The sequence below is a fragment of the Arvicanthis niloticus genome, chromosome 13, assembly GCF_011762505.2.
Source record: "Arvicanthis niloticus isolate mArvNil1 chromosome 13, mArvNil1.pat.X, whole genome shotgun sequence".
Taxonomy (NCBI): Eukaryota; Metazoa; Chordata; class Mammalia; order Rodentia; family Muridae; genus Arvicanthis; species Arvicanthis niloticus.
In genome coordinates this window covers 7,314,599-7,386,687 of record NC_047670.1, presented here as the reverse complement: position 1 = coordinate 7,386,687, position 72,089 = coordinate 7,314,599, and the positions used below count along the sequence as shown (strand labels likewise).

The 72,089-nt window shown below is 42.0% G+C and overlaps 1 protein-coding gene across 1 annotated transcript; it reads left to right on the top strand.

Annotated features, from left to right (window-relative positions):
- Nucleotides 1-33,995: 33,995 nt before the first annotated feature.
- Zbtb10 (zinc finger and BTB domain containing 10) lies at nt 33,996-69,378 on the top strand. Its single transcript, XM_034515959.2, has 6 exons — nt 33,996-35,053; nt 46,319-47,213; nt 60,907-61,005; nt 63,945-64,121; nt 64,281-64,456; nt 64,700-69,378. Exons 1-6 carry the CDS (start codon nt 34,097-34,099, stop codon nt 64,997-64,999), a joined length of 2,604 nt encoding a protein of 867 aa, XP_034371850.1. The 5' UTR covers nt 33,996-34,096; the 3' UTR covers nt 65,000-69,378.
- Nucleotides 69,379-72,089: the final 2,711 nt, after the last annotated feature.

The following is a 72,089-nucleotide window of genomic DNA, read 5'->3' as shown; positions in this document are numbered from 1 at the left end:
TTCTGGAACATAATATAATAGTCATTTTTGGATGAACTCACAATGTATAACCTATGCTTTAAAATTAGAAATAGATCTGAAATAAAACATAATATTTTCATATTATAGATTTTAGAAGATGATTGGAGCCCAGGAAGTTTAAATAGTGTATTTGGAGAGTGAAATTCTTTTACAGTTTTCAGTTCTAACCCCACAGCTTTGAATTACCTCTCCATTCCAGCTGGTTGCTGAATGAAAAAAAGAAATAAAAACCGAAAGGACATTACTGCTCCCAGGTATTGGGAGGAGAAAGTTTTTTATAGATAACAGGGAGAGGTAGGCAGAGACAGGGACATCTGGGAAATGTCAGAGTGGACATGACCTGAGCCATGTGAGAGGAGAAGGGAGGGGATGAGAAGGAAGAAGAATGGAGAGAGAAGAACCAAAGGATAGCAGGTAACCAGAGTGCCTGCATTATAGAGGGAAGAGCCTGGGGGCGGGGGAGCTGGAGGGACAGCCCAGCCCCTGGGCTGCAGAGTCAGGAGGTTGTGGGTGGGTACTCTGGTATGCCAGCCATACTCTGTCACAGGTCAGGACTGAGGGATTCTGGGAGAACCTGGAGGCCAGGTCCAATTTGATATGTTAAATTGGCACCTCAGCCTTTTGTCCCAAGGCCTGAGACTTGACAGTTGCCCTGCATCCTTTCCCTAATCCTTCAGCTCATTGGTTCTATTTCCCTTCTTCCTTCGACAGTTTACTACACTGTTATTGTACAGTCTTCACTGCCAATATAACCCACTTGTGAAGCTCACCAGCTTTCATATTAACGCGATGGCATGCTCAGTGATGGAAGCAAAGTCTCATGAGAAGAAACTATGGCGTGGAGAAAGGCACGGCTGTGGTGGTAGCACACACAGAGCCTCAACAAAGGCCGGCTGTGCGGTTGCAGTGAAGAGTCAGTAATTAGCAACACATTTCTAAAGGTCTCTCTTGCATAATTTTTGTGTCCAGATGTCTATGACATTTGGATTCTAAAATAAAGTTCCAAATACCACACATTCATGCACATTTTCCAAGAATAATTGGATGAGTTTTGAGTCTTTCTGTTTAATAAACATCAGGACCGAAGATGGAGTACTTCACTCCACCTAACGCACTCACTTGAAACATCCATTGTGATGTGGAAAGTGTTTGGAATAAACACAGTTAAAAGCATGCCAGATTGTAAATCCTTTGAAGTTGGAGTTTACGATATGTCTCTTCCAACTGCTAGAAGTGTAAAAATGGAAGTAATTTACATAAAAATTTTCAATTCACATGTTCTGAGAGATTAACTATTAACGTTTCCTACGAAACACTCTGAGGGATCCCCGTGTCCCAGAGTACAAAGTTTTAGTGCCGTACAAGGAAAGCTTCCCTTTTCTACATGGGAAACGGCCTGACTCTTCTGCCTACACAGGCCGCTACTCCCACTCCAGGGTCATGCTCCAAGACAAGAGGCTGCTTGTAATTCCTAAGTGAAGTAAGTGCGCTGTTTCTTAGTTTGGGGTAACTGCATGAGATCCTCTCACCACTTTTTCCAGCTTTGTCCCAAGCAGCCTACAAGTTCCAGGTCATGGGCCATTTCGTGTAGGAATTTGTTTCCAGTGTCCTTAAATTAGGTGAAGTGTTCCGAATTATGCCAGGGACTTCTAAAGAACGCTCATCTTTGCCTGCCCAATTAGGAGTAGGACATTAAAAAGCAAGTGAAATAAATACAGTATCTACCTGATAACATCAAAGCACAAAAAGCAAAGGTTGAACATCAGTCATGCCCCTGCCCCTTTCTCTCTTCCAAGCCAAGAGTGGCATAAACCACCCAAACTAGGCATCCTGCCCCAGCCTTCCAAATGCTAAGACTACAGACTTGTGGTCTGTCTGTCTGTCTGTCTGTCTGTGCATAGTACTGGAACCTGAGCCCAGACATAGACAAGTGCTTTACAGCTGTGTTAGATCCCTAGCCGTTTTTAACTATTTGAGACAGAATCTCCCTAAATTGGCCAGCTAGCCTTAAGTGTGTGATCCTTTTGCTTCAGCCTACTAATTAGCTAGTTTGTAGGTGTATTCTACCTGGCCTGGATTTTACAGGAGGACTTAAAGGGGATTTTAGATTCATGTTTGTCTTGTTTGGGGAAGGGGCATCTCACTATTGTCCCTGCCTAGCTTTGAACTCGAGAGAGACATCTTTTCTCAGCCTCCTCAGTGCTAGGATTAAAGGTACACACCACTACACCAGGCTATGTTTCAGGGGTTTTGTTGTTGTTGTTATTGTTGTTGTTTTAAATCTCAAAAAGGAAATAGGTTTTTGTTTGTTCCTTCCATCTCCAAGGAGGTTTTTAATATAAGTGAAACAGGGAAACATCAGTTTCTAGACTATGTCACAAAAGAAGTACACCCTATAGGGAGTTTCCTAAAGACTGTGTGTGTGTGTGTGTGTGTGTGTGTGTGTGAGAGAGAGAGAGAGAGAGAGAGAGAGAGAGAGACAGAGACAGAGACAGAGACAGAGACAGAGACAGAGACAGAGACAGAGACAGACAGACAGACAGACAGACAGAGAGGAGCCAAAAAAATCTACAGAAACTGCGGGCAAACCCACAGTTAGATTAAGATTATGTACTATGAGTGCTTTCCAATGGCCATATTCTCTCCTGTTGGTCACTGTCCAGTGGGCTGAGCTGAAGAAAAGCGAGGAAGACACGCTTTGAGCAGGGAATGGAGAGTGCTGTCTTCATCCTGGAACCAGAAGATCACTATACTGATTGGCCTGAGTTTATTTATTCTTACATGAGATCTTTATGCCTCTCAGATATCCTCCCAAATGGTGGAAGGGTATGAAGGGTATGTTACAATATCTATTTAGGTTTAAAGGACAGCCTCCCTCCAATTTCAAAACAGGAACAACATGATCATAAACACACTGTGACTGCCTTGTATGTGGTCCTGATGGGTTTTAAAAGCAGTTTCATAGATCTGTGACTACACAGTAGCTCTGTGACTACACAGATCCCATAAGTCTAGGCATTCGCCATCCACTCTGCTTATAGGAGAGACTGAGAGATCAGCTGTCAGCCATCTCCCCAGGGGCTGGGGAGTCTTGGTGACATAAGCACTTTTCTTCATTTGGTTAAATTTAGGAGAAAAGGACAATTTGCTGAGTTGGTGTTTTATGTGGCAATAAGCCAGTTTTCCTTTTCATATGTTGCTTGCCCCAGGGCATGCTTATGAGGTACATGGAATTCATTTCCACTGTAGGAGAAGCCCGCCGGCACAGGAGAGAAAAATGAATGAGACAGGATGGTGGGATTAGCTATTTGCTATGAAGTCCAAAAGAGTATAAAACAGAGTGGAGGCTGGGGATCAGAAATGTGCATACATTTAAGCAGGCACTCCCTGGAAGCAAGCAGATTTTCTTGATTTTTTTTTTTTTTTTCACGAAAGAGATTGCTGGAAGATCAAGGGTGGGAAAGTTTGTTTGAAGTGCCTGCACTCTCTGAATTGCCAGGCCAGTGGGATTTCAGACAGAAGGGCAAACCCACAGTTTGACTATGTACTCTCATGAGGTTGACAGAAGTGACCACCAACAGCAGCACATAAGAATATTTGGGACTTCGGGGACAAAAGATTTCAGAAAGATGTCCTTTCTAAGCTGAGGTCTAAATATAATGACAGATTTCAGGTATAAGAGTCAGGGTAAGGGCAGGCAGGGTGTTCTGGGCTGGGGAATCAAGGGCGAGGAAGCATTTATGCAAACAGAGATAGGCTGTGCATTCCCGATATTGTGTAATTCAATATGCACAAGCAGCATGCAGGTGGGAAGAGAGAGGAGTGGGGTGGTAAAAGCCGGAGGGAGGGAGGGGGAGGGAGGAGAAGGCTAGAGGCAAACAGCCAGAGCCAGGTGTGGTAAGGCATGCCTGTAATGCTAGCTAGCACTTGGGAGGTAAAGACAGGAGGGTTATGAGTTCTGGAAATTTCAATAAGGCAGGTGATAGAAGGATGCTCTGTGCTTGTAGCGCTAGTAGGAAGGATAAAAGTGGATGGAATTAGGAAGCAAAATTAAGATAACCTGTTACGTACTGGATGATGTGGCTAGGGAGAATATGGTGAACCCTATACTCCGGATGTCTGGATGGACAATGTGACTGTTCTCTGAAAAGGACCAGGGGACTTGCACTAATTTTGATGGTCCGAGTGACTGCCTTGAGAAGGGAATCTGGAACTTGTGGATTTGGTAAACATATTCCCCAGATGGTTCTGCTCTACGTCTGCCCATAGCTGTCCACCTTATCTTCTTTTGGGAAGAGAATGTTCTGGTTTTGTTTTTTAAGATTTTACTTTATGTGTACCAATGTCATACATAAGTATGCATGCCACATGTATGTCTGATCCTTCTGGAGACCAGAAGAGGGTGTTAAAACCCTGTAACTGGAGTTACAGTTTGTGAGCTGTCGTGTGAGTGCTAGGAACCAAATTGGGTCCTCTGCGAGAGTAATAAGCACTCCTAACCTCTGGGCCTTCATCTATCTAGCTTCCAAATATGTTTTTATGTTGGTTTTGTGGTGGGGGATTAAACCCAGGGCCTCACACATGCTAGGTAAGTGTTTATCATTGAGCTCCACCCTCTGACCCCAGAGCTCTTTTCTTGAATGAAGGTCACTGGGGTTGAAGTTTAACTTAATGTGTTGGAGGGAGAAAACATGCAGCAATGAATATTCTGTTATCGTTATCCATATGAGCAAAATTGCTGTACTTGCCTCGTTTGTGTTGCTGTGATAAGACACCATGAACAGAGCAAATTAGGGAAGAGTTTATGTGGGACTTACAGTTTCTGAGGGTCAGAGCCCATGATGGCTGAGCGGAGGTAGCAGATGGTAGGTGGTTAGCTACCACCGAGAGCTTACACCTTGATCTGAAGTGGGAGAAGGTAGTGGAATTCTCAAACCCACACCCAATAGCACACTCCTCCAACAAGCCCAGGCCTCCTAGTCCTTTCCAAACAGTTCCACTAACTGGGACCAGGTATTCAAACATGAGTCAGTGAGGACCACTCTCATTCAAACCATTCATAATTAGTATAGTAGAATTTTAAAATTACACCTACTCTGACTTATAAACATGGTTGAATTTTGGAAATTGTTAGACTCTAACTCACCAATTAATTGTTCAAAGTTTGAACATCAGTGATTCTGAATATTATGAGGCAGGGCAATAGATGACAGTCAGGGCTGTATTATTTATTCTCTGAAGAGATGCTTCATTCACCTGACTGTGATTTGAGGCAGACATGATTATTCCTTCAACATAATTAATTGGGCTTCATTCCAAATTAGATGACTCTGATTATGTTAATGTAGCAGAGACCCCTTTGTGGGTGGACTGACTCTTTCACAGGGATAGTCTACGATCAGAAAGCACACATATTTACATTATGATTCACAGCAGTAACAAAATTATAGTTATGGAGTAGCAATGAAAAGAATTTTATGGTCAGGGGGCCACCACAACATGAGGAACTGTATTAAAGGGTTGTAGCATTCGGGAGATTGAGAACCACTGCTCTAGGGAGCAGGTCACAGGATCCTAGCGATGTCTGGAACCAAGCATTTTATCTGCAGTAGTAGGATGTGATGTCAGTCCCCTTCAGGAGGGGTCCTGTGTGGGAGGCTTGGCCCCAGCTTGTCTCTCTTCACTCTGGCCTCTTCTGCTTTCTGCTTTTGGTATATCATGAAGTGAGTGAGCTATTTTGTTCTACCGCACGCTTTCTGTCAGGATGATGTTCTACTGTGTCATTCACAAGCCCAGGAAGAGTGAAGCCCTTAGCTTCATCGGCTGAGACTGTGAGCCGATTCGTCCTCCTATATATTTCTTTCCTGAATATGTTCTCATCATGACCAAGAGCAACTAATACAATACCTCATATATCATAATGATCATTTCATATGTCCTAAGCTTGTTTCTGAATGTACTGTGTCAGGGCCACAGGGTATCAGAATTAGTATGTCTACAATCTTCATGCCCAGGGCATCCTTGCCATCACTCTTTGGTTTGGTCTCTCTTTGTAGCCCAGGCAGCCTCAGACAGCAGTCTGTCTCCTGAGTGCTGAGATTATATGCTTGCACCATGCCCAGCATGCTGCATCAGAGTGATAGATGGTCTGATAACCCGCAGGACTTACTGGTGAGTCCCGTACACACCGTGGACCCGATGGATAAAGGGATGACAACTGACAACGCTCAGGAGGAACCAAGCCAGCAAAGATTGTATCACAGTTATCAGAGCAGCACATACTTTGTAATCTCAGAATTTGAGAAACTGAGACAGGGGCATCATTGTGAGTTTTAGGCCAGCTTGGGCACTATAGTGAGATCCTGCTCTCAAAAGAAACAAAATATTTAAACTATTTTATTTCTGGACTTTTCCTTTTACTATCTGCCGTTGACTGTGAGCCAATGACCATGTGGACACTACTCTAGTGGATTCCAGGGCTACAGGAGGAGGTTTCTGTGATTTTTTTAAGATAATCAAACTGTAATTCAGTTTTAAAGTCTCGGCATCTACTTAAGTATTTTTTAATCCATAAGCCTCATCTATATATTTAGAGCCCCGATCCTTCCAAAATCTATCTAAGATAATGATAGCACTAAAAAATTCAGCCTCCATTAGAAATGAGTATTTCATAGTAGTCGATATGCTTTTACCTCCAAACTTTTTTGGAGAGCTAACTTATACAGGCTTCCCTGTTATTTCATTTTCAAACAGATTGCATTCCAAAAATGCATTTAAGAGTTGGCTCTTTGGAAGATAAGATACATATTTTTTTTTTCTTTCAGAAACAATGTTATGTGTTTTCAGGCTAGGGCACAAAAGCAAGCCCATCTCTGCTGGGGACTCCTTCGAATCCTGGGTCCTAGAAGCATTGCAAGACACAGTGCAACTCTGGAGGCTGACACAGGAGATCTGTTCTGAGTGCAAAGACAGCCCGTGCTACATAGTAAGGCCAAATCTCAAAAACAAACAAAACAACAACAAAAAATCCAGATGGTCAAATACAACAACAAAGACAGTAGCATGCAGGGTTTCACCTGCACCTTCTACATAGCAAGGAAAAGTCTAGGCAATGTACACACAGTCTTAGCTGAGGACTTTCCCACGATTCCCCCAATGCTGCCTCCCCTGACCAGGGTCTGCTGTGCTATCTAAATAACCATGAAGCCTGTAACCCTTTCTTCCCTAACCAAGTGCCAGTGTGCCTTTAGAGTAGCCATCTCCTTTCTCCTTTGTGTGTGGGTATGTGTCTGTGGGTGTGCATGCCACCGAGCAGAGCACTAGTGGAGATCAGAGAACAACTTGGGGAAACCAGCTCTTCATCCTGGGGTCTGAACTCAGGTCAGCAGGCTTGGCAGTAAGTGCCTTTGCCCAGCGAGTCATCTCAGCCCCCGATCATCACCTTCCAATTGAAACAGTGGTATCAGTATTAGAAGACTAATGGATTCCAAATATTTGCAAAGCTCTATCTTTTAAAAAAATACCTCTAACAGGGCAGAGGTGCCACACACCTTTAATTCCAGCACTGGGAAGGCAGAGGCAGGAGATCTCTGAGTTTGAGGCTAGCCTGATCTATAGAATAAGTTCCAGGACAGCCAGGGCTACACAGAGAAACCCTGTCTTGAGCTCCTCCCCCTAGTCTTACTTTTATTTAGTCTGTCTTTGTTTTATTTATTTATTTTTGAGCCAGTGGTATCATGGAGCCCAGGCTGGCTTTGAACTCACCATGTAGTGAGGGTGGCCTTAACCTTCCAGAGTGCTGCAAGCATACTCATGGCACCAGACCTGACTTTGACCTTTACTGTGTTGAATGAGGACAGCAACCATTGTTAACATGCCTATAACTGTATAAAAGGGTTTTTTGTTTTGTTTTGTTTTGTTTTTTGGGTTTTTTGAGACAGGGTTTCTCTGTGTATTCCTGGCTGTCCTGGAGTTCACTCTGTAGACCAGGCTAGCCTTGAATTTAGAAATCCGCCTGCCTCTGCCTCCCAAATGCTGGCATTAAAGGCGTGCACCACCGCTGCCCAGCCGTGTATAAAAGTTTTAATGTGCCCTTGGAGCTGTAAGGAACCACTGCTTTCTAACAGAAGAGGAGACTAGGGCTGAGAAAAGGGAAGTACATGCTTTTCTTAGGGTCTCTGTGACCTGGTGGTCAGGTTCAGACTGAGCCGCTTCAGCGTCCCAGCCTCTGTGTCCCTCTCCCTCTGAGGTTCAGAAGCCACCAGAGCTCCACATTCAATGGCAGGCTCTGTAACCACAGCTCAGAGGAGCACGAGACACAGGATGAGCTCAGGGTCATCATCCCAAGAAATCCAATTCTGCAGGAATTTTAGGTGTGTCTTCTCTTGGGCTGGGCTGGGGAACTGGGGATGGGGGTGTGTGTGTTTGCTATGGCAACAGTTGATATCAACTTGAGATCTGGCCAGAAGGGGAATAAGGAAAAGAGTCGAGAATAAATGGAAATTGAGTCACTTGTGGCCCAGGCCTTCATCTCTGCAATGGGAGGGGGAGGCAGAGGATCAAGAACTCAAGGTCACTCTCAGATACTTTGCCAAATTGAGGACATTATAGAATACATGAGTGTAACCCTGCTTCCAAAGACAAATAAAACAACAACAAATGAAAAGGAAGAAAGAAAAAACAATTAATTAGAAAGAACCTAGTAGAACTCAGGGCAGATCCCAGCAGTGATGCCACAATGAAGAAGAGAGCATTGGAATGGGGTTCCTGCTAACAGTCAAGGGGTTAGTCCCATCCTTAGCACCAGTGAGGAAGGCGAAAGGAAGGTGTGACTCAAGAAGTCATGGTTTCTCACCTTGGATGAGCTCAGAGATGTGATGGCTAATTTACAAGCCCAATTCAAGTGTATCTATGGAGGCAAACCCTTTGTGGCCACTCTGAGCCTGGCTCGAAGCCCTCCTGCTTCCTGGTGTCAGACCCAACTGGCTTAGTGACTCTCCTCTAAGGCCTTCCTGCTAAGGGCAGAAACTTGATGCTCGAGGCTAGGCTCAGGTTTGAAAAGGAAGTGCTGAGGAGACCTATACACACCAGAATACCCAAACCATGAGTCTTCAAGAAGTCCTCGAAAAACAAAACAGAGTAAGACAAAACAGAAACCTCCGCAGGGGAGGAACAGAGCCAAACTGTTTGTTATTTCCCTGGGAAAAAATTTTAAAGTATTGTCAAGCAAATGTTTATCAAAACCTGGTCTGTCCAAAACCAGAAAACATACTTGTGAGTGCACGGTGAGGGTCAGGTTTTAGATCACTGCGTTTCTAAAACCTGAGTCACCAGATCTTGTGGCACAAAGTAGGGGTTCTTCTGAGGTGGGGGAGGGCTTTTTAAATGGCGATGAGTCTATCAGACCTGGGCTGGAGGAGATCTTAGCAGTGAAAATACAATTCTAACTCCTTCAAGAAAAGACAGGCGGGCCTGCCAGTTAGCAGATAGAATAGAACCTGTCATTATTTGGGGTGATTGGATCTGTTTGAAATTCAGAGCCTCAACAAAGAATGAATGTTAGGGTTAAATGAGAACAAAAAGCTGGGTGTATTGCCTTACCTGCGATCTTGGGGTGCATAGTGAGACGCTTTCATAAGCAGAATAAAACAATACAAAACAAAACCGTCGTTTAACTCATTAGCTTCTCTTTTGTTTGGTTGGCTTTAGGACAGGGTCTCTTTAAACAGTTCTGACCCACTTGGAACTCTTATTAACCAGGCTGGCCTCGAATGAACTGAGATCTGCCTGCCTCTGCCTCCCGAGTGCTGGGATTAAGGGTACCTTCCATGCCTGGCCTGACTCGTTGACTTCTTTGAAGCCCATGCTTATTAAGTGGTAGGAATGTGACTAGAACTCCAAGTTCACCCCAGAAAAGTAACAAAAACCACAGATCAATTGAAAAAGACGGTCTACAGCCAGGTGTGCCTGAAAGGCTGTGTCGGGGGAACTGTGGGGGAATCTCATGAATGAATGAATGAATGAATGAATGAGTAGTATCAGAAAAATATGTGTGCAGAATAAATGATGGAAACTAATAGGATAATTTACACCTAAAGTAACACTGAAGGAAATGGGCGGGGTTTGTCCATGAAGCAACAGACGCTGAACACTTAGGATGCCCAGCCCCCTCATGACATTTATCATCAGTCATGTATATTGTCGGTATCGCTATTAAATATTAGTAATTGCTACACTAGAAAGGTAAAACAAAACAGAAGTGGCCCAGTCCTTCCTAGTCCCCAATCAGTCATGCTACTTTGGAGATGGCAGGTCTAGAGCACTCTGATAAAGTCATTTCAGATGTGTGGGTCCAAAACTCACTCACTTATTATTGAGACATTGTCATACAGTACAACCGAGGCTGGCTTGGATCTTGCTAAGTAGCCCAGGCTGGCCTTGAGCTTCTTCTCCTCCTGCCTTGGTCTCCTAAGCACAGTGATTACAGGTGTACGCCGCCTGTACAGTGATTCTTATAATCACTTATAAGTGACTTAAAGTGACTTAACTGTTAGGTATTTATTGTTTATTTATATACTCCACACTTAAAGTTTTGATTATTACATTGACTATGTGTGTCTAGGGGGCAGGTCTTGGGCAGGGAGAGCTCAGAGAACATTGTAGAAGCCAGTTTGGCAGGTCCCAAAGATTGAACTCAGATCTTCAAGCTTGGCAGCAAGCACCATTGTCTGCTGAACCATCTCACTGACCTATTTATTTATATATATATTTTTTAAGCCACAGTCTTACTATGCAGGCCTGGATGAACTCCCAGAGATCTGCCTGTTTCTGTTTCCCAATACACCCAGCTATGATTGTTATCTTAAGAATGTTACCTCTACTATAGTAGAAGATTCTTTAAATGAAAAGGTTTTGGGCCGGGCAGTGGTGGTGCACGCCTTTAATCCCAGCACTTGGGAGGCAGAGGCAGGCGGATTTCTGATTTTCAAGGCCAGCCTGGTCTACAGAGTGAGTTCCAGGACAGCCAGGGCTACACAGAGAAACCCTGTCTCGATAAACCAAAAAAAAAAAAAAAAAATAGTTATGGTGGTGTGTGGCATCTGTAACCAGTAGCTAAGAAGTAGAGGCAGGAAGATAGAGCCTCAGGGTCATCCTTGGTAACATAGTGAGTTCCAGGCTAGCCTAGCCTACATGAGACCCTGGCTCAAAAACCAAAAACACCCAAAAGAAGTCATAGCTAACCTCAACTAAACTAACACTCAAGGTTTAGCCAGGCGTGGTCACATTCCTGGAGGCAGGAGGATTGGGAGTTCCAGGCCGGCCTGCACCCATGAAATCCTATCTCACAAAACAAACAAACAAACAATCCCCCCGCCCCCGCCCCCGAATAGTTAGGTATGGAGAATGTCTAGAATCCATCTCTGTGTCAAGAGAAGGGAAGGTCAAATAAACCAGATAAGTGAAAGCTCATCTTTGGGATTGTTTCTTACATTCCAGGGTTCAAAAACACTTCCAACATAATTCTGAAGTTTGTTGTACAAGCATTTTGTTTACTGATACAATATCTGACAGTGTGCTGCTGGGTTATCCATAGCATCAAGACCAGAAGATTTTATGAAATTTGTTTCCTTGTTGGTTTTTTTTTTTTAGAGGCAGTCTGAGTCTCTCGGGCTGGCCTTGAACTCGCTGTGTAGTCTCAGATGGCCTCGGACTCTTTTTGTTTGTTTGTTTTGTTTTGTTTTGTTTTTGTTTTTTGTTTTTGTTTGTTTGTTTTTTTTGAGACAGGGTTTCTCTGTATAGCCTTGGCTGTCCTGGAACTCACTCTGTAGACCAGGCTGGCCTTGAACTCAGAAATCCACCTGCCCCTGCCTCCCAAGTGCTGGGATTAAAGGCGTGCGCCACCACTGCCCGGCAACATCTTGAACTCTTGATCCTTCTGCCTCCACCTCCCATGGGGCAGGCTGACAGGTAAACTCTACAGAGCCGGGTTTACATGGTGCTAAGAATCAAGGCTTCATGCAGGCAGGCTAGGGACCATTGAGCTGTATACTTGGCCTCTCCTGGAACTTTTTAAAAGGCAGCCAGACTCTTTAATTAGTTTCCAAACACTATTATTTTTGCTGTTGTTGTTGACTGCTAAGCAGAATCAAGTGTTTTCTGAGGCACAGAAAGGAGAGGATGACAGGTAAGAGAACTCTTGCGGTGACATTTTGGAACAGCATGCAACCATGCAGATTAACAATCACCCAATTTCCAGGAGCTAAAAATAGAGATGGGTAATTGGGCCAAATGAGTGAGTGAGCATGTGGACAGGGCTGTGACCTCTAAGATTTTATGTTGTCTTTCCTGTGACTTATAAACTGAGCAAAATGTTTTCTCCTCCCTCACAGGGATTGACATGTACTAGAATAGGTCCAAAGCCTGGGACAGGATTAAGATGCAATACCCGATTTTACATTTCTTTTCTTTTATTCCTGCATTGATTTTTTTTTTTTTGATTTTTTTTTTAAGTTGAATTGGTTTTTGGAAGGTTTCAGGTAGCCCAGGCTTGCCCCAAACTGTATATGTGCTATGTAGCCAAGGCTGACAGCTGAACGCCTGATCTTCCCGCCTCCATCTCCCAAATGCTGGAATTGCGGGTGTGTGTCTGCACACTTGGTTGCTATCTTTTTTAGTGGTAATCGTGGGCTACTTGTGCTTCCATTTGCCCTGACAATTCACAAGTCAAACAGTCTCCCCTACCAAGGCATTTTTGGATAAGCCGGAAGTCTCACCATCACGCTGCCTCGCAGGATCTGGGCAACGGTTAATTCACTTGGCCTCATGCTCATTAAGATAAAGGGTGATGTGAAGACAATCTAAACCCATTATAGAGACAGAGGTGGAGACAGGAGGATGCCCAGAAGCTCTTGGGCTAACTAATGCCATGATGAACAATGAAGAGATCTTAAACAGGGGAAAGGCAAGAATAGGCACCCACGTTTGTCCTCTGATGTTCACATACACGCCATGGCACATGCAGACTAACATTTACATATGTGCACATGCTATACATGTGCGTGCACATGCACAGACACACACACACATACACACACACACACACACACACACACACGCACACAAATAAAACTAAAACAACAGCAAGGGCTGCTAAGACAGCTTCACTGAAAGAAGCTTGCCACCCAAGCCTAGTGATTTCATTTGATCTCCCAGATCTACATGGTAAAAGGTGAACTGACTCCTAAATGTTACCCTCTGATATATGTGTACTGTGTGTGGCAAGCATGAAAAAAAATAGCCAATAGGGAAACAAGGAAAATGATGATGTATTTCTAAAAGACAAATACACACAGTTTAGGGAAATGCAAGGGAATGGTGGGTGCTGAAGTAGAGGAAGGAGGACAAAAGATGGCTCAGTAATGAAGAGCATGTGCTGCGCTTCCAGAGGACCCAGGTTCGATTCCCAGCACCCACAGGGCAGTTCACAACTGACTCTTAAGTCCAGTGCCAGGGGATGTCCAGGGGATTCAGACATATATGCAGACAAAATACCCATACACATAAAATAATAAAGTAAAAAGAAAAATTTAAAAACAGTGGCTAGAAAGGAGGATGGGCATGAATAAAGCATGATTATATACATGTAGGGAAATGTCACAATGAAGCCCATGTATCAGTATAATTAACATGCACTAGTAATTATAATACATGTACATGTGTACAATTTACATATGATTTTAGTGATTAGATGGGAAAGAGGAAAGAAGGCCCATGCAGGTACACAGAGCACAAAGTTCTTCCTTCTCACCTAGGCAGCCTAGGCAGCCATGAGAAGCAGGGACACTTACTTCATATAATGGTATTAAGGAGTATTGCTTGGGGCTGGAGAGATGGCTCAATGGTTACAAGCAAGAGGACATGGGTTCGATTTCCAGCACCGTCATACCAATGCATTAAATAAATAAACGAATGAATAAATAAGAAATACCACTTGAGAGACTGGAGACACTGCTCATCAGTACAAAGCACTTGCTCAGCTCAGTTCCTAGTGCCTGCATGCTGGCCCACAGACACCTGCAACTCTAAACTAGAGGCTCTGATACCTTCTTCTGGCCTCTGTGGGCACAAGGCATATAAACAGTGCACATCTGTGCATGTAAAACCCACACACAGAAGATAACAACACGTAAATCTTTGAAAGCAACATTGAATCATCGTTATTATTTGAAGGTCACAACAGGGATCTAGGATCAATTATAAATGGAAGTTTTTACTTTAGTCTGTTAGATATACTTAACTAAGATAAACTGCTTTTCCAAAAATCTGACTATTAACATAGAATCCAAGTATAGTACAGAAATATACAAAGATTATATGAAAAATTCAGGGCCAGAAGTGGTAGCACTTAATCCCAGCACTTGGAAAGTAGAGGCAGGCAGACCTCTATGAGTTCAAAGCTAGAGCACTTCACGCCATTGCTGTGCCAGTGAGCATATCTTGTCTGACAGATTGGTAGTCGAAGTTCTCAGGTGAGACCCTGTCTTTAAAAGAAAAAAATCCAAGTTAATCGTAGTGGTAAATACATGTAATCCTCACACTTGGAAGGCAGAGGCAAGAAAGCTGGGTTGTGCAAGTTTGATGTTATCCTGGTCCACGTAATGAGTTCTAGGCTAGCCAGGGTTACAGAACACGATTCTGTCTTTAAAACAAGACAGACAGGTGGAGGAAGGAAGGGAGAGAGAGCGAGGAAGGAGGGGAGATTGCTTTAGCACAATTCCGATGATCCTCAGAGTGAACCATGCAAATTCAACATCTAGCCACATCTAGCCACAAACTCTGCAGCTTACAGAGGGATGCAGAGAAAGTGGAAGAGATTCACCAGGGCGTCAAGGAGAAGATTAAAGGGTTAGAGAAGTAGGAGCTGGAGATTATTTAGCCCAAGCTAGAAGACTGCTAGGTTTCTTAATGACAGCATTGGAGCATAGGAAGGGCTGTTACACACAGGGAAAAGAACAGCTGCTTTTTCTTCAAGACAGAACAGAAGCAGGCTCAGAAGTATGGAAGGCAGGACTCATATATAAAAAGGAACATTTGACATGATTATCCGATGTGTAATGACCCCAGGGATTCCTGTCTCACTTTTTCCTTATGCAACTCTCTCTCAAATGTTTAAGTTCTCTATTGATGGAGTTGGATGGTGGTTCAGCTGTAGATCGCTTGCCTAACATGTGCAAGGTCTCGTGTTTGAGCTCTAGTACTGCAGAGGAATCAAGGTCTCTGTCTCTTTCTACTTCGAGTGTTTCCCTTAGTGTATTCATCTCCCCTGATTTTAATGACTTGCTATACGTTATAATTTCCAAAATGTGTCAAAAAAATTCCCAGTCCAGCATGAGACAGTGACCCCGTCTCAAAAAACAAACAAAAAAACAAAAAACCATGCTGAACATCTGGCTTTTGTTTCTTACTTCTTCTATGATGACATCATAGGTGACACTCTGGTTGGTCTTCAATGTCACTCCCCATTTTATATGATGGCCTGGAGTTTCCAAGCTGTTATGTTGATTCCTTGCTTAAAATCTCCACACATGTCCCAACACTTACTTCTCTTCAATATTCAGCTTCTGAATTGTCCAGGGCCAGCTTGTGTCACTACAAATGGGGCTCATTCCAAGATACCTTCACCTACTTGGTCACCCTCAGGACCTTATGGCTCTTGCTTCTTTTCTTTCTTTTTCTTTTTCTTTTCCCCTCCTCCATTCCTCCCTCCCTCCCTCCCTCCTTCCCTCCCTCCCTCCCTCCCCCCTCCCTCTCTCCCTCCCTTCCCTTCCCTCACTTCATTTCCCTCCCTCCCTCCATCCCTCCCTCCCTTCCCTCACTTCATTTCCCTCCCTCCCTCCTTCCCTCCCTCCCTTTCTCTCCCTCTTTCCCTCCCTTTCTTTCCCTCCCTCCTTTCCTCCCTCCCTTCCTTTTCCTCCCTCCCTCCTTCCCTTTCTCTTTCCCTCCCTCCCTTGCTTTTTTTGAGACAGGGTTTTCCTGTGTATCCTTGTCTGTCCTAGGACTCACTCTGTAGATCAGGCTGTCCTTGAACCCAGAGATACCTGGCTCTGTCTCCTGAGTGATGAGATTAAAAGTATATGCCACCATGCCACACGTGCCTCTTGTCCCTTTCAAACTGCTGTTGTCTTTCTAGGACATACCGTTTCATCTGTGGTTAATTCTATTCTTCCTCTGACCTTACCAAGTTAGAACAATGCTCTTCAATAAATGCTTATGAATTTATACAAAAACATCTTGAAGAACATCGTATTTTGTTTTGGTAAGTATGTGTCTCACACTTCACATTCAATAACTACCCATTTATAAAACATGTTTACTTTTTGGACATATGGTTTCTGTTTCTTTATTAATTTGCTTATTAACAGAATCTAAGGACCAGCCACCAAAAATTGTATTACCAGGCTGGGTATGGAGGTGCACATTTTTAATCCCAACAGAGACAAGAGTATTCCTGTGAATTTGAAGGCCCATCCCGGTCTACATAAGGAGTTGCAGGATACTAAGCCTATATACAGAGATCCAAAATACCTATAATGATACAAAAAACATTTGCATCATTATACGTAGAAATGTTTAAGTGAAAATAGTGGTAGGGGCTATGGGAGGCGAGAGGGTAGGAGGCAGAGCTAACAAAAACAAATGCACAGAAGAGCCATATGGAAACCTATGATTTTGTAAGCTTTTAAAAATATAACTTTTCCAAAAAAAGTTTGAAGGCAGATTCCTTGTACAGATTAATAACACTGCTCCCAGAAGCCATAAATTATAAAATAAAAATCCCAGTGCCTGGTGTGGGATACCTCTTTATGAGTTGTTTGTCAGGGAGGCTCAGAGGTACCCCATATATATAAATATTGCATGTTATTGGCTTTGTTCTTGGTTCCTCACTGGAACTGTATGATAAGAAGACACTACATACTGGCTGCAAGAATCAGGTTGGAACTCGTTGTGCCAGAATGAGAGATGGCTGCTGCTGGGAAGAAAGGCATTTTTAGTCTTACCCATCTATGAAGCCTGTGGCTCCAGGCCAATCTGCAAGGCATTAGTGGCATGACTGTATGGAGGTAAACAATGGGCTTATGGTTGGACTGTAGACCCACTCACAGGCGGAATCCATACTGTTAAAGTGGTCCAAAGTCCGTGGCTGGGGAGGTCACAGGCCGGAAGGAATCTCCTACTACTGTTTTGCCACCTAATACATTTTTGTGTTTATTCATAGTGCTGCGCTCAGCCTTGACCAAAGAAACTTCTGCTTGTAGTGAGCAAAGGTTAATTGCAGAGACTCATAACGATTCAAAGCGCTGTGAATAAGTGACTTTTGATAAAAAGTTTATCCTGATAAAGGATATTATCGCTACCCTCACGTCCACACAAAAACCCAGGGAATATCACAGAAGAAAGGGCTGGAAGAATGCTGTGAAAGACTGTCCTCTGGAGATAACATGGCCCTTGTCCTCCTGAACTCCGAGCATCAGTAGTCACCTACATGGGACCAACAACATTCTATTATGGATCCAGGAGGCGTTCCCAGGCCTCGTCCTTCACTGAGGAGCTATCGGCACTTAATGGGGCAAAGAGAGTTATATTCCTCTTGGTCTTGCTCATATGACTAACTTGCTGACCCTTGCCTGTGCAAGCAATGCTAATTAGATGTGGTGGGCTCTCACACACACAAAAGATGCAAAGGAAAGATGGAGACCTGTTGGAAAGAAGAATACACTAGCGAGTAATAGAAGAAAATGGGGGCAGGGAATAGGATCAGAGTGCATTGTATGTATGAACGAAATTGCGAACGAATACATTTAAAGGTTAAAGTGTTTACAGAAAACAAATAAACGAACAGGAAAAAGCCAGGCAATGATGTCACACTCCTTTAGTCCCAGCACTCAGGAGGCAGAGGCAGGCAGATCTCTGAGTTCAAGGCTAGCCTGGTCTACAGAGCCAGATCTAAGATGGTCAGGACTATACAGAGAAACCCTATTATAAAAAAGAAAAAAAAAAAGTCTTAAAAGTGGTGTAACCAGACTACATTTATGACACTCGGTTAATCCTTCGGCTCACCTGTCTCCTTTCCAGCTGCTCAGGCATCTCCTACCAGCCCAGTACCTCCATGACGTCTCTTCCTAATACTGTTAGTTACCTACATGCACTAATCTCCCACTCCGTCCATGTGGCATCTGTATCAAGCAGGATCAGCATTGTCATCTGAGCATTTAGTAATCTCACCATTTGTATGTAGACAACCTATATACATGTATATATAATGTGGCTAACATATGTAGTATATATGTATGGTGTGTATGTATTTCCTATGTGTGTATATATTTCATGTGTATATTTCCTATGAGTGGCAGTCTACATATATTTTTAAATGTCTCACAATGACTTCAAAGTCAGATTACCAAATGTGAATCTCGAATTTTCACATCCTCAACATTTCTTCTGCAGGTGCTACCTGTTTCAGAGAATGATCATGAATTCTCTGAAATTCATGCAATGTAATTTAATTTCTTAAACCTCCACATCCAGATTTGTCACTATTGTCCCTTTTTCTCTTTATCAGACTGGTCTGAGTGCGCATTGCCGAGCAGCCTCTGTAGTTCTCAACCTGTGGGCCATGACCCATGACCCCTTTGGGGTTGAATGACCCTCTCACAGGGGTTGAATATCATATATCCTGCATCATATTTACATTATGAATCATAACAGTAGCAAAATTACACTTATGAAGTAGCAACAAATATAATTTTATGGTAGGGAGTTACTATAACATGAGAAAGTGCATTAAAGGGTTGCAGCATTAGGAAGGTTTAGAACCACTGGCCCACAGCCGTTGGTCCTTTGAAGTGGAAACTTAAGGGGTTTTTTGGAGAGCCAGCTGTGTTAGGTAGTGTTTCTCTGGGGCAAACACGTGAACGAGTGTTGTCCTGAAGGGGACCCAGGTGAAAGACTAAGACAGACACGTGGAGGAACGTTCCACTGAGGCAGACACAGGAGAGAGACTGCTCTGCTAAAGCAAGCACATGAAAGGACGCATGGTGAAGGAGTCTTTGCTAACAACTCGCATCTATTCCTTTGCCTTACGTTGAGTACTTGAGCTTCATTTGTTGGGGCTCCATAGAGAGAAATGCACCAAAAAACTTCTCACGGTGTGCTGCAATTTCTTGCTTCCGAGGACTCAGGCTAATTGCCAGAGTGATAGCAGCTGAGGCAGATGCGTGATGTCTGGGAGGAGCATAAACATGACTCCACGGACAGTGACAGACGCTGAGCTTGGCTTGTGTACATAGCTAAATGCTTGTACGCAACTGGACTGCTGGTGTATCTGTGAGGTGAGAATTGAGCTGCCACTGCTAACCTGTGAACTGAACTGTCTATTTTCAGACAACACAGATAGGAGTTGTTCCAAAGAACCTTTCTAAACAGGTCCACTTCCCCACATCCTTTTCCACTCCCTCTGATGGGTGGTGGGCTACAAAGGAGGTTTCATTTAAGAACCATGATTAAAAGTAGATTTTGAAAAAAATTAAAGTTAGTCCTTGTTTTACCGCCCCCCCCCATGAGGGGGGGAGAGGGGGGAGAGAAGAGGGAAGGAGAGGGAGGGAGGGAGATGCCCTGCCTCCTGAGTACCCAGATTTCTCAACCATTACTTGTTGGAAATAAACAGGTGAGACATTGACTGAAGTTCCCTATAGTGTGAGATCCTGACTTTTAAAAAGAGGATAAATATGCATATTTGCTACAGCGTCACTTTGTGTCAGTTTCTTCATCTCAGATAGTGTTTCCCTCAAATGTAGCCATTTGGGCTTGCTTTCTGTGCTTCAGCTGGAGGTGACACAATCCTCTAAAACCCTGGAGACACTTTTCTCCTCTTCTTCACAGGATTAACAGTAACCATTCTTCCCCATACAATTTGCGTTCCTAGAAAGTCATCTTGATCACCTCAGAGAATTTTATTTCATTATTTTTTCTGGTACATTCTAGTCTAGTCTAGTCCAGTCTAGTCCTATCCTCACTCCCATTGTCCCCAAACTCTCTGCTCTCTTCACTCTTTTTTTTTTTTTTTTTTTTTTTTTTGGTTTTTCGAGGCAGGGTTTCTCTGTGTAGTCCTGGCTGTCCTGGAACTCACTTTGTAGACCAGGCTAGCCTCGAACTCAGAAATCCACCTGCCTCTGCCTCCCAAGTGCTGGGATTAAAGGCGTGCGCCACCACCGCCGGCTGCTCTCTTCACTCTTGACCTGTCTTAGAGTTTCTACTGCTTTGATGAAACACAACAAAAAAGCACGGTGGGGAGGAAAGGGTTTATTTGGCTTACACTTTTACATTGCTGTTCATCACTGAAGGAAGTCAGGACAGGAACTCAAATAGGGCAGGAGACTGGAGGCCGGAGCTGATGCAGAGGCTAAGGAGGCGGGCTGCTTACTGGCTTGTTTCACATAGCTTTCTCAGTCTGCTTTCCTGGAGAACCCGGGATCACCAGCCCAGGATGGCACCATTGCCAAAAGCTGGGCCCTCCCCTTATTGATCAGTAATTGAGGAAATGCCCTACAGCTGTATCTCATGAAGGCATTTCCTCAACTGGGCCTCCTTCCTCTCTGATGACTCTAACTTGTATCAAATTGACACATAACCAGCCAGTACAATTCCTCCTCCTCTTACATCTGTTCTGATGATTGTCAACACATCACATTAGACTGTGGGTTGGCTGGCTTGTTTGTTTGTTTTGTTTTGAGAGCAAAGATGATATTATCTTTTTATTATCTTGACTATTTTAATTGACATGTTAATTATAAAATCTTTGGGGTACAGAGTGCTGCTGCATAAGGTCACATGTCAGACCAGGGTACCTGATCTGTCCCTCATCTGGATCCTGTCTTTTCCGACTCACCATTGATCTGTATGTGACAGAAGATCTGACTAAGTACTTAGCTATGTGAACGAAGTGAATTATGGGGTTCACCAGGCCCCGAGCTAAGTGTTTTACCAGCATTAGTTCATTAAATCTTCACAATGAACTCAGGAGCTTGCTCTTATTCTATTGTTAGCCCCATTTTACAAATGAAGAAGCCAGTATCCAGAGTTACTAAGTAACCTGCCCCTAGGCACCAAACTCTGTGGGGGTGACTTGTGCCTATCCCCCTGGAGGTGACTTACAAGATGTCCATTCGCCAACTAAAGTGACATCAAACATGAGATTTCTAAATCACGTCCCCAACACAACATCTTTTGAGCAAACCTGAAAAAGCATGATATGAGTGAATCAACAATAGAATCTGGGGCTCTTGGTAGCAAGAAGGCGAGACCTGAATTGTACTTGCTCAGTGAGCCCGAGCATTCCACGGGCTGGTGAGGCATGGTAACTTTGCACAACTCACCTCTGACTGTGACTGGCCTGGGCAAATAAGTCAAGAAGCCTAGGAAGCCAAAAGAAAGACCTGCTTCTCATTTCAGTAGCAGGAAAACAACATGCCTGCCTCTCTCCAGTTGGCCATCCCTGTCCTAAGAGAGTCAGTGGCATGTCTGTAGCAAAGCTGTCGAAGGTTGGTCTGCCACAGTTCAGAGCGGCTTATACAAAGGTGCCTGTGAACATTTTCATCTATTACTCTCTTGCCCGCCCAGGTGCAGCGTTGCCTTGTTTTGGGTTTGTTTTCCTTTATAGACAGGGTTTCACTGTGCAGGTCAGGCGACTGTCAAACTTGAGATTGTATCGCCTCAGTCTCCTGAGTGCTGGCATCATAAGGGTGCACCACTGTGCCAGGCAGTACATAGAAGTTCTTCATGTCTTGCTGGGAGAGGAAGGTCTAAATGTTTTGAGGGGACTCTTACATTGGCTGATCGTGAAGAACACCACCTTCGTTTATTGGGAGTTGGATTAGGGACTGTAGATTTTATTGTTCAGTTATCACTATGCATGAAAACGTTTAATTATGTTTAAGTAGCTTACAAAATTGCAGCTTTTCATATGGTTCATATACCTCCCCTTCAGACAGGCCTTGAATTCTATATGTAGCTAAAATAACCTTGAGCATCTGATTTTCTTGTATTTTCTATTTCCTAAATGTATCACATGAAGGACTTTTGAAGTGCCACTGCTGTCTTATGAAATCATTGTTGTTTTGATTGTTGGGCTGGGATAATAGCTCAGTGGAAGGGGCTTGTCTAGTGTGTGTGAGTCACTAGGTTAAATAGTAACACACACACACACACAGTAAATAAAAATAGAAAAGAGAAAGAAAAGACAGGACTAGAGAATCCTCAATGTCCCCATGACACAGAGGCTGGTGAAGACAATCCCAGTGCCATAGTGTCTCTAGCTTCTTGGGCAGAACTGTAAGGGATGGGGGTTAAGTTATTTCTCTAAGGTCTCAGATCTGCAGCTCAGGAATGGCCCTCTAAAGTGGGCCGGATGGTTGTGTTTTAAATATGTGAGATTTAATAGATCCTATCCCAAATGAAGCAAATTTAGAAGAACCATTTCTTCACTACTTTTCAAATCAACAAACGTGTCAAGGCAACATACCTTGTTTGCAAAGGAACTGCCTTCTGGTAGGTGAAGCTCCACCAAGACCAAGTTAAAAATTGAATTGATGGGTGATCGCATGAGAAGTGTGAGCAAGGACTGATGTAGTCGGTCCTGTATTTAAAAACCTTTCCATTTCCTCATTTCATCTTACCAGGGAAAAAGAGCCAGAGCCTTTATTGTTGTGTTTTGGTCTGAACCCAAGGCTTGGGCACCAAAGCCAAGCTTTCCGTCACTGACCTCCTGCCCCAAACCCTAACTAGTTTCTGTTTCACCTCAATTCTTTCTCCTATATTGCAAGTATACTGACCTCCAAAACATTTGCTTACATTTGAAGTAACCTGTATTTTAGTGTACTCCTCTTATATCTAACAACTCAGCTTTAAGGCTTTCTTTCTGAAGTGGATGCAGTAACTCATGCCTGTAATCCCACCATTTAGCAGGCCGAGGCAGGAGGATTGCTCTGAATTCAAGCATGCTACATAGTAAAGTTCAGGTTGGTCTGAGTTACAGAGGGGGAACCTGTCTCAAGAAAAAGCGGGGGAAGGCTAGCTGAAACCAAACGAATAATCAAAGAGTATGCATGGGCTGGACATAGGCCCCTACACATATTTAGCAGATGTGCAGCTTGGTCTTCACATGGTCCTAACAACTGGAGCAGGGGCTGTATCTGACCCTTGTTGAGAGCCTTTGGATCCCTTTCCTATAGCTGGGCTGCCTTGTTTGGCCTTAGCGGGAGAGGATGTGCTTAGTCCTACTGGGACTTAATGTACCAGGATGGGTTGGTACCTGCCCTGAGGAGAAGGAGAGGGGGTATGGAGTGTGCGTAAGGGTGAGGTTGGGACGAGAGGAGGGAGGGGCGCTGCCATCAGGCTATAAAGTAAATAAACAAATTAATGGAGAAAAAAAGTGTTTCATTTTTCAAGCCACTAGCAGCAGTCCATGTTTCCATAGAAACTTGTGCATAAGACTCTTAACATTTAACCTTCATAATTATTTTTGTTGCTGGTGATGGAACCCAGAATCTCAAGGATAGGTAAGTGCTCTTATCACTGAGCTGGCTCTGTGGTTCCGAATTTGGATATTCTCCCTCAGTAAAGCTTCTAGAGTTTCTAGAGAGCGGGGCAGTCTTATTTATTAATTCCTTGAGGACGACAACAGCATTCACTTGTTACTGTGGAAGGGAGCACACACATACAGAGAGGACAGCTTGTAGAAGCTGGTTCTTTCCTTCTAACACGTGGGTCCTGGGCTGGAATTCAGGTCACCAGCCCTAAATCTCAACTTTTGATGCTCAGTTGACAGAGCTCAGAAGATACCTTTAAGTGATTTGATGACTGAGCTCTGTGGTGAGCAGGCTGTTTCTACTTCTCATTAAGTCCAGAGCATTTCGTCCTATAAACTGTTTTCCTTAGCTGAACACAGTGGTACATGCCTTTAATCCCAGCACTTAGGTGCACAGGCAGGTAGATCTTGGTGAGTTTGAAACCAGCTTGGTTTACAGAGCAAGAAAAACCAACCAACCAAACACAACAACAGACCTTGTTCTGAGGCCAGTGGTCTGTCAGGGTTTGGAATTTGTGAACTTACAAGTAAACAAAAAAAAAAATTAAGCAAAGGACAGGGGTATGTCCTCATCCGTACTCGGCACTGGAGAGACAGGGACAAGAAAACCAGAAATTGAAAGTCTCCCTTGGCTACATAGTTCAAGGCCAGCCTGGGCTACATGAGACCCTGTCTAAAATAATAAACTAACAAATAAAATCATATGGTTATAGCTGTGTTTGTTTTGTGGGGCCCCCTTATTTGATTCTATTTGTCTTCATGTCTGTTTTGTGGGGGTGCCACACTGGAGTTTATAGTTTGTTTGTTTGTTTGTTTGTTTTACTGTGGTTCTGTAAGATGGCTAGAGAACAGGCACCGGAAAACGCGTTCTGCTTAGGATGGCTTTGGAAGAGTTACCACACAGCTAGCCTTGGGCCTCGGCTCCCTGTACCACCAAACCTTGACCAGTATGTTTTCGAGGTATAGACTTTCCTTTTTATGTGTGCGTATGTGTGCAGCATTTTTTTAGATCTTAACATTATCCCCAAATCTGGGGAGACAGGAGTTACCCTATTTAGTATGCAAGACCCGTATCAAGTTGCTGAATTAACTTGGGTAAGAACCCCAGGTCCAAAGCATCTCGTGGTTTAGTTCACCATAAGTCATCCTCCCCCCCACTCCCCCATCCAAGTGTTCACACCTGGGCTTTATGAAGCTAAATGGTTAGCACTTAATGTATGAGCAACGGGAATTGGTGTGACTTGTGTGGCTACTGAGAAGCAAGCTAACTACCCAGGCAACCTGTCAGTGTAGAAATCTTAGAGTTCAGCCACTCAGTGAACAGAAACCAATACTGTAGCCAAACATGGTGGTTTGTTCCTGTGATTGCAGTACTGGGGAGGATGCAGCAAGAGGAGCATGAGTTTGAGCCTTTAATCCCAGCCCTTGGGAGGCAGAGGCAGGCAGATTTCTGAGTTCGAGGCCAGCCTGGTCTACACTGAGTTCTAGGACAGCCAGGGCTACACAGAGAAATCCTGTCTCGAAAAAACAAAAAAGAGCCGGGCGGTGGTGGCACACTCCTTTAATCCCAGCACTTGGGAGGCAGAGACAGGCGGATTTCTGAGTTCAAGGCCCAGGACAGCCAGGACTACATGGAGAAACCCTGTCTTGAATAAACCAAAAAAAAAAAAAAAAAAAAAAAGAATAAAAAAAAAAAAAAAAGAAAACGGAAATCATATGTTTAGCTTAGCATTAATTTTTTAAAGATTTATTTTATGTGTATATTTTGTCCAGATGTTTGTATGTATACCATGTGCTTGTCGATTGCCCGTGGAGGTCAGGCACTGTCAGATCTCACAGAACTGGCCTTATGCATGGCTGTGAGCCAACATGTGGGTGCTAGGAATTGAACCCAGGTCCTCTGGAGAAGCAGTCAGTGCTTATAACCACTAAGCCATCTCTCCAGGGCCAACATTAACTAACTTTTAATTTTGTAATTAACAATTGTGTGGCCTGGCAGTGGTGGTGCACACCTTTAATCCTAGCATTTGGAAGGCAGAGGCACTGAGTAGATCTTAGGCTTTGAGGTTAGGCTAGTCTACAGAGTGGGTTCTGGGACAGCCAGGGCTATACAGGAAAACCGTCTCAAAAAAAAAAAAAAAAAATCTTGTGCGTCTGGAGGCCTACTTGTTTCCTAGTACATGTATGAAACCTGAGAGGGAAGCATCAGGGAGCTGGCTCTCTCCTTCCCCTTCACATGGGCTCTGGGAATTGAACTCAGTTCTTGGGCCATCAACTTTGCAAAAAGAGGCTTTTATTTCCTCAGCCATCTCTTTGACCCTTTTAATCCCAACAACTAAAACTGAAAACATGAATCCACAGATAAGGTGCTGACTGTGAATATGCACAGAGGTCTTCTGTTGTCTTGAAGCAGGGTCATCCACAGTGGGCCATCCTCCTGCCTCAACTTCCCAAAGGCTGGAATTACTGACATACGCTACCTTGTCTGGCTCTTTAAAAAAACATTTTGATATGTCAGCCACAGAAAATAATGAAAATTTTGAGAGGTTTAAGGCATGAAGGGATGAAGGTCCTGTGTGGATGGAATGTAGAATCATATTTGCATTTTGAAAAGATTACTAGCTTCTGCAGAGAGTGAATTAAAAGGCCAGGGCTAGAAGAGAACATTGTGATGCTTCCCTGAAAATGTGCAAGTAAACGCAAGCATTTGCAAGATAAGTAATGCTTTCCAGTGAATAAAGAACTCTCTCTGGAGAGAGACACTATTGTTTTTAGTTTCACCTCTTTTATGTGTCCTTGTGAAGGAGAACAGGGTAGAGCTGGTTCTTAACTCTCACAGAAAAGGAAGAAACAGGACCTTTCCCCCAAAAAGTCCTTGGGAGAATTATTGATTACTGGGGTAACTGTTAACCTTCTCTTCCAAAACGAGTGCATTCAACTGTAATGTAGCCCCACAGCAGAGCATCTGTCTGGTGTAAGAGGCACTCTGTTCAATCTGTCCCGGCCCAAAATACCTGTCTGTTTACCCATCCTTCCATTAAATAAGTTTCTTTGAAAACTCAACTTCTAATCCCACCACCACTTGGGAAGCTGAGGCAGGAGGATTGCTGAGAGTTCAAAAGTCAATCAAAGTTACAGAAATAGACTGTAAACAAAACGCCCCGTGAATAAAAACACAAAAGAATATGAAAGACAAAACCAAATTTGATGGCAGTGTGTGTAGTCCTGGCACATGGGGACCTACAGCAGGAGATTAAATACCCTGAGGCCTGGCTGAGATATACAGTAAGAGCCTGACTCAGACTCAGACTCCCTTCAGGCTTGGCTTCACAAGTGGATTTATGGATAAGTTCTTCCCATCAGGGCAGTTTGGTTACTACGTATTGCTCAAGAGGCAGAGGCTCCTGAGTTTGTTTTGTTATTTTTGTTTGTTTTTTTGAGACAGGGCCTCACTATGTCTTATCTTTACTGGGACTCACTAAGAGACCAAGCAGACCTAGAACTGGGAGAATCACCTGTCTGTGGCTCCCAACAATAGGGACTGAAGCCCCGAAACACCACACCTGGCCTAACTTTTTTTACTTCCTAAAAGAGCATATTATTAGGTAGCCCTGGCTTGCCTGGCATTCTCTAGGTAAATCAGGCTTGGACTCACAGAGGTCCTAATGCCTCTGCCTAGGGTTCCCTGATTACAGGTGTGTACTGACCACACACAGTTTATGTTATTTTTATAGGATGGCCTTGAACTCACGGAGATGTTATTTTTATAGGATGGCCTTGAACTCACGGAGATGTACTTGGCTCTACTTCCAAGTGCTGGGATTAAAGGTGTGGGCCACCACCACCACCCAGCTCCATTCTCTTTTTGAGGTTTCTTTCCTCATGATCTAATCTCATCAAAAAAAGACACCACTATTTTTTGGTATTTTGTTAAGATTTATTTTATGTATTAATGTGTCTCACCTGCGTGCAGGTGGCTCCCTGGCTCCCTGCTGGAATTGCGGGCAGCTGTGAGGCACCATGTGGGTACTGAGGACTGAAGCCTTGTCTTCTGGGAGAGTAGCAGCCTGAGGAGCTCCTGCCTCATGAAGACTTCTTCATCTTCTGACCTTGGAATATGATATATGAATTTTGAGTTGACACAAGTATCCAGGCCATGGTACTCATGTTTTGTAACTTTCTAATACAACGTTTTGCATGTTTTTATTCTACTTGTGGTTTCTTACTTTACTTATGAGTTTTGTGCTTTTAGTCTGAGACAGGGTCTCCCAATCCAGGCTGACTTTGCAGTCACTTGGCTTTGAATTTCCTCCTAGCTCTAGTGTCCAAGTGCTAGGATTATTACATGCCTGTGTCACCACACCTGCCTTAATATTTGTGTTTTTATTTATTTATTTGTTTTGGTTTTTCAAGACAGGGTTTCTCTGTGTAGTCCTGGCTGTCCTGGAACTCACTCTGTAGACAAGGCTGGCCTCGAATTTAGAAATCCGCCTGCCTCTGCCTCCCAAGTGCTGGGATTAAAGGCGTGAGCCACCACCGCCAGGCAATATTTGTGTTTTTAAAACTGACTTACAGTGCTTCTTTGTAAATCGGTGTGCCAGCTTTTGTCATATGTATATATATAAGACTTAGCTTGTTGGTTTTTATGGGGCAGAATGTCTTCTTGTTATTTGGAGACAGTCTCTGTAACCTCTACTGGCCTTGAGAGCTTGCAGCAAGTCTCCTGTCTCAACCCCCCAGGTGTGGTGGATCATCAGAGCTCGAGTAGAAGAGCCAAGTGTGGAGGTTAGGGTGTGTTAGGGTGTGCTTGCAATTCCTATGCTGAGGCAGGCAAACCCCTGGGGCTTACTGACCAGCCACCCTACCCTACTTTGTGAATTCCAGGCCAGTAAAACAAATAAAAACAAAACTCTCAAAACCAAACCAAACCAGGGACCACCAAGCCTGAGCTCAATCATTTGTTGAAAAGAACCCACTCTCGACAGGCTGCCCTTTGACCTCCACATACTCCCTGTGACACACACACACACACACACACACAAATCTTATATATATAAAAAAAGGATGTGTATATGAACACACACACACTCTGTCATGGTGGAGGTAGGGAGGGAGCATGTTTGTGCATGCATGTGTGTGTGTGTATTTGAAAAATATATGTATACACATATATATGTATATAATGTATATCTAATTCAATATTCTTGAAAAAGTAACTTTTTAGATAAAAGGATATTTATTAATATATATATGTGTGTATACATATGTGCGAGAGAGAGAGTGCGCACACGCGCACACACACACACACACACGCTTATTTTTTAGCATTTATCTTAGGGAAACAGAACAGGAGCTTGGGAATGTAGGTCATTGGTTGTAGGATAGGCCCTGGGCTCTATTTCCAGCACCACAAAAATAAATAAGTAAATAAAACATTACATACAGTGTTGTTCTTTCAAGGGTGTTCGCTAAAAAGTTGTTTAAATGTTGACTGGTCATGGTGGGACAAGTCTTGGGCTAGCAATTGGAAGGTATAGGCTGGAGGATCAGGACTTCATAGCCTTCAATGGCTAACCTGGGCTACTTGAGGCCCTACCTTAAAAAAAAAAAGGGTTGTTTATAATGGGGGAAATTGGCAGAAACAAACAATAAAACAATGCCCTGGTTATGTCAACCATGCATATCCACATAGGGTAAGAGGAGTGATTCAAATGACCCAGGGTGTCCAGTGATATTAAAATGAGATAGGACTCAACTCACAAATATCAAAACTAGAGTGCTCAGCCGGGCAGTGGTGGCGCACGCCTTTAATCCCAGCACTTGGGAGGCAGAGGCAGGCGGATTTCTGAGTTCAAGGCCAGCCTGGTCTACAGAGTGAGTTCCAGGACAGCCAGGGCTACACAGAGAAACCCTGTCTTGAAAAACCAAAAAAGAAGAAGAAGGAAAAAAAAAGGATAATTTTAATGTAGTTACTAAAAAACAATGTATCTTATAATTTTATAGATATAACATCATGTACAAAGTTTGGCTTTGACAGGAAGGGACCACCCTAACTGAAAATATCCTCTAGAGTCAGGCACACCTTGAATGTTTGATCCTCTTGTCTCTGCCTCCTAAGGACTAGGGTTACACAAGTGAGCCACCTTCTGTGGCTCTAGTTCAATCTTTTTTGAAAGAATAACTTCTCCTTAGATAAGAAAGATAAAAGAGTCAACAGAAACGTTTGTTAAAGAAGATTGTGAGGAAAGACATCATAAACTCTTTCTCAAAGTCTTACTCTTTGCTTGGTTTTCCAGGCTGGGCCTGTCTCACGGAGGCAGCATGGGCCACTGTTTCTGAAGCAGGGCAGGCAAAGTGCTGAGCAGCCAAAGCCCTGCAAGGCACTCAAGGCAGCTTAGTCTGGCCAGGGCTCAGATGAGCCAGCTCGAGGCATTAATTCCCATCAGCCCCCCAGGAATAGCACGAAGCATCACCTCTAGAAGGTTTACAAAATTTAAGTGAAATTAGGGGACAGATTGCTTGGGATTGTCCCATTCTTCAGGGGTTCCCCTGGTAAGCATCAGGGGGGAATCCCTTAAATATGGCAGAACCCTAACAGTAAGTATGGGGGCTACAGGGGAGAGCAGGTTCCTACTTGTTAGTTGGAGACTGGAAGGGGTGGGGGAATTCCTAAACACTCCAATTACAAAGAAGGAGAGCCCCTTGTTAGTCACAGTTCCCTTGGCAGAGGGCATTTGGTGGCAGAGACCTGTTTCTGATTCCTTCAAGGTTTCTGATTTCTTTTAGGTTTTAGAGACAGACAACTGAAATACACACACACACACACACACACACACACACCAACTCCTCTCACCACTACAGTTTGGCTATTAATTATTTCAATGGTCATAGAATTTAATTTACATACATAAATCTAGTATTGCTATTTATTTTTTCTTTTGAGACTGGAGGTCCTGAGTGCTTGGCTGGCCTCAAACTAAACATAGCTAAGGATGACGTGTGATTCTCTTCCTCTCCTTTCCAAGTGATGGAGTCACAGGTCCATGTTAGCATGCCTAATCTATGCCGTCCGGGGGATCAAACCAAGGGCATGGTTCATGGTACATAAACACTACACCAAGTCTGCCAATGCACTCTGACCTAGTGTCACTCACATTAGTTCTACATGTGTGTGGGGGCAGGTTGTCTGTGGAGAACACAAGAGGCAACTGGATTCCCTGAAGACAGAGTTACAGGCAGTCCTGAGCCACCCAGGACCTCCCCTCACCGACTATCATTCATTCTTAATTAGCTCATGTTTAAAGATAATGTCAGAAAGAAGACAGTGTGGAAATTATTTTATTTAAACATTTGCCCATTAATTTACTTTTTGAGATTGGATCTTGTGTAGCTTAGGCTGGTCTAAAGCCTGTTATATATCAGAGGCTAGTTTGAGCTAATCCTTCTGCCTCAGCTTCCTCCTCAGTTCTGGGATTTCAGTTCTGTGTCACCATACCTAACAAAAGTGTAGAAGGCCACGTATGTCAGTGCTACATTTTCTATACTTTCCAGCCACAGCAGGCAGGGCTGGCTTCTTCCTCCAAGGTGCAGGCCATAGTACTGTCTTAAAATCACAAGCAGAACTCACTCAAGAATCAGTGTGAGGACATTTACCCACTAAGGGCGTACAGCACTGGATGGCCAGGCCACAGCACAGCTGGATGACGTGTGTACAGCTAGGGAGATAACCCAAGTCTGACGCTTTCTGTGCCACAGCAGTACCATCAGTCTGCTCACTGAGATTATGTCGTCTGTCATAGGTGACAAGTTTAGACAAGTCTATATAAACTCAAACTCACGTTAGAACTCATCAATTTTATTGCATATACAAACTTCATTACAACAGGTACTAAAATCTAAATCGCCACGCACATCTCAGCATTCATGTTGTGCTTAGTTGGATCAGAACTGTTGAACTGGGCATGGGGACGATCACCTTGAATCCCAGCCCTCGACTGAGGCAGGATTGCTGTGAATGATAGGCAACTTCATCTATATAGTGACTTCAGGACAAGCAGGGGTATAAAGTGAGACCCCTATAAGCAAACCAAAAGTTCCATTGAGGTAAGCTGGGCATGGTGACAGAACGAGGCTGAGAATGAGTTCAAGGCCACCAGGCTTCATAATAATGATGTCTCGGAAAAGTGTTAGCAAATATTAATTTATAACACGTGGAGAAAATGTGCTTTAAATTTAAAAATTTGTGTGCACAGGTGTTGTTCCCCTACGTCTGTACACCACGTGTACCGGGCCCCGGAGCATACTCCCTGTAGCTGCAGTTACAGGTAGTGAGCCACTATACACAGGCTCTAGGTCCTCAGAACAGCCATCAATCCTAATTTTAAAACTCGAAAGATGAGAGACCACCGTTTATTAACTGCTCTCCCCACCCCACCCCCACTCCCCAAAAGGAAGCTTCAGGCGGGTAGATTTTTGTGGGTTCCAGGACAGCCAGGGCTACATAGTCTTTAAAAAAAAGAAAATTAAGAAAGGAAGGAGGAAAAAAAAAGAAAAAGTAAAGCCTGAAATAGACTGGAACAGAAGAATTTTTAAATTAATCTTGTGCAGCATGGTGGTACACACCTGTAATCCCAGTAATTCCAGGACTCCAGATACTGAAGCAGGGTCTCAGTGTATATTCCTGGCTGACCTAAAATTAACGATGTAGACTAGGCTGGCCTCGACCCTGTTTCAAAAATCGCCTCCAATAAATAATAGATAAATCTACCTCACTTTGTGAATTAATGAGTCTAAACGCGCTAATGTTTTCCAAATTGAGCATAATTGCGAGGGTCTGGGGGGGGGGGGGTGAGTTTAAGGGCCCTTAATTGGCAAGGCCTCTTTCTGAAAAGAAAAACAAAAAAAGCAACAACAAAAAATCCCCCCAAAACTAGGCTAATAAAACTTCGGGAGGTTCATTTCCAGCTTAGACCGATGTAATCACTCTAAATTCCATACGCGATGCCAAGAGCTTTTCTCAAAGTCCTAAAAATTAATTCTCATCTGCACACCCTGTCTTCGGAGCTGCACTCTCTTCGCAGCCACACGCGGCGCCCGCAGCAGCTGACTCCTCCCCGCTCGTGGGGAAAACCCTGCCTAATATTTATAACGCTATGACATACTGTAATACTCACAAGGTGGTTGTAGAAGTATAAACACGACTGGAGTTATCTGATTGGCTGCTGGTGATGTAACACCCATGTCAATACTTCCCAGTGAACGCACGTGTTCGACCTTTTATTTAAATTTCCATTTCATCACAGCAATAAGACACTCGGGGCGGTGCATTTTCTGTGAAACGATCGTCGCCCGGGGCCAGAGGTGCTGCCCGGCGTACACAATGCGCCCAAGGAGGCGTCCTCGCGAGGCAGGGCACCGCCTGGTCCAGTCTTTTGTGAAGGAACAAAATAAGTTCACTTCCTCGGGCACGGCCACCCGGCCCCCAGCCGATGACAGGGCCGGGGCGCGCTCCCACTGCACTTACTCCCGGAGTCCCAGGTGAAGTCGTGGCGAGAGCCGGGCGCGGTGCGCCGGGGCGCGCGGCGGCCGGGCGGCCCCTGACACCCGCCAGCTGTTTGTCCTGGCCGAGCCGGCCCCGCCCCGAGACCCCAGCCCGCGCCCCGCCCGCTTCCTTCCCGTGGCCGCACCCCCGCCCGCAGGCCCGAGAAGCCGGCCCCTTTCCGGGTCCCCGGGCGCCCCCAGCCCAGCCCAGCCCGGCCCAGCCCGCCCCCTCCCCCGGCCGGCCCCCACCCTCTCCCCCTCCAGCGGTTAAAGCTACCCCGGTGCATTGTGGGCGCACGGTCCGTTGTTCATTTGCCATTCGACCTCCGCCAGGGCCTGGTCGGACGGAAACGCTCCGCCGGCTTTATTGTCGGCTCGCTATGTGGCGGAGCCTGGCGGCTTAGCGCGCCTCTCGCGTCCGCGTCTCGGCAGCCGGCGGCGGCGGCGGCGGCGGCGGCGGCGCGACTGACTCCCCGAGGACGGAGATCTGTTGGCGGGCCGGTGTGTGCGCACAGCGCTGAAGCGGGGCAGCGGAGGGGCGCCCGCACTCCTCCTCAACTTCGAAGGCCGCACGCGCCCCGGCTCGCCGCTCCGCCGCCCGCCCACCTCTCCTCGCGGGACGCTGCTCGGAGCGCGGCGGGGCGGGGGTGGAGAGGACGCGGCTGGGACAGCAGCGGCAGCGGCAGCGGCAGCGGACGCGTGCGGCGGCCCCGGAGCGGGAGCGAGCGCGAGCCGGCGAGAGGGTGAGGCCGGGCCGGCGGGAGCGCAGCGCAGCGCAGCGCCGGGGGCGGGGGCGGGGGTGAGACGTTGGGGGAGCCGCGGCGAGCGCGCGGGACGCGGCCCGAGCCCGGGCGCGAGCCGAGGCACCGGGCGGCGGCGGCGGCGGCGCGCGCCATGTCGTTCAGTGAAATGAACCGCAGGACGCTGGCGTTCCGAGGAGGCGGGTTGGTCACCGGCGGCGGCGGCGGCGGCCCCACGAACAATAACGCTAGCGGGGAGGCCTCTTCTTGGCCTCCGCCGCCGCAGCCGCGACTGCCTGCGCTGCCCGCGCCGCAGCAGCCCAATGGGCGCGGGGCCGACGAGGAAATGGAATTGGAGGGCCTGGAGCCCCAAGACTCGGAGGCCTCCGCCGGGGCGGCCGCCGCCGAAGACGCCAAGGAGTTGCTGCTGTTCCCTCAGGACACGGGCGGCCCCGCCTCGCTGGGCGGCGGCGCGGGGGGCCCACTGCTAGCGGAAAGGAACCGTCGGACTCTGGCCTTCCGCGGGGGAGGCGGCGGGGGTCTCGGCAACAATGGCAGCAGCCGCGGCCGCCCGGAGACCTCGGCGTGGCCCCTCAGGCATTTCAATGGGCGAGGGCCGGCGGCCGTGGATCCGGAGCTGGACGCGCTGGAGGGGAAGGAGTTGGTGCAGGACGGGGCGTCCCTGAGCTACAGCACCGAGGAGGAGGGGGCGAGCCCGGGCGATGGCAGTGGGGCGGAAGGCGGCAGCTGCAGCAGCAGCAGGCGGTCGGGAGGCGATGGCGGGGACGAAGCGGAGGGCAGCGGTGTGGGAGCTGGCGAAGGAGAGACTGTCCAGCACTTCCCGCTCGCGAGGCCCAAGTCCCTCATGCAGAAGCTCCAGTGCTCCTTCCAGACCTCTTGGCTCAAGGACTTCCCTTGGCTGCGGTACTCCAAGGATACTGGCCTTATGTTTTGCGGCTGGTGCCAAAAGACCCCCGAGGATGGGGGCAGCGTGGACCTTCCCCAGGTGGGGCATGATGAGCTTTCGCGAGGGACCCGCAACTACAAGAAAACCCTGCTCCTGAGGCACCACGTCTCCACCGAACACAAACTCCTCGAAGCCAACGCCCAGGTACAGTAGATCCAGCTCTTTTCTTCAGATCTTTTGGGAAGACATTTATCAGTGGGAAAGACTAAAATTAAAGCAAAGAAAGGGGGAAAAAAAATTAAGATCCTCCCGGGGAAGGCGTCGTTCCGATGGCGAGAGGTTCCGGGGAGCTTATGCGTAGGGGTTTGGAAAGCCTGGAAACAAAGTTTTCCAAAGTTGTGGATGTATTGGGGGAGGGGGTGAAACGGCAGTTTTTTGATGATAGCGCTGGGTTTATTTCTCATGAGTTAGGGTTTGCCTGTGAGATTGAATCCGATAGAGAAGTAGGGAGAGGTTGGAGATTTTAAGCATATACTGGTCAAAAGAAAAAATTTTTTTAAGTCAGTGGAGATTTTAGAACAGTCCACTGCCTTGTGTTTGTGGACACTAAAATGCTAGAAGTAGTCTGAAGAATGAATTAAGTTTCCTTAAGCTTCGGTGCTAGTGGCTGCCCACTCTCACAAACTCTCACAGGTCGAGGTAATGTGAAATATGAGAGGCGTATGCAAATGTGCAGGAAGTTGGCGGAATACTTTTACGATGTCCATCTCTGTTAAACTTCTTGAACCTTAGGCGCTTTTTTGGTAAAATCATTGTACATTTTAGCTATTTCTATTGATATTTCTCTTCTGAGAATCTTCGAATTATCCCTTTCACAAACATGGTCGTGAATAGCTTATATGGAGGGTGTTAATCTTAGCTTTGGAAATGTTTAATGTGAAGTGACTTGGGCTTCATTTGTTCACTGACCAACCGTCAATCCCTAGTTACAAAACAAGCCTACCTATGAGTTTTAATTCCTTTTTTAAAAGTCTACTCCACAGACAGGAGCCTAACCATTCTGATAGCCCTTTTCAAGTCAAGTAGATGTGGGTCAGCCCTCCTTATGACTCAGCCTGTGGTGGGGGTGGGATTCATTCTTTTGTATTGCTGGCCAGTCATGGATTTTAGGAAGACAACCTGGTCTCAGTGCCTCGCTGTGGTGTTTATGGAGCCGTCCTGCTGCTCAGCACACTTACAGTGTAGTTTATTAGTCACACAAGTGACCCAGCTTAGCAGCAGCTTTAGTTTTTAAAAGCGAGGGGTTATTTTGTTTTCTTTTTCCCCCAGAAGGCAGGGAAATGGAGCTTTTTTGGGTTGAATTTTTTATTTGCACAAATTTGCCTAAATCTTAGGTTCCTCCTGTCCTCTCCAGGGCCTCTGGCTATCTAGGAACTCTTACTATATAGACCAGACACTCCGATCTGCCTGCCTCTGCCTCCTGAGTTCTGGGATTAAAGGGACATGCTACCACACCTTATGAAGGTCACTTATTTTTAGGATATAAAGTCCAGAAAAAAATAGTAAATTGCCTTAAACCCTGGATGACAACCTGAGGCTAGTGTCTATTAAGAGTTTTGTAATGGGAACAAATGAGTTTTGAGCAAACCCCAGGTCCAGATCTCAGCTAACTCAAAGATAGCATCACTACCTTTGGAGTTTGTCCTGGAAATTTGATAGGCCTGACATTTTGTTTGTTTTGTTTTTAGGTGTATCAGACTCATTTACATTATTCTGGAAAGTAAACTTGTTTTCCTTTTACAGAAGAGGCAGTTCAGTCATTAAAGGGTTAAGGCATTTCCGTCATTAAGAGTTAAGTAATAGATACCTGAAAGTATTTAGTAAGATGATAGAAGCTGTGGCTTGTGAAAATAGCTGAATTTTCCAAGTATTGGTATGTAAATATTTAGAAAATTTTTTAAAAATTGGAATGAGTTTTAAAATCTAGTCTTTAGAATATTCTGTTCTGTAGGCAAACATGAGTGGGACTAAAACTGAGCTGCCCAGTGATCCATAACTCAGGAGGGGAATAGTTGGATAATCTCAGGGTCTACCTAGTAAGAGTGTATCCTGCAGGCAGTCGACTTGGGTCTCCAGAGGTCAGTCCTAGGTAAAAACTTTTTCTAAGCTTGACTCTGAACTACCCCTTCCCAATTCCTGATGGTATTGTCTTTTCTTGTGATCTAGGAGCCATCCCACTTTGTTTTAAGACTTCTGTTAAATCCTAACCTTAAGGGGTTATGTATTGGTTTCCTTGATTGAATTTTTGGTGTTACCACTTCTCACCGTTTCTCTTCATTTGTGACTAACCTTAGTTTGAGGTAGTTTGAGGAATAGCTTATTCTTCCAAGGAACACCTGAACAATCTTTTTCCCTTGTTAATAGTGACAGGTTCCTAGCATGATTTCATTGGGGGGAGGGGGGAGAGGAGTGGTTGTTGCCCTGTAGCCTTTGGTTACCTTTAGGAGGCAGTGTAATATTCACAGTCTTGGCTCCAGGTCTTGGGTCCTAATCCTCTAACCGTTATTTGTATCATGCTTATTTTATTACAGATTACTCTTAGAAAAAGAATAAGGTAGTGTCCTGTAGCCCTGGTTGGTCTCAAACGTGCTTTGGTCCTGTATCTCAAATGTTTGCACTACCGGCATGCCCACCACACCCAGCTGAAGGTGTTAAATAGTGTTGGCTAGCTGGTCTGGGATCTTACCCTAAGTAGGCCAGTGCTCTCACTGCTTTCTCACTGCCAAGCATCATCCACACCCAAGATTTGTTTATTTCCCAGTTCCTCGTTCATCAATGTCAACATTTACATTTTTTTATCTTATTGCAACAGGATCTTGTGTCGCATGGGTGTCTGTGTCATCAACTTTGAAGCCATACTTTCCAAGACTGAGGCCCGTAAGCCTGGGCATTTTGAGTTTTTCTCACTAATTGTAATTGTATCCTGTATTAGCTTCCTCATTTTAAAAATGAGTGAGGTGGAAGCTTTGCTCTTCAGAGGTCACGTGAGGTTTAGTTGTCACCACATGGTAGCACACAACCACTGATAACTGCAGTTGCCAGGGCATCCAGCAGGCACAGATGTGATGCATGTATGTGTGTGTTCATACATACAGAGCATTTTACCTTATGCCTGTAGTCCAGTGCTAGGAAGTGGCAACATGATCAGTAGTTCAAGGTCATCTTCAGATAGATACCCGAGACACAGTGTTAAAATAAAGTAACATGTATTGTACTGTCTGTGAGCTCTGAAACTCAGGCAAGAGTTGCGTTTGACCTAGGCTTGGTGTCACATTCTCTTAATCTCAGTGCTGCCTAAAGCTAAAGGCAGCAGAAGCTCAGATAGAGAGCAGTTTTCAGTCGGGATTTACCCCTCACACCTTTTTCTTTCCTTTGAGACAGGGTCTCACTGTGGCTCAGACTGACTTTAAATTCATGATCACTCTGCCTCCAGAGTTCCAAGACTATCAGTATGAAGAACTGCACAACACTGTGCTTTCTTAATTTTTCTTTCTTCCCTCTCCCTACTCCCCCAAGGGTTTCTCTGTAGCCCTGGCTGTCCTGGAATTCTGTACACGAGGCTGACCTCAGATCTGCCTCGTGTGTGCTGGGATTAAGGTGTGTGTCAACATATATCCGGCTTTCATTCATTTTAGTTTTTCCACAGAGGTAAGGATCAAATCCAAGGTCTCATTAATGCTAGGCAATCACTGTGCCACTGATCTGCACCTGAAAGCCTCCTTTTTCTATTAAAAGACCTTTTGTTATGTCATAAATTTTTAATTTCCCTTTTTATTATGTGTTGTGTATAGTGGGTCTGTACATTTGAGTTGCAGGTGCCTGAGGAAGCCAGAGAAGCATGGGATCCTGGGGCTTGTGAATCAGTCACCTGATGTTGGCAGTCAAAATGAAATGCCAACCCTTGGGAAACAGCAGCAAGTGCTGAGCCATCTTTTCAGTCTCTGTTGTGTTTGTTACTTTTTTTTTTTTTTTTTTTTTTTTTGGTTTTTCGAGACAGGGTTTCTCTGTGTAGTCCTGGCCGTCCTGGAACTCACTCTGTAGACCAGGTTGGCCTCGAACTCAGAAATCCGCCTGCCTCTGCCTCCCAAGTGCTGGGATTAAAGGCGTGCACCACCACGCCCGGCTTGTTACTTGTTTTACTGTGCTTTACACACAGCCCGATTAGTATCCAGCAGAAGATCCAGTACCTTGGTCTTGTAAGTAATAGGACTTCCGGCTAGTGCAGTGCTGGGTAGGTTTTGTTCCTTAGTGTTTTGAGATAGGGTCTCTTTATATAGCCCTGACTGGTCTGAAACTCACAGATGAGCCTTGAACTTCCAGAGATCTACCTCTCTGCCTCTTTCTCAGGAGTGCCTGGTTAGAGGCATGTGTGGGGTTTTTGAGAGTTAATACGTTGTTATTAGTACATTACAAAGTTTACTTTGTTTTCTCATTTTCTTGGGAGGTCAGGTACTGGAATGAAAAACTAAGGCCTCTTACAAGCTGGTGAGCTTTACTATTGACCCCCCATTTTACACAGGCACAGTTTCTCTGTGTACCCCGACAGGCCTTCCTCTGCTTCCTGGTGCTGGCATTAAAGGTTGTGCGCCACTACCACCACCTGGCCTTTTCTCCCACCTTTTAAGACAGGATCTTATCAGGTATTGCCTACGCTGATCTGGAACTCTTACCCAGGAAGCCCTGGTAGGCCTTAACACTTGTGAGTGTCCTGGTTCAGTGTCCTGAGTTGCTGAAACTACAGACATGTTCCATGCCCAGGGCCACTTTGTATAAAAGTTTTTTCTTCTTTTCCTCCTTCTTTTGTTTTGCTGGTGACCAAAAGCAAACAAACAAACAACAAACTTGAGTACTTTCTTAACGTTGATTTTCTTTTTTGGAGATAGGTTTTTGCACGATTCCCCAGGCTTGTTGGAATCCTCTGCCTCTGCTCTCCCTAGTAATTGGAAGTCAGTGTGTCAGTGCACTTGGATTCAGTGCCTGTCTTTTTAATCAGACCTTAGTTGTTAAGGACTGCCCCCAAGGAGAAGTGATGCTTTGGTGGGGGGATTGTTTGGGGTTTTGTTGTTTTTGAGGCACTGTTTCTCATGACCTCTCAGGATTATTTTAAGGCATGTGTTCGTGTATGGAAGCCGGAGGACAGCTTGGTGGATGTTACTTTCTTAAGTTGTCAGGTTTATGTGATAAACTTTAAACCAGCTTGGTGATCTCACTTCAAACTGTCCCTCTCTTGCTGGGACTACAGACATATCACCATGCCTAGGGAAGAACTTTGTTTGAGGGAGGCTTTTTGATCCTAGTCGAGTGCCATTGACCAACATCCACTGTGGGAGGGAGGAATCGAAGATCCTTGTAAGAGAGGACCTTCCATTGGAAAGTAAGGCATTTGTTTGGGCCTGGAGATCTGTATCCTCAGAGTCAATTTCAAGAATTATCTCATTCAGAATTTGCCATTTGGCCCAGAAAGATTTTAAAATTGCTTTAATTATAGTGATTACCACTGTAGCCTGGTTCAGACCACTTTCTACCCAATTGTGAAATTCTCAGAGCCCAAATCACGCATTCTGTCAACTCTCCGCAGTCTGCTAAGCCTACAACGTGCACCCAAATTATTATTATTGTAAGTTTAGTTAACCTTTCCAGAAATTAAACATGAATTCAGCCCAATGATGTGATTGAAATTACTAGTTGGAATCCGTTGATGTCAGGTGGAGGAGAGAGGTAAGGCAGGTCTGCCAGCCCTCCCTTTGGAAACAGGAAGTCCCAAAGGTTAGTTGGTGTTTACTCTGGCTTGGTTGGCTAGTTTTTAACAACTTAGAAAGAATCCTGAAAGTCTTTTGTTGTGTTCTGTGTGTACATGTGGTATGTATACAAGTGCAGAGCGTGTGTGCTATGCAGCATGTGAATGGACACAAGTGGTTAACAACATCATCTTAAGTAGGGAAGCATCAAATGTACATGTGTTCCTCTTTAGAACATAATGCATATATGGGCTTAGAATTTGAGGAGAAAACTTGTAATAAAGATCTATATTTGAGGCTGGGTGCCGGCGGCATGGCAGGACATGCCTTTAATTCCAGCATTTGGGAGGCAGAAGCAGGGGAATATCTGAGTTTGAGGCCAACCTGGTCTACAGAGCAAGTTCCAGGACAGCCAGGGCTACACACACACACACACACACACACACACACACACACGTAAAACTAAGGATTATAATCACTTGAAATTCAGCTCTTCATTCCTCAAAAAGAATTAGAATCTATGGTGGATGTGGTATTGTATGACTCGAATCCTGTACCACATAGGCAGAGATAGGCTAATCTTTGAGTTGGTCTATATAGTAGACTCCAGGCCAGCTAGGGCTATGTAGTGAGACCCTGCCTTAATGAAAAAGAAACAACAGAAGTAGAATTTCTAGGGCCATAAAAGAGACTATCGTCAACACACAGGGCACTATAGTAGACGGTAGAGGAGAGCTATATCTACTATTAAATGTGTTAACACCAGTAGAAGATGTGGTTATATTTGCTATGACCTCTTGTCCTCACATTCTAGAAATTAAATTTGATTTTTAAATTTGGAAGCAGAAATTATTTTCTCTCTATACTGTTCCTAGTGAGTTCTTGAAACAAAAACAATACTGATTTTTATGTACTTTAGGTTCACATACTGATTTGTTGAAAATGTCTTTTCTGCTGATTTTCATAGACAAAATTCTGAGTAAGAAAGGAAAAAGTGTTTTCACACTAAGTATTTTTCTATTGTTGCTAATGAGTTGATAAGCTATGGTCAAGTTTGTGTTACCTTCCAACTAAGATTAGCTTTACTCCCTCACCTCAGAGGGGGACTTGCCTAGTGCTTTACAAGTTGGAGTATAGTTCTCCAAGGTGGAATGGTAAAAGACAACTCTTTGTCATCTCTCCATGTCTCATCACTTAAGTTACACTGATAGACCTTTATATCAGGCTTGGTCTCATTGCCCAGTAACATCATCTCCCCAAAAAAAAGACTCCAAAGAGGAGTCTTTGCTTCCTCTAAGCACCTTCACATCACACTTTCCTTATTTACTTTGTAATGTAGTAAAGCCTGGCTGACCTTCAGTTCATTCTTTTCTTCTTATGACCTAACAGTTTTGTGTGTATTTGTCTGCATGTACCACATGCATGCCTCATAAGCTGAGTCCAGAAGAGACATGATATGGATGGATACCAGGAACTCAACCTAGTTCTTCTCTGCAAGAACAGCAAATGCTTTTCATTTCTGAGCTATCTCTCCAGCCCCTGACAAAATTATTTGTCACTGCTGATTTTGAACTAAAAATCTGTCTCCACCACCCCAGTGATTGGGTTGCAGGTGCATATCACTGCCTGGTTTTATGAAGTGCTATGGATCAAGCACAGGACACAGGACTTAATGAGTGACAGACAAGCACTCTACCAATTAAGCTACTAGGCTAAAACTACTAACAGTAGGTTCCCAACTGGTCACAGCATTTCTTGTCTTCATTCTCTGGTATTGATTCCTCTTCACATTGCTGCCATAGTTCTTTCTCTTCAGCCAATCTACACCTGGATCTACACACACACACACACACACACACACACACACACACACACAGAGAGAGAGAGAGAGAGAGAGAGAGAGAGAGGGAGGGTGTGGGTGGGAGACTGACTTTCTATTTGTCTCTTTCTCTCACACAATTAAGTTCTATAAGGCATCTAAAACAGTGGCTCGTCCTTTTTGAAAGACAGCTTTTATTTATTTGTGTGGCACTAGGAATTGAGCCTAGGGTTATCATAGGCAAACATTCCAGGTCTTTTACCTTTTCATTTAAAAGCCAGGGTCGTGTCAGTCGTAGGGGCATATGCCTTTACTAGCACTTAGGCAGAGGCAGGCTTATTTTTGGAGTTCCAGGATAGCCAGAGCTGCACCTAGAAACCAAAACTGACAGGGCTTGAACTCGAGATCCTCCTGATTTAGCTTCCCTGTCACTGCCACCACTATAAGCCTTTGTCATCAGGCTCAGCTCTATTATTTAATTTATTGTGGTACTTCTATATATAGCTCAGAATGGCCTTGACCTTGTCCTGTTCCTATCTAGGTGTTAGGATTACAGGCATGTGTCACTGTGAGTGAAGTACTGCTTATGTATAAATCTGATGGAAGTGAGGCTGTTTGCTTACTTGTGGGAAATGTGTTAAGTGTTTATTTGTGCTTTATGGACACTGGGGGGCACCTTGCAGTTCTTTTATGAATCTAGACTTTTAAGGATGCTACAGACCATCGTCTTGGCTATCTTTAAAATGGTATCTCATTTGCTTAGAATGTTTAGCTTCTTACCCTATTTATCTCTTCAAAGCATCTCTGTCCCCACAGGGAAATTGGAATAGACACCAGCTATTAGATAGCATAGATCTGAATCATTTAACATTTTGTTCCTAATACAAAAATTGGTTTAAAGAGGTTTCTTAATTTACTTGATTCAGCAAATAATGTCTTTATTTGCTGTGTCTGTTTAGTTGTTTTGCAAAAACATCTTCAAATCTCTTTGGAGAGGGCATATATATATATATATATTTTTTCATGGCTTTATTTTAAAGGGCTTGCTTGCTTTTCTTTAAAAATATTTATCTTGTGTGTATACATGTTTTGCCTGCATTTATGTATATGAACAACATGTATGCCTGGTACCCAAGGAGGCCAGAAAGAGAGGGTGTTGAATACCCTGGGACTGGAACTATAGAAATACATAGTGAGACCCCCATCCAAGAAGGGAAAGTAGAATCCACATGTGGAGGTGGTTATATCTAATTATTGCAACCATCATAAAGCTGTATCACTGGGTCCTACATTTTCTGAAGTAGTTCCACCAAATTATGTAATTATGTTGCATTTGTTACACAAGATGTTCTTATTTTTAAAAATTACTTAGTCAAAAGCCTACCCACAACATACCCATACTATACAAATCAAACACTATGTAACCACCATTTTTTTCTTATTACAACTATAGAATAATGCCAATATCTGCAATTATAAATACCACCAGTAATTTCTTTCTCACAACTTACTGATGGACTAAGCTGTGTATAACAGCTATTAAAGCCCTTTACCAAGCTGGAGAGATGGCTCAATATGGTTTGGAACATTTGCTGCTCTTACCAGGGTGCTTGGGAGGATGGGGAACCCAGGTTCACTTTCCCAGCACTTACACATTGGCTCAATTGTATATTCCAGACTGGCCTCCAAAATGAACTTCCTGCCTTGGCTTTCCAAAGTCTGATTACAGGTCTCCATATCATACTGCCTCTTAGAACTGGGGTAGTTCTCATGCATATTCTTTGCCAGGGAGAGGGGAAAGAGAAGGGAAGGGAGAGACACAATGAAGCAAAAGCATTGCCCTCCCTTCACACTCTCTTACTAAGCTGCCTCTGCCTTAGAAGTGCTGGGATTAAAGGCTTCATTCTACCATGCATGCTCCAGCTATCCCCTAATTTTCTGAAGCTTCACTTTCTTTCAAAGCAAAAAGTCAAATACTAATGAGCAGGTCTGTTTCACCTATTTTATTCTTGACTGCTAGAGTTTTTGAAGATGATTACTTTAGTAGAGAAAAAGAAATGGCTACTGTAGAGCATGGAGCATTCTGGTCCATAGGATGGGCTTGGGAAGTTTGCCACAGTAGAATGGCTTCATGAGAGACTTAGGCACTAAGATTAGTGGAAGGTGAGGCTGCCAAAGGAGCACTGCAACTCAATTTCTCCTGTATTCCAGTCTTCAGTCTAGAGCAGTTATTTGTACCACAGGTTTCCAGGTGCTCCATACTGTTAGTATACTGTAGTCGTGAAGCACCGATGAGTACTAGAACACTAAGTTTGTGCTGTTGCTGTTTTTCTTACCTGACTGCTAACAAGGGAAAGAGTGCGGAAGTACTGCAGAGCAGTATTGAAGGTGGTGGGGAGAGAAAGCTCTGCCTGTTGGGTTTGCCTGTCTAGTTACTGAATGAAGACAAGTTGTTAATTAAAACGAATTTTAGTAATATTTCTACTATTTAAGGCTTCAGGGAGAATGAGTTGCCAAAGGACATATTCTCAAATTAGATCATACTCTTATTTATAGCATGTACATTTTTAAAAGATTAATTGTATTTGGGGTGGGGGTGTAGTTGCTTTGTAACCAGAAGATGGTACTAGATCCCCTGGAAATGGAGTTATTTAACAGATGGTATTGGACTGAACCCTACTCCTCTGTAAGAGCAGCTAGTTCTCTTAACCGTTAAGTCATCTCTCCAGCCATGTCTCGTTACTTTTTTTCTTGCAGTGCTGGGGATTGAACCCAGAGGGCACTCCTCCCCCACCCACCACTTAGGCTGGCCTCCAACACACTGTATAGTTGAGGATGGCCTTGGACTTGATTCTCAGCTTCACCAGTAGTGTGATTACAGGTGGAGGCCACATCTTTAGCTTAATTGGTATATAGGGATCTTATCTAAAGTGATGCTAAATAGAACTATAATGAATACTTGTATTCCCGATGAAAAGCAAAATTTATATACATTAAAGCCTCTTCAATTCAGGAATTTTAATCACCTTACAGATGAGATAGTATTTGTGGCCGTAAAGAGAAGGCATTTTGAAAGTTGACTAGAAAACTAACTGGATATGCTCATAGTGGAGAGAAGTTTCCACTAGTTTAGATTTAGTTAGCCTCATTGGTCTAAACTGTCCTATTGCAGTATTTGCCTGGACTTAGGAATTCACCTTTCTGACAGTGTTAGATGAGGTGATATGCCTACTTACTATGGTGTTTAAATGTACTGAGAAGAGGCATCTGCTTTCCTGGCTGGTAGAGAAGACTGATTTTATTTCAAATAAATGATAATTTAAGAAAATTTTATTTTAAATTTTAAAATTTATATTCTTAGCTTAAGTGAAAATCTCTTGTCTTCCCTTCTTCTTGCCCTCCTTTCTTTCTTCTGTCTTTCTTTCTTTCTCTTTTTTTTTTAAAGATTTATTTATTTAATTTATGTAGGCGAGTCCACTGTCGCTGTTTTCAGACACACCAGAAGAGGGCATAGGATCCCATCACAGATAGTTGTTAGCCACGATGTGGTTGCTGGGAGTGGAACTCAGGACTTCTGGAAGAGCAGTCAACGCTCTTAACCGCTGAGCCATCTCTCCAGCCCAATTTCTTTATTTCTTTGTTAATTTCTTTATTTCATAGTGAGTTGCACCAGACTTGGTTTATTTTTTTGGGGGGGGGGGGGTTAATATGGTGGATACTTCTATCTCAAAATGTTTAACTATTCATGAATTGATAAGCTTGAGTAGTTTTTTAATGATTTATTTGACATTTATTTTCTTTGGACTTTGAAATGTAAATAAAATTTAATGTTAATGTTTCCTCCAATTACAGGAGACAGAAATACCATCAGAGGAGGGGTACTGTGACTTTAATAGTAGGCCAAATGAGAACTCTTATTGCTATCAACTTCTTCGACAACTAGACGAACAGAGAAAGAAAGATATTCTTTGTGATGTCAGCATTGTGGTGAGTGGGAAAATCTTTAAAGCTCATAAGAACATCCTGGTTGCAGGCAGCCGTTTCTTTAAGACTTTATATTGTGTTTCAAACAAAGAAAGCCCTAACCAAAACAATACTACCCACTTAGATATTGCTGCAGTTCAAGGTTTTTCAGTCATCTTGGACTTCCTGTATTCTGGGAACCTGGTGCTCACAAGCCAAAATGCCATTGAAGTGATGACAGTGGCCAGCTACCTTCAAATGAGTGAAGTTGTTCAAACTTGTAGAAATTTCATTAAAGATGCCTTAAATATAAGCATTAAATCAGAAGCTCCAGAGTCTGTAGTTGTGGACTATAATAATAGGAAACCAGCTAGTAGAGATGGCCTGGCTTCATCAAGGGATCAAAAAATTGCCAGCTTCTGGGCGACACGGAATCTTACCAATTTGGCAAGTAATATAAAAATTGAAAATGATGGTTGTAATGTCGACGAGGGCCAAATAGAAAACTACCAGATGAATGACAATAACTGGGTCCAGGATGGTGCTCCTGAATTGGCTGAAAATGAATCTCAAGGTAAAACAAAAGTGTTTATTTGGAATAATATGACCTCTCAAGAGACTGGCAAAGCAAGGAGGAAAAACCAAACTACAAAGAGATTTGTTTATAATATACCACCTACTATACCACCGAATAGTGAGACAAAGGTAGAAGACTGCTCAGTGATGCAGCCACCTGTTGACTATCCAGAAGAAAGTAAGGCCCTACTCATCAAGGAAGAGCCAGGTAAGTATTCAAAGGTTCCATTCTAATTGTACTTGCTGAAGTTTACTTTTAATGGGAAGTTTTTAATTATTAGAGTAATAGAACTAGGGATACTTGAATTTTTGGTCTTCTGTGTGTATATGAGTTTTAGATTGGGTAATAACTGAAGTACCATCTGCCAAAAGCCTCATTAATAACTACGTAACATGCTTTTTGACTTAGGATAAGGTAAGATCAAGCTATCTTCAAGTCAGAAATGTTCTTAATATCCTTAGCCCATTGACGAACATCACAGTTTAGCAACTCAACCAAAAAGAGCTTTCTTATAGTAAGTGATAAATGTCTTAGGTAAATTTATTAGATGCTAACCAAAAGTAAAATAAAGTGGTTTTAGGGGGTTGCTTTTGTTTCATAATTTGGAAAATTTTAAAATTGAACCCTCAAATCCCTTCAGTATTATCAAGGAGTGTGACTCCTGCTGGTATCCTCTACACTATTTTATGATGGTGTTTAGTCATAGAGTGTAATTAATCACTTTATCTCTTGAAATTCAGATGTAGGATCTAGTTAACATTTTTTATTTAAACATTTATTGCTTCAGAAGTTTGCTAATTCCAGGATACTGTGTTTAGCATGACTTGGCCTATCACAGGTCTCCAGAAGCAGGAATGCTTTTCTTATTGTCACCTGACTGTCATTGTCCTTTGAACAGCTTGAAAGGAAGGACTATAAGCCTGGTTTCTTGGTGTGGTTATTTCTGTGGAATTGCAGTTTTTCTTTCCAGGCCGTGGAGACCTTTATTTTCAGTATATTCCTAAGACAGTGTATATACTGTATGCAAGAATCTTAGAATGTCCGCCAGGCGGTGGTGGCGCACGCCTTTAATCCCAGCACTTGGGGGGCAGAGGCAGGCGGATTTCTGAGTTCGAGGCCAGCCTGGTCTACAGAGTGAGTTCCAGGACAGCCAGGGCTACACAGAGAAACCTTGTCTCGAAAAACAAAACAAAAAGCAACAACAACAACAAGAATCTTAGCATGTCATATTGGTGGTAAAGAAGTTTTAATAAACAAAGGACTGATAAGGAGTAGAAAGAGTAGACATTTACCTTATTTTAAACTGGTTGTTTCTCACTTTGAGACAACATCTCAGGGATTTGACACTCCCTATCCATTTTAGGTTTGTGCACCATTAGTTTTGTAATTTAATGCCTGTTTACCTCAAAACCTGCTTGAGTTGGGTACACTTACACTTCAGCATTTTCAAGACAGAGACAGGTAGATCTCTGCAACTTAATGGCCATCGTGGTCTACATAGCATGTTGTGTCACAGCCAGGTCTGTCTCAATAGCAAACGAAACCATGCCTGTTTAGTCTATGTGATAATGATGGAGTATTTTATGTTAAATAGTCTTTTATTTCTCTCTCTCTCTCTCTCTCTCTCTCTCTCTCTCTCACACACACACACACACACACACACACACACACACACACACACAAAAGTCAAAGGACTACTTTGTGGAGTTCTCATTTTATAAAGGTTCCAGGAATGGTTGCAAAGCACCTTTCCCCACTGAGCCGTTCTGCAAGGCATGGTTTTTGGCTTTGAGTTAGTTTTCACCAGTAGAAAGAATACATGGAAATCAGCATTCATGTACAATGACTTATTGGATTATTTGTTTGTTTAGACAGGGTCTCATCATGTGGTTGTCTGTCTTGGAACTCATGTAGACAGAGATCTGCCTCCCAAGTGCTAGGACTAAAAAGCATGCACCAGCACTGTTCTTTTTCCTTGTGTTTTATGTCAGTTTCTACCAGCAAGTCCCTAATGAGACTTGCTTTAGAGACAGAGCCTTATATAACACAGGCTGCCCTTTAATTTACTATGTACCTGAGGGTCACCTGTATATTCATCCTTACACTCTTGGTTCTACCTTCCAAGTATTGAGATTATAGGGGTGCCAACACTCCTGCCTCTGAGGGAGTTTTTAATGTAATGATAGATGCTTTCCATATTAGTAAGCCAAACACAAAGGCTTACTAATGTAGAAGTTTTAACAATTCAAAACTAGTAACTACCAGGACTTCCTGCTGCATTTAGTATTCCACTAGAGCAGTAACTCTAATAGAGTGCTTAAACATATGTGCCCACACACATACAAATTTTGAGCACTTGGAAACATGCATACAATAAAAATCTTTGGAAAATTAAGCAGGTATTTTGGGTGATGGCAGAACCAATCAGAGCTAATGCTGTTCTTACAATTACCACATAATATTGGAATGACTTAAAACAATGTTGGATACTTTCAAAAGTCTTAGCAATTATTTTAGCAAGCATCTTCTCATCGTCCGTATCAATGCACCAGGTCTATCAAACATTGGATAGTTTAATGTGTCAGCTTATCTCATCCTAAAAGATAATTTGATACTTTTACATCATGGTTGCACTTTGGTATCTAAACTTGCTTACATTCACAAATTTGGTTTCATCATGATAATAAGCTGCATATGAACTGACACTTAAAATTTGATTAGTGTCTCTAAAGAAAAGTTACAGTGGCAGAAAAATGGGTCTTGTCTCACCTAAACAATATACAAAGTACAGGAAAATAAATGGTAAAGCCAATGTTTGTGGAATTCACATATAGCTAGTTCATAGTCTGGCCTTGCTGGTGGGCAGCCGTCCCTGTGAATTAGAGGTGACTGCGGTCTGCCTTTTGTGATTGTTCACAAGGCAGTTTCAGCAGCCCAAGTACTCTTATCAGAACTGTCTGGAGTGGAGAATAAGGATGGACATTTGTTCTGTATGTTCATCCAGTAAAGTACATGTTCAAATATGAAGCTGACTTTTTAAAAAAGTTCCCTTAAAACATGGAGCTAATAGCAGCACTAACTGTAGCCTTATTTATACTAGCTTCTAAGAAGCCTTCATAATTATTTATATAATGCCTTCCAGCGTGCTTTTTTTTTTCCTACTTTGCTCCAGAATAATACAAACTTTCACTTCCAACATAGTTTTAAAGAGAGGTAGAAATATATTTCTTGTGATATTTGTTTTTGAAGTCAGAGTTTCTCTGTGTAGCCCTGGCTAACCTGGAACTTGCTCTGTAGACTAGACTGCCCTTAAACTCAGATCTGCCTACCTTTGCCTCCCAAGTGCTAGGTTCAAAGATGTGTGCCCAGCTTTCTTGTAACTTTTAAGAATATAATCATACTAATCCTTGGTTAGTTTATATGCCTTTTATATAATAAAAATCAAAATAAATTCTCCAAGAGGTGTGTCTTCTAGAAGACCTGAGTTAAATTCTCAACACCCACATGGTGGCTGACTACCAGCTTTAAGTCCAGTTCCTAGGAATCTGACACCCTCTGAGGGCACAGGCACAAGTAGAAAAGTAGTGCACGTACACGCAGGTGAAAGGAATAAACAGTGTTTTTAAAACAGGAAGGAAAATAAACCTTATTAAGAACTTTATCGGCAGAAAATATGTTAGACAGGGTCTGACTATGTAGCGTTGGCTACTCTGGACCAGCTCCCCATGTAGACCAGTTTGGCCTCATCACAAAGCTTTGCCTTCCCAGTGGTGGTGGGATTAAAGGTGTGTGTTACCTGCCTGCCTGCCTGCCTGGGTTTTTAATGTAAAGCTGTAAATGCGAAGCAGCCTTGACCCAAAAGCTATGCTTTATGGTCAGTATGATTGAAAGGACCATAGGCTAAATGTAAACAGAAGGAACTATTTCTAGCAAAGCTTTGCTTAGTCCTTGTCAAAAAGTGGCTTTTAATCTTAGCCATAGATTAGAAACCTTGAGCATTACAGATGACAATAGCTAGGGACTCTTAGGGATTCCACTTGAAGTTCTACAGGTGATTCTACATGGGATTAAATCAACTGATGGAATAAGAGCTCAGATTCAGTTAGCTGTTGAAAACCAGCTCCTCTCTTTGTGACTACAATGGGTATGGGTAAGTTAAGCTAGAGTATCTATTTAAAATACAGTACTGTTTACAGGGTTATATGATTAAATGGCAAGTTATGTCTAGTGCCCTTAAAGTAAGGAAAGGCTATAGAAGTTATTATAACAGTTTTCCAGTGCTATGTACTTTCTGCCAAATTCTAGATAGATGGTCTTCCATAGCTTGGCTTGTTTGAATGCTGACAAAGATGACCTTAAGCAGCCTGTGAATACAGTGACAGTTATTAGAAGTTACCCTCATGTTGAGTCAAAATTAACTTCTATAATGCCTTTAGTTTTAATCCCTGTATCTGGATTAGAAAAGTAAATAATACCTCTGAATCCATGTTTTTCTAATTTAAGTGCCATTTCTTCTATTGTTGAATGTAGAGAACTGACTTTGAATTTTGCAGGGAAGTTTGATCATACATTACTAAGGCCTTTATTAAGGTCTGACTGCCTGCCTTTCCCAAGATTCTCCTGCTAAAGTAGGAGTCTTCAAAATCATGGCTCCTGTTTAAAACTTTTTGTTTGTTTGTTTGTTTTTTGTTTTTGTTTTGTTTTTTTCGAGACAGGGTTTCTCTGTGTAGCCCTGGCTGTCCTGGAACTCACTCTGTAGACCAGGCTGGCCTCGAACTCAGAAATCCGCCTGCCTCTGCCTCCCAAGTGCTGGGACTAAAAGGTGTGCGCCACCACCGCCCAGCCTGTTAAAACCTTAAAATTTAGTTCTGAGCTTGAAAATATGTTAGCATCTATATCATTATTGAGCTTAAATTTTCACTTATTAAGAAAAATAAAAAAAATTAACAAAACATACTTTTGCATGAATTTAAAGCTCTTACATCTGAAAAGTTCTAGTGAATATTTTGAAATCTAAATTCAATGCTTGGCATATTTGGATTTGTGAACACACTAAAGAGAAGGAAATGTGACTTCTTCTATAGATTATAACTACAGCTCTAAAAATGTATCCTTTTGTCCTGCTATGTTGATTGCACCTTCTAACATCCTCTGGAGGTTTTATTGAGATGGCACATTTTGAATTTAAGCTAGCATATCTTGTTGGACTTATTGCTAGACGACTTGATGATATTCATGTGATAGATCTATACACAGGGAACATGAAGGGAACCTGGGAGGCTTAACATGTTCTTTCATACTGGCTTGATAAATTTAAAAACTGAAAACTCAGTAAGCTTTATTTGCTTCAATTTTAACCATACTAGATGAAATCTAAGATTTGAAATTTAGTTACTAACTTATTTTTCAATATTGGTTTAAATATCGGGCCTTGTGGATACTAGGCAAGAGCTTTGCTAGTGAGGTATGCACTTAATCCTTACGTTTTTATTTATTTTAAACAATTCTGACACAGGTTAGAGTTGTGTATAGCTTAGGAAGATTTTGAACTTGTGATGCTCCTGCCTCAGCTTCTGAAGCATTTTGGTAACTAATAGGGTACCACCATAACCTGCTTCTTTTTTATTATTACATTTTCTTTGTTTTGCATGTGCACATTTGGAACTCAGGACAGTTTGTAGGAGCTTACTTTCTGCTTGATGGTGCCAAGGGGACCAGCTCAGGACAGCAGGCATGGCAGTGAGCGACTTTACACACTTAGCCATCTCACTGACCCTGGCCTCATAGTTGTAATTGGTATATTTACTTACCTTCTGGTGAAATTGCAGATGAGTTGGTATTAAAGCATATATCTGAAATAATTAGTAATTCTAGTTACAGGTAACTTTTATAATTGTTTAATTAGTTACATGCTAACTAGCATTTTTGTACTCCTGTGCCTATGGTGATAGTTGTTGTTCATTGCAAAATTCTGAAATGCATTCTAAATGTTATACATTCTTAAGAAATTAACACATTTGTTTACTTGTATGTATTTGTGTTTTGTAATTTATGGAGAATTAGTTCTAGCCTTCCATGTAGCTCACAGGGACTGAACTCAGGTCATGCCTTTACCCACTAAGATAGCTCACTTGCCATTAAAACGATACTTTATGATGAGTAGACATTTTTGAGATCTCTCACTATTTTGACCTTGTTATTATAAGTTTGTATATAAACTGTAGAAAGTAGAGTCTTAAAACCATGGAATTTTTGAGATATAGGTTTAGGTGTAGCCCTGTTACTTAAGAATTCCCAGTGTACCTGTAGTGATCTCTCTAATGGGAAAAGAAGAAACAGACTAGCTCAGAATTTGGAAATCATAAAAATCTCTAAAAATGGAAACTTTTAAAGAAATTTGAATTTGTGAATAAAAAGGTGTTGTGTATTTTCAATGTGTTTTCTTAAATGTGAATATTCCTATTTTGTCATAGAAATATTTTTGTTGTTGAGACAGAATCTGGTTATGTACCTCATACTGCTTGCTTTAAAGGTTGAGCCATGAAATCTTACTTAACACACATATTAGATAGTAACTATAAGTTGTCTGCCATCTTTTTTTTTTTCTTCTTCTTCATGACTTTTGCTCTTGAGATTTGTTGCTGTTTGGTTTTTTATTTTTGGAAATTATCTCAGCAGTCGAAGCTGGTTTTGAACTGATGTTCTTGCCTCTGCCTCCCAAGTGCAAGCTTGGCCTACGGGTCTTTGCCACACGTACACACTTTATTACTCTGAATAAAATGCTCACTATTTTCTTCTTTTCTGGTACATTTGGCTGTACTGGAGTTTATGTGGAGCTGGAGAGGCCTTCTGTGGATCAGTCCATGAGGGCTCTGCTGACGTGGCCCTCTGGGTTTGGAGACGAGGTCATTTGTTCTGTTTTGGTAGTGCTAGGCATGAACTGGGGCCTTTGCCCTTTCACTACGCTACCACCCCACCTCACAAGTTTATAGACTACTGAATATTTGGTTCCTGACAGCAATATAGTTGACCAGGTTGTTTTAAATTTCTCTTTAAATTTTGTGTGTGTTTTGCCTGCATGTGTGGCTGTTGATTATGTGCATTTGCCCTTGGGGCTAGAAGAGAACGCCATGAGGGTGCTGGGGTTGAGTCCAAACCTAGATCAGCCAGTGCTCCTAACCACTGAGCCGCTTCTCTTGTTTTGAATATCTAATGGGTGTGTATAGACAGTGTGCCCATCTACCTTTTGGTTTTTGTTTTTAATATGGTGGGTCTTGCTTGCTTGGTTCCTGCTTTGCCCAGTGTGTTGGCCAGGAAAGTGTCAGGGGTCTGCCTGTCTCTACCCAGTGTTGGTTTATAAATGAAAATCATGTCCCTGTGCTTACAAGGCAAATACTTTGGTAACTGAGTTAATCACTCTTTAACCACAGTAGTTTGAAAATGTTTATTCTCAAAGCTGTACTCTTTGAAAAATGTTATACTATAACAAATGATACTTTTCACATCATAAGAAATCTAGAAACAAAATTATAAATCTCAAGATAGCAAGCACATTGTTTAAGATTAAGGGTCTCTTATCTGAAACTAATTCCTAAGTAAATACTTCATGATACATTGGGTGCCAAGGAGTTGTGAGAAAGGTTACAGTGTGGGAGATGCACTAACTGCTCAGAAGAGGGAGAGGAAGCTTAGGAGAGAAGGCAGTGAGAGTTGACAGCAGTCATGGCACAGCGGCAAGACACTGGAGTGGTGAGGGGACGGGAAGATGGAAGAGAACAGGGAGAGCGGAGGCATGCTCAGTCTTAGACTGTAATTGTCTTTGTATGTCAAAGGCTAAGTTGTGATCGTCGTTTTATGACGGGCAACAGAGGTTTTCAAGTAGAGATTTGATCTCTTTAATTAGATTTGAGTTACAGAGTGTACTGAGGAAACTAGTTAAGGACTATTTGTTGTTGGCAGAAATATGTCTTTGAATGGTGAGGAGAAGAAACTATGAAGTCTAGTATAAGCAGGGGTAGTTGCAGTCTGTCACTTGAATCAGTGATTTTGAATGAAGGAAAACAAGTTCCTACAGAGCTACAGGAACTAACATTTACATTTGTGTTGTAAATGAAATTACTGAATGGGAAAGGGAAAAAGGCACCTTTGTATGTCTGAGTTTCAGCTGTTTTGATATTTTTCTGCTGTCAGCTCAGATCTCATTCTTTTCAAGAGTATTGGGATCCTGGCTAACCTGCACTGCACTCGCAAATGTCAGGGACACCTTCCCACAGACAGTGTCACACCAGGCAAGTGCTCTTGCCTCAGCCCCAGAATATTCCTAGGCATGCTTGCTGTGACATTGGTACTAAGAGTAACTCTGATTTGATGGTAGTACCTTGTTTCATAGTGTTTTAAAGCTCAGTATTGTTTAACTAGATCATCTCACTTATGGTTTCACACTGCAGTTTTGTGGTAAATATTCTCAAGACAGTTTTATAAAATGCCCAGACTGGCCTTGGACTTGGCCGTCTTCCCACCAAGTTCCTGATTAGCTGGGAACTTGTGCCATGTTAATGTGTATATGTGTGGGGGTCTGGTGGGGGGGTTGCACATTTGGGGATAAGATTACTTACCATCTCCTTAGAGGCAGATTTTGGGTTCTCAGGTTTGGGGGTAGATGCTAAGCTGTATCACAGGATACTGCTTCACCACTTCTTTGTGTGTGTGTGTGGGGGGGGGTGTCAGTGAAGGAGGAAACAGCAACTTATTTATGTGGCTTAGTTGGCCTCAACTCGATTTTTAGACTCAGTGTTGCAGGATATTTGATCACACTGTGAACCCTGAGATTGCTTTATTTACTGGAAAAACCTGTTTTTAGTTGTGGTGTGGCTCAGCCTTAGCCCACACCTTTAAGCCAAGAGTTTTCTTGACCAGACAGGAAGTGAACGTAGGATTACTAACCAAAAAAAAAAAAAAAAAAAAAAAAAAAAAAAAAAAAAAGAGGACTCCTGATAGAGATGGCACAGGAAGCAGAAGGAGGGACATTTTTTGAGAGGAGCATTCCTGATAAAACTAGGTGGCTGAGGAAGAAGGTCAGCTGAGCGCTTTCTCTGCCTCACTGAGTTAGCAGGCTTTGATCCCAGCAGCTGGATCCTGCATCTTCATTTGTAAAAATCAACCAAGATTTTGCTGTTAAAGCAACACCCCAGCCCTCAGACCATCTGATTCATAAATATGTACTTAGCATTCCTGATGAAAAATAGGTCTTCAAAAAAGTCTTGTTAGGGTTTTTTCTTTTGTTTTTGTTTTGTTTTTGCCAAGTTGAAAAGACGTAGGAATTTTACCAGGGATAGGGGATTTCTAGGATTATGTAGACTATCCTGAAAATCAAGTATGTTAAGAGTTTATTTTCTAATCTTAATTTTAGAGGAAATGGTGACCTAGAGTCAACCTTTTTTTGTTGTTTTTAAAATGCATTTGGGTGTTTGCCTATTGCCTGGTGCACATGGAAGTTTGGATGCCACATCCCCTAGATCAGAGTTTCAGACAGTTTTGAGCCACTATGTGGATGCTGGAAATCAAATGTAGGTCCTTTCATAGGTAGAGAAGCCAGTGTTATTAACTTTCCAGCCCAAGAGATACTGTAACCCCGAACAAGACTAATGCCTAAGTCATACTTGGTGAAAGCCTATTATCAGCTGGAAAACTGGCTTTGGAATGAAGAACAAATGAAGTCCTTGGTTCCCTCAAGAGTTATTCCTTAGTAACTATACCACAGTATGCTTTTGGTTTTGAAGGGAAACAAAGCACTTGATTTTGGATGAGGAATTTTGTACCTAGTATCTATAGGATTAAGCTCACACTTGGATATTCACTTTTCTGCAATGATGGGCATGGAATCCAGGGGCTCATGCATGGTGGGCAGGTGTTCTCCACTCCACTAATCCCCAACCTCACCAAAATAAATTTATAATACTTTAGGATAGGAGATATAAAGTGCCTCATTTAAAGAACTAGTTGATACCTAGATCATGAATGAGGCCAGCCTAGTCAGTGACTCCAAAAAGAACCAAAAAGCCAGCTGGTTGAGGAAAGCATGTAGCAAATCACTGTAGTAGAGTAATTCAGGAACAGAACAAGCATGATTACAAACCATCTTGACAGAATTATGATACAAGGTTATCTGAACCTTTAAGAATAATGACTTCCAGAAGGGTATGATGGTACATACAGCTGGTGGTGCTAGCAATTGATGCAGCAGCTCTGTGTGCTTGGGGCCAGCCAGGGCTACTTCATGACAAAACAATCATAATGACCTTTCTTCCTTAGACATTGAGAAAAATTATAGTTTGAATAATATTAAATTTCATTTATTTTTATGATTAGTAAAATATACTTATTAGGAAAACAAAACCACTAAACTCTGAGTAAATATTTTCAGTTTGTGGATATTTTAATGTAATTATTAGAAATGCTACTATTGGGTTGCAAAAGTCAAAGTATTCTACCTAGTGTTTAATAATACTTTAAAAGCCTTTTATTTGCTATGCATTGTATAATAGAAAATAGTGTACACCCTGCTCTCAAGGAGTTTGTGAAAAGTGAGGTACTTGAACTTCCTGTTCCTGTCCCACCATTGCATCCTATAGAGAAAACAGATACTAACATTGTGAAGGGTGGGGGGGCAGGGAGGAAGGGAGAAGTGTATATATGCCTGAGGAGGATATTGTATACCCTGTTCTATCATTTGCCACCTTATTCCCTTCAGATACAGGGTCTGTCACTGAACCTTGGTAGCAATCCCAAGTGATCCTCTCTCTGTACTTGAACAGTACTGAGTTACAGGATCATCAGTCGACACTCTGTATTTCATGTAGGTGCTGGGATTCCACAAACTCAGATCAGTCTTCCTGTCTCCATTTCCCAAGTGTTGGGATTGCTGGCATGAGTCTGCTCTCTTGAATATTCAAACCTGAAGTTCTAGAATCTTGTATATTCTTTCTCTCTGTTCATATGTCAGTATTTGTAACATCTGTAATATAGTGACTTCTGGTAGCATTTAAAGATGTTTCGTTTCTTATTGTTTCTCTCTTCTATCTTATAGTCACATTTCTGAAAGTATCCCCCATTCTTTTATTCTCAACATAAGCCATTCTTGCCCTGTTAACCTTCTAAGTATTATCCTAAGAGCATTCTAGATACTTTGTGAGTGGGATAAATAATTCTAGGGTTCTTTTATATACTTGACATTTTTGAGTGGTCTTAATCTTTGCTCCCCCAGTATTATTTATCATCATCTGATAATTTAGACCATTTTTGTTTCCAGCCCAAGCACCAGATCTATATAGTCTTATTAAATTTCTGTACTTGGAAACAAGTGGAATAATAAAATTATTAGCATTAAGAGCCATTAATTTGAACATTTTTACACACACACACACACACACACACAAATCCTCACAGAAAGTCAGTTTTCAACTTTTAGAATTACTTAGTTGGCTTGGTTGGTTTATTATAATACAGGTTACTGCCAACTGGCCAGCCTCTTTGGTGAAGACCCCATTAGTGCTGGTATACGGTCTCTAAAAGCCAGTGCATTAAGAAGAGAGCAGAATGACCTGTTAGGGGAATTCAGTACCAAGTAGAAGCAAGCCTGCCCTTTCAACTATCCAAACACTACTCAGGTGTGTTAGATTCAGTGCTCTAGACTTTGTACCCCATGTTTCCTCTGCTGCCATCAGAAGATGACCCAGCTTCTTCCCACAACATGAATTCTCCCACCAAGCGTTGTGCTACACGTCACTGTCTTTCATCAGCCCTCAGTTTGGGCTACTAAGAACTAACTGCCTCTCTCCTTGTCTCACCTCACCCTCTGCCTGCAAAATGCAGGCATTGGGCAGCAAATCACAGCCTGCAGCTTAGGATTGCTTTGTAACTGGTCTCTGCATCTCCTCTCAGATTGCTTTTATTCATTCATGACAGTGTGAAGTAGGTTTTTAGAATTCAAATAGAAGAGCTGTTTCTTAACTTAAATAAGTATGGAATTCTTACCATGACCCCTAAACCACTGGTTTATATCACAGGTTCACAGTCAAGTGATATTACTGGTTCCTTAGTATTTAAGTGAGTTGGGCTTTTATAATTGTACACCAGAATGTGCTGTATCACATTGCATTGTGTGAATGAATACACGGTAGTTTATTTACACACTGCAAATACGTTTTCAGTTAAATGTCTACTTTTTTGGGGGGGGGGCTTTTTGAGACAGGGTTTCTCTGTGTAGCCCTGGCTGTCCTGGAACTCACTCTGTAGACCAGGCTGGCCTCGAACTCAGAAATCCGCCTGCCTCTGCCTCCCAAGTGCTGGGGATTAAAGGCATGCGCCACTACCGCCCGGCTAAATGTCTACTTCTTTACAGAGAAGTTTTTGTTTGTATTTTTTATTTACTTTAGGGGATCCAGAATAGTCAAGGATGATCATACCAAAGATGTTTTGAGCCAAGGAGATAGTTGACAAAGGAGGGATTTTAAAAGTGTTTTCAGATACTTAACTCAGTTGAGTAGAGGGAATTTAGATTTAGATTTAGTACAGTGGACATCATCCTAGGATTGGAAGCAGGAACCTGAATAGTAAGGTCAGGCTAAACTAAAAAGCTATAATAAACCATTGAAAAATTAAAGATTTGTGTTTCAGAAAGATGCTCATTATTAAAGTGCAGACTATATTTGGCAAGCAAGGAGATAAGAACTCATTAGCATGAGAGGAGTGAATGAGGTCATAATTATTGATAACAGTGAAAAGTGAACACCCCATCGTCATGGCTTTAATAGAAATACTGCCTCTCTAGTTGATTTGTCCAGTAGATCAAATCAACTCTTAACCAATAAGCCACAATAATAACAGCTTTTATTAAATCTCTACCTGGAATTTTAACTAGGTCTATTTTTGAACTAATAAGAGAACAACTCCAATCTGCTTTTTTAGCACTCATAGTTCATATTACACTCAGTAACACTTGATGGGCAATAACATTTAGTTATTCAACTAAACTTCTTATATTAGATCTTTAATATGATGAATATAAATGAGCTAACAAGGTATGCAGTGACATAGCTAGTTAGCAAAACTAGGGTCAGTACCTGAGACATCTCAGTTCTTCAGAGACCATTCCGAACCAGTTGTACATGGTTTTGTGGTTGAAAGCTGTTTTCATCATGGGTTAAAATTTCAAATTATGCTAAAAAGATTGGCTTAGTAACCAAGATGGCTTCACCTCAGAGGACCCAGGTTTTATTCCTAGCATCCACATAGTGGCTCACAACCATCCACATGTCACACACACGAATTCTGGCAAGATATTGATGTACAAAATAAGTAAATCTTCACTGTATATTTGTCTGTCACATAATAAGGTGTATTTGTCTGTCACATAATAAGGGTGGTGTTACAGTGCTTACCTAAGATGTTCACAATGTTCAGAACTCTGGCTTCAGTCCACAGCAGCACACAACATTTCAAATTCTTTCTTTTAATTAAAGGTATTTTCATATATTAGCACAGTTTTCACAATTACCACCAAGTCAGAAATATCATGGCTGATGAGATGACTCGTAAAAACACTGTGCCTGGTATCCTGAGTTAAGTCCTGGAACCCATACTGGAAGGGCAGACTGGACTCTGCCAGCTCATACTCTTGCATACCTGTGGTGCACACAGTACTACATTTGTTTAGCACATCATTAGAGGGCATTGAGTTTAGACAATAGGAAAAAAGGATGAATAAAGTATGTTCTGGTTGTCACCTGGAGTTTACATGCTCAGTGTGTGGTGGGCACCCAGTACTGGGAGAAAGTACTTGTTCTCGGGTGGTGGATGGTTCTGGTGCAGTTTGTGAATAAACTCATTGTGTCATTTTCAGATTTGGATGGTGCACTACTCTCAGGGGCTGATGGTGATAGGACCATGAATACAAATTTATTGGCTGAAGCCTGCAGTGGTCAAGATGCAGGAGACGCTGGTAAGTACAGTTAGAGTTTTGGCAAGAGTGCCAATCTGAGAGGTTCTGAGGATTGTAGAGTGCTGGTGAGTCTGCTGTAGATCCTTTGCTATTTGTATGTAAACGCATCCGATTAGAGACCAGTCTGAGGTTAGTTAGGACCTTGGTACATTTAAGTTGGCATTGTTTGGGGTGGTACCTAACATAGAGCCTTTGGGACCACCTGCCTCATGCCACATACATACACACATGCACAGTTAATCATTAAAATAAAATGTAAAAACATGATATAAAAAATTTAAGAAAAATGCTGATAAAATTTTAAACAGTGATATTTAAAGCAGTTTTACTTTGGGGAAGCATTGAGTATAAAGGCAAAAATTACATGACCATTGTAAATAAAATAGATTGAATTGGACAGAAATCTATTTTATAGCTCCATAAAAAATAAATCTCCATAAAGGTTTTTTAATTATATTTTGTGTGTGTGTGTGTGTGTGTACATGCCTGCCTTACCAAGAAAGAAGAGTATCTGTACCTTTAAGTTTAAAAAGGAAATACTATTTATTTTGTTGGTACATGTTCTGGCACTGAGATCAGAATACATCTGGGAATTGGCTTCTCTACCCTGTGGGTACTAGCAACCCCAATCAGATGATTAGGCTTGGCAGCAAGTGGTTTTACATTGAGCCATCCCACTGGCTGCTTGCAGGGTAATGGTGTATGCAGGAAAGCATGCAATTTCAAGTTCTTTAAAGTCTAATTCTTACATTGTCAGATTACTAGTTTTAAATATATCCTGTGTGTGTGTGTATACATATATGTGTATGTGTGTATATATATATGTGTATATGTATATGGTGACTACTTTTAATATGGTTTCTGACATCAGTTAAGTATTTTGAACAAATCAAAAATATCGGGTACATGCTAGCTTTCTTAAATACATTTATTCAGCAAATAAGTAAAGGGCATGTGCTTTGGACATTAGAAGCACAGTGTCCTGCTGTCTGATGTCCTGTTAGAAACAAATCTGCTACTTTACTTAATTCTTTAAGGAATATGAATCATAAAGCCCCAACTCAGGTTAGAAGTGGGAACCGACAAGGCTGGCAGCCCAGGCTGCCACCCCAGTTCCCACCCTCCATGTTTGGAAATGTTCACACCAACAATACTACTTGTGATTATAGCCCCAGAAGGTTTTCTTGAATTAACAACAACAACAAACCAAAACCATATTCCAAATAGAAGACAATTTTACAGTTGTAATGCAGTGCATTTTTAAAAACTCAGATTTGTTTTTTTTGGAGACATAGTTTCTCTGTGTAACCATGCCTGTTCTAGAACTCACTGTGTAGACCAGGCAGGCCTTGAACTGAGAGATAAAATGCCCCTGCCTCCGGAGTGGTAGGATTAAAGGTATATACCACCACCCGGCTCCCAAAGATCCCTTTTTACCAAAGAAAATCTTAAATTTATTCTAATTTTTAAGAGGACAATATCTCTAGCAAATGGGGAAATTTTGTATTTATGAAATCCAGGAGTTTGTGGGAAGAAAATTTTACTAGAGATAGCACTCTTTCTCAGAAGTACGTGGGGCTAGATGTGTTACAAAGGATGGAGTCTTTCAGAATTTGCAGTGTTTTCATGGCCTTTACTGATGAAAGCAAGAAGCAACAATCAAGGTTGCCATCTCTCATTGAAAAACTGTAAAATGCTCCAAAATCAAGTTTTTGAGTAGCAACATGATCTTAAAAAAAACAAAAAACAAAAAACTAGATTTGTGAGCGTTAGAGATTGTGGATTTTTAGATTAGAGATATTCTACCTGCATTACTATATGAGTAACTTCTCTGCACATGCCTATATTGAAAAGGAATGTTGTAGGCAAGTCAGTTAAAAATGCCTTGCAATGGGAGCCTGTTTGCTACCATGGAAAAAAACATACAGAGGTCCTTACTGTTGAGACAAGGCAGCCCAGAGGGGTGGTTGGAAAGAAAGAAGGGTTGTATCAAGTTAGTCTTGGTTTGGTTATAGAAAGTGCAGACTTCTTACTGTGAGGTAGATGGGTAGCCCTTCTTCCTTGCAGCCTGACAGGCTTTGAATTAGCTTGGTTTTGGTTTGTACCACCAGTTTTTTGAAACAGGGTCTTACTCTTCTAGTCTGACTTTATCTCAGCCTCCCAGTATTGGGATCTTATTCTTTTTAAAAAAAGAATCTGTGGGAGGTGTGGTGGTACAGGTGGGTGGTGAGGCAGGGGTCCCAAGTTAAAAGTATTCTCAGCTACACAGCAAGTTGAAGGGCCAGCCTGGAGTGCATAGGCCATGTCCTAAATCAGAAAAAAAATGGAATTGCTCTGGCCGAGTGGAAACTGGGAAACAATTTGGCAGCTACTAAGAAAGAACCCACACACCAGAATAGAATTGATGGTTGATTGGATCAAGTGGCAAAAATGTAAAGTTATATGTATATATTTATATGTAGATATGTCTGTGTATATATCTATATGTCCTTATACAGAAAAGAATCTTTGACCCAATAAATGATATATAAATTTTAAATAGGATTGAGGTAATTCCCAACTATGTGTTCTCCTGGTTTCTGTTACTATGGACTAGGCTTTTGTTGCTGTTTTCTGTGACTTTAAAAAAAAAACGTTTAGAGGTTCAAGAGTTTTATTTATATCCTTAGAGTATGGGAATTGAGTCTAGGGACTTGTTCAGGTTTTGGAGGGAAGACAGAATGGGAAGGAATTGGGTAATTTTTTTGAGACTGGGCCTTTCTTGTGGCTTGTAGCTGACTCTGAATTCAACGTCCCAAGTGCTAGGATACAGGTATGAGCCAGCACATGCCACTTTATTTAGTTTATATTAAAATAGCCTATCATTGTTCTTATTTTCTCTGGCTCTAATTAGAGTTTTTCCCAGCCTTTCCTTCAAAATGGCTTTTCAATTGTCCTAGGAGCATCCCATGATTTCAAGTACGGCCTGATGCCTGGCACTTCAAGCGATTTCAAGTATGAGTTGCTTCCAGGTACTTCGAGTGACTTCAAGTTCAGAGTGCTGCCGGATGCTGCAAACGATTTCAAATACGGATTGTTGCCAGAATCTTGGCCCACACAAGGAACGTGGGAAAATGGCAAGTATTGATCAACTGAGCAACTACAAAATTCTAAGATCCCATAATTAAACACTTCCAAGTTGTGTTAATAATTGCTATTCCTTCATGGCTAGACATAGTATTGGTAAGTGGTTTCTCTTTTTAATATTATTAATCAGTCCTTTTTTCCCCTTTAAGGTAACTCATCTCTAATCATGATGAACAAGTTAAAATGCCCTCACTGTAGCTATGTAGCCAAATACAGACGAACACTAAAACGGCACTTGCTCATCCATTCTGGAGTCAGATCATTTAAGTGTGATATTTGTGGGAAGATGTTTACTAGAAGAGAACACGTAAAGAGACATTCCCTGGTGAGTGACTTGAAACTCCCCAATCTGGGGAGCTTTTATGCCAGGGATATTTTAAAGCATTTTACTTTCAAATTTAAGGAAAGATGCTAAACTGCTTTAAGCAGGAATTATTTTTGAGCTGATATTGTAATTCATTTAAAGATATTAACTGTCCATTCATTACTAGTTGTATGGCTTAATTTGAATGGTTCAAATGTGTTTATCTGTACTGTTCTTATAATGAATTTTTCCTCTTTCAATTAGGTGCATAAAAAGGATAAAAAGTACAAATGCATGGTGTGTAAGAAGATCTTCATGTTAGCAGCCAGTGTTGGAATAAAACATGGATCTCGACGCTACGGAGTATGTATGGACTGTGTAGATAAATCACAGCCAGGAGGGCAAGAAGGTGTAGATCAGGGACAGGATACAGAGTTCCCTCGAGACGAAGAGTTCGAGGAACATGAAGGAGGTGAGCCCGATGAAGAGATGGCTGAGGACGGACAAGATCCGAGCGACGCACCTCGATGGGATGGATCAGGAGGCGTTTATGTCTCTGGATGATTAGATGACCTATATATTCCTCAAGAATGCTGCATTGGACATACTATGAATCGACAATTGGGATTGTTGAACTTGAAGGCTTGCAAAATATGGTACATGCTGGATGGTAGTTACGTTGCTGTGAAAAACTGTAGGGTTTAAAGCCTTATAGCAAAAAATTTTTTATATTTGCACAGGACTATACAGCAAACAACCATGTGGTTGGATACATGGAGTCCTCACATATTTCAGTCAGTTGTCAAAGTAAAATATTTTTTATTTATAGAATATACAGTTAACTATTTGGGTTGTATGAAAATATAGTCCTTGTCCTCTACAGAGCTTGCTTACATTCATGTGCCACTTTAACATGAATGAAGAAAATCCATTTATGGAAGTACAGTGACAGTTGACCCAATCACTCTGTCAATCAAACCACTCAGGCTAGTTTGTACTAGTAGAGTTTTGTTTCTATTTTTATTTTATTTTATTTTTTTTAATACAGATTTTCAGTGAGGGGCTTTTTTAACCCCATTGGTTCTATTTTCTTGGGTTTTTTTTTTTTTTTTTTTTTTTTTTCATTTGCTTCATAACTTAAACCAAGTCTCTTCTAGTCTTAGATATTTCTTAATTTTGTGCTGATAGGCATGTTTATAAGAACTGGAGAGGTAATTTATTGGAATGAACTAACTGACTCCCCATCCTCCCTTCCTTTTTTGACATGAATTTTACTACTTCACAAATGAAGAATGATGTTACAAAGTTAGAATGGTGAAGCTGACACATACCACTGAAATGATTATGACTTAGAAGTAACTTTCTCCTGCTGCTCTAATCTGATAAATGGTTACTCTATGATGTTTTCTGACATGGGTTTTGGTTTTGGGTATCTGTTACTTTGGCACTATTCTCGTTTGCCTCTTATATTTTGCCAGTGTACTATACCTCAGCCTTATTTGAAATACAGAGTCTAATTGAAGAATAGTCATAGAAAAATACGTAAAATTATTTGTTTTATAATTCATCCTCCATGTCCAGTTTGGTTAGCTTGTTATGCAATATAAGTGAAATATCAGGTTTTTTTTTCTCCTGTGCCCTTTTTTATCATTAAAATGAACACAAAATGTGCATTCTCTTTTTTTGTTTCATACTTACCGGGATGTTGAGTGTTTTTAAATTGTGGCTGATAATATATTTTTCCTTTCCAAAGTCACCACACCTTGATGAAATCTTAATCATCTCCATGATTCAACATACAAAAATACTACAAGTAAAAATGTTGAGAGCTTTTATTATTGCATTATCTAAATTCTTCAGGAGTCAGAGTCATTCATGCAGCTTAACCTGTTAGGTTTACGTAGCTAGATGACCAGGGACTGAACGGACAGCATATCAGGAGCATATTTATTACATGTATAAAGAACGGAGAGACGGCATATTTTCAACTTTCTTTTAAATAGAAATTGAGTATATTTTCCTATTTTATATCAAATATCTAAATTATGACAGTTGTGTGGAAGAAGCCACAGAGTTGCTTTGACAGACACAATCTTTTTGGTGCTCCATCTAGTCAAAGTTGAAAAGTTGATTTTCTTTTTAAAGAGACAAGCTTCGTCATTGCCTCTGATTTCAGTAGAATAATGGTTTGATATTGGACAGTGATTTTTTTGTGTGTGGATAAATCAGAGATGAAATACTCGTGTTATGTAGTGAGACCCACCCACTGCCCTCTGACTGAACTGTACGGTAGTCTCTGCATTTCTTGGGAGGATGGCAGAAGAGTTTCACTTTGATTTTTTTTTTTTTTTTTTGAAATGAAGAGTACACCTTATTCTCTGTGTTTGAAACAAATGAGTAAAATGTAATTCTAGTAAAGTCCAAAATAGACATAGTTGGGCAGAGATATTATGAATGAAAAAGTATTTTAAACGTAAAATGTTCTGCTTTGTGAATATGTAAGTATAGTATAAAGATTTCTTTCATCCCATCTATCCCCTTTAAAATAAACCATAGTTTACAATTGGTAGATCTGTCTATATATAAATATATATTAAAGAGCAAATATATATATTTAAAAAAAGATCACCTAAATCTGCTTTATTAGACAGTAGTTCACTTACTGCATAGAAACTGGACTTGGCTTTACATTGTCAATGTACTTTATTTTACTCGAGATATGACCTTATCTTGAAACAGAATTTCCTTTATTACTTAAATCATTTATGTATATCTGGTAAATTATGACCAAATTTTTGTTAGATTGCATACAGTAAATTGAAATACACATTTGGTACACTACGGGATTGTTGTGCTTTTGTTTGGTTTTAGTTGGAAACAGGTTTGATGTAGTTGACTTATTACTGTTAATTTAAGATATTCTATAATTGTCCATTGCCTTTTATGTCGTGTTGTGACAGATTTGGCTATATTTTTAGTCATCTGAAATATACTTTAAGAAGTTTGTTTTTAGGTAATCCAAAGGAAAATGTTTATACTCTTGAATATATATTTGCCTCAGCCTATATAAAAGTTTCTTTGACGTAAACACTTTACCAGAAACAGAACTGACAGACTTTTCTACTGCTGACTGCCTAAGTTATTTTGTTTCATGGTCTTCAGGGATTGCCTCTGCCCTTCTAGACCTTTTTTTAAAAATAGTTTTAGTACTATACTACTGGACGTTTCTATTTTTTTAAGTATATTCCTTTTCTGACAATACAACTTCAGGAAGTTGATAAATCTCTTAAGAACTTTTGATTGGTCTCAGAAAGGTAATGGATTGAATACTCAGAATTTTGTCTGAAAGTCTGGCAGAGTTTTGTTGTACATTTGGTGAAGTTTTTCATGTAATTTATATTTTAAATAAAATATTTTTAGAGTTTTTAATTTTAATGAAGGGGAAGAACATACACTTTCATATTCCACAGTGGTAATACTATGTCATAAATTCAGATCATGTGTTATTCTCCCAGACAGTTTCTTCCATATGGTCCCTCATTTGTCAAGGTTCTTGACTCTCACATTTTTTTTTATTAGACATGTTGCTAAATTTTAGCACTCTAGTGATCAAGAGCTTGGTGTGTGTGTGTGTGTGTGTGTGTGTGTGTGTGTGTGTGTGTGTGGTACTGGAAGAGGAAACTGGACAACAACAAGTGGCTCTGAATTTGGGGGCAAAAAAGTACTATTTGGCTTAAGTAAAGCCATCCTAATAAAGAGTGAGTAAATTCATTGCAATTCATGGAATACTCAAGCACAGTAAGTACACCGTACTTTCAGTAAGTGCATATTAGTTGTTCAATAATGTGAACCAAGAGAAAAAAGTAAAAGCTGGTAGGGAGAAATGAGGGAAGTGGAGGGCCTGAGGAATGGAGTCGGGCAGGAAGGAGCTCTGGGGACTGGCTCTGTGGTTGAAGCATTCTCTGATCATGGCATAAGAGATTTGTTCTTTGGTTTATGACCTGAAAACTCCCACTTTTTGGTATGCCCACTCTTCTTGTGTTTGCCTTACTTTATCTAACCTATAAGGTAGGTGCTATTCTATTTTACAAATAAGGAAAGACTCAGAGAAACTCAGACACTTGCCTAAATCACCCTGGCTTTCTAGAGCAGGGATTAATCAGGTCTGCTTCGGAAGCTCCGACTCTTTAGGCTCTGTTGATGCCTCATAAAACAACTTTTTTTGTAAATTTACATTCTATGAAATGGCTATTTTAGGAATTTTGTTTTCTTCTGGGAGTTGCTTTTGTCACTTTGACTTAAACACACCTTACTGTAATCCTTTGTGAGTGGGCTGATATTTTCACTTTTTAAAAGGATGGTTTTTTTAATATGAAGAACTATATATAAGCCCCAGCCTGTGTGCTGTTCAGTCACCCAGATCCTTAAGCTTAACTATGGTACCTACTCTAGAGTTAGAACCAACAGGTGTTTTCTTAGTTCAGGATTTAAGGTAGAATTATTTATTTTGTTTCTTCTTTACCTGCTGTATTCCAGGCTTCAAGTGAAGTTGAACAAGGTAGTTTAAAACATGTTAGGGATAAGCACACTTTGAAAGATGTTTTCTCACCCTGAGTTTTAGGGCACTGGGCACTAAATTTGGAATACACTAGCTATTGAGAACAAAATTTGGGGTTTAAGAAAGGGATGATTGAGGCCATTATGATATGGGAGAAACAGCATCTTAAACACTGTAAACAGAACTCTTCTGCCTGCTGTTTGTAAAAGCTCTCTGGCAAGATCTTTTACAAAGACCAATTTTCTTTTTTAAATGTAATTTACCTACCTAATATTTAAATGTCCTGAGACATGTATGTAAGCTTCCAAAACCTTGTTTGTCTGTGTATTTAGAAAATACACAAGATTCTTTATCAAACTTAAAATATAAACTTGTGAGCACTAAACTGCTTCTGGCTTTGTGAATTTTATTGATATTTAATTCTGGTTTATTTGCAGGTATGCTAGTTTAGACTCATTGGAAACACCTTTGTAGATTTGGACATTCAAATTCCTTTGTACTCAGAGTTTACAGGATTGAGTTGTAGAGTCCGATGAGGTTTTTCTGTTTGTATGGGTTTTGGGTTTTGGTGTGGAAGTACAAAATAAGTAAAGCTACCTCCCAGTCTTCTGCAGGAATTCCTTCACTCACAGATAGCAGTGACTTGTATTCACTATATCCTTAGAATTTATTTTTATAGGATTTAAGAAACGTCCAAAAGTTCCCTGTAATCACACTTAGGAGTTCTCTTGGAAATGGGGTTCAGACTCAAAGGGGAAGCACTATCTCATATACTGTATATTAGACAAATAATCAATTTGTAAACAAGTAAATATATAAGATTACAAATTTTAAGCCTTTGAAAATTAGAGTGCACACAGCAGTTTAAGTTGCCCACTTACCATTGGATGGATCTCACTTGCTGTGTCCACAGGCTAACCTCTGAATTCCAGGATTACCAGTGTCATCTACTGCGCCCAGCTTGTGAGTTACTAATAGAACAGAGGTTGGTGATGGGCCAAGGAAGGTGGGGTTGGGGTGACCTGAGGAAGGCATAGTGCATATGTTATGGTGAACCATCAGGTGTGGAATTAAGATGTGTTCAGTGTGGTTTCAAGAGGGAATGGTTAGGAATACTTGAAGATTTAAAAACTTTTAAAGATAAAATGGGGGTGAGGCAGTTCCACTACTGAATGTTGTAGATGTGTAAAAGAGTGACAGCCATCCTGGCTAAAGCCATGTTAGCCAAATACGTTTGTTTCACAGTGAGTCTCAACTACTTTTTAGAGAGTTGGGACCATGATAGGTTGCCAACTTTATCTCCCTGCTTAGTACATGAAGTAAAATTGGTAAAGTTTTGCACTATGTGGGTGCAATGCTTGTTTTGACACTAACAGGCAATTTAGAAGTCAGGTTTAGCTTTATGGAAACTGTTCTGTATGCTTTTTCCTACAAATCATTGTCATAGTAGAAGCTGACAAAGGAAACATACCGGAATTATGACAAAATGGTTTTAGAACTGAGCTTGGAATGGTGGCTCACTTTAATCTCAGCCTCCCTGGAGGCAGAAACCACAAGATCTTTGTACAGTTTAGGGCAGCCAAGACTACACAGAGAACATGTCTCAAAAGAATTCTTTAGTTCTAGAGATTATCACACTAAAAGTTAGTAAATGCTAGAGTTACTGAAGTGAACTAGAGGAACTCTAAAACAAGGGAGGTTCATGCTGGCCATGTGGAGTCCTCTCCCCTAGTGCACAAGGTAGAACATGCCTGAGCTACTCAGCAAAGGTGGTCTCAAGCAGCAGTGGCTCCGAACAGCAAGCTGTCTCCTCACTGTATACTACTGGATATATAGTTCAGTTTCTTCATAATATGGTCAGTCTTAAAACTTGGCAATAAAAGAAAGGTACTAATTTTCAGTTTAATTAGGTATCTGCTAGATTGTAGTGAGTGACAGAAGACTGATTTCCTGGCACACATCACAGCAGCTACTGAGAGACACAGTTTGAAGACAAGTGAGAAATGAGACCAGAGAGCTTATTGCAGTGACGTCACAGTTTCAGGGCCCTGCATTCCCGACACCTCATTTCAGTCTGTCTCAAATTCATTCCATTGGAGGTGTTGCCAGCTGTGAAATATGGTGATCCCTTGAGCCTTAGGGGCCCAATCACAGAACACGGTGATGGCCAGACTTCAAGATGATTTATATTTACACACATCTTCAACATTTAGAGTGCTTCAAAGGATAAACCATTTGCTACAGAACCATTTGAACAGGTAATTCTAGTTGCAAGGTTTTTTGTACTTGTTAAGAGGCATATTGGATCTTGTCATTTATATTTTGTCATATGAGAGTTGTAATATAAAAGTTAACATGGAGCTTAGGTTGTCCCAGTGCTTTTTAAATTTGTGTGCCGGCATAAATGTGGTCCATGTATATGAAAGTTAGCCATGAAAGACTAACTTAGTGGAGTCAGTTCTTTCTGCTTTTATGTAGGTTCCGGGGTTTAAAAGACCTTTATTCACTGGGTCAACTCAGCATTGTTAACGTTTTTGATGCAAGATCTTTAGCTTCAGCTAGCCCAGAATTTGCTGTGGAGCTCAGGTTGAGTTCACAGTGATCTTCCATGTTAGGATTACATACGTGTGCCACCATATTCTGTGCTTTTGCACCCCTCAATAATAAAATATTTGATCAATTCTAATTATCTTGATGTGTGCAGCCATAGAAGTCGGTGTTTTTCTTCTTAGGATTCTGATCAGTGTAAGAACTAGCAGACTTGTTTTAAAGAGACAGATAATAAGTCTCTGGCCATGAGACTACTCCAGACACAGCCTTAAACATGAATGAGCAGCGAGGTGTATTCTAATGCTGACCAGCCTAGCCTAGGCCACAATTTGTACATTGAAAAATGCCATACCTCCATAACCCCAATGACTCCTTTCTAGGGCTGGCAGGCTGTAGTGGGAAAGGGTAGCACCATGAGCTAACAAGCACATGACCCCACTATCGGCATTGGCTAAGCAGGGAGACCTTAATAGGGAAGTAATGGGTCTGTGCTCTGATGTCCAATGTGTTTCCCTGTCTTGACACCCTGTTCCCAAGAAAGAAATC

Bases quoted from the DNA above. Each gene is read 5' to 3' on its own strand.
- Zbtb10 (XM_034515959.2), top strand. From the start codon at position 34,097: ATGTCGTTCAGTGAAATGAACCGCAGGACGCTGGCGTTCCGAGGAGGC. The intron at 35,054-46,318 runs GTACAGTAGATC...CTCCAATTACAG, and splicing joins TCCTCGAAGCCAACGCCCAG to GAGACAGAAATACCATCAGA. The intron at 64,122-64,280 runs GCAAGTATTGAT...TTCCCCTTTAAG, and splicing joins ACAAGGAACGTGGGAAAATG to GTAACTCATCTCTAATCATG.